The sequence below is a fragment of the Aegilops tauschii genome, chromosome 1 (assembly GCF_002575655.3).
Source record: "Aegilops tauschii subsp. strangulata cultivar AL8/78 chromosome 1, Aet v6.0, whole genome shotgun sequence".
NCBI lineage: Eukaryota > Viridiplantae > Streptophyta > Magnoliopsida > Poales > Poaceae > Aegilops > Aegilops tauschii.
In genome coordinates this window covers 412,871,625-412,942,401 of record NC_053035.3, presented here as the reverse complement: position 1 = coordinate 412,942,401, position 70,777 = coordinate 412,871,625, and the positions used below count along the sequence as shown (strand labels likewise).

Genomic DNA, 70,777 nt, shown 5'->3' with positions numbered 1-70,777 from the left:
TGGCTCCCACATGTTCCACGATGATCTCATCGGATGAACCACGGTGTCGAGGATTCAATCAATCCGTATGCAATTCCCTTTGTCAATCGGTATGTTACTTGCCCGAGATTCGATCGTCGGTATCCCAATACCTTGTTCAATCTCGTTACCGGCAAGTCTCTTTACTCGTACCGCAATGCATGATCCCGTGACTAACGCCTTAGTCACATTGAGCTCATTATGATGATGCATTACCGAGTGGGCCCAGAGATACCTCTCCGTCACACGGAGTGACAAATCCCAGTCTCGATCTGTGCCAACCCAACAGACACTTTCGGAGATACCCGTAGTGCACCTTTATAGTCACCCAGTTACGTTGTGACGTTTGGCACACCCAAAGCACTCCTACGGTATCCGGGAGTTGCACGATCTCATGGTCTAAGGAAAAGATACTTGACATTGGAAAAGCTCTAGCAAACGAAACTACACGATCTTTTATGCTATGCTTAGGATTGGGTCTTGTCCATCACATCATTCTCCTAATGATGTGATCCCGTTATCAATGACATCCAATGTCCATAGTCAGGAAACCATGACTATCTGTTGATCAACGAGCTAGTCAACTAGAGGCTTACTAGGGACATATTGTGGTCTATGTATTCACACATGTATTACGATTTCCGGACAATACAATTATAGCATGAACAATAGACAATTATCATGAACAAAGAAATATAATAATAACCATTTATTATTGCCTCTAGGGCATATTTCCAACAAGAATGTCATGCAGCTGCATCTCCGGCCCGCCCAGGACGAAAAGCCCATTTTTTGTCATGATTTTTTGTCCTAGAAGTAGGAGCCCGCCACATCTATGATGATACCCGGTTTTGTCACAATTATCGTCATAGAAGTGTCATAAGCATGATAGAAAAAAATCGTTCGGCCCAAAATGTCACAGATGTGTCTTTTTTTGTAGTGTGTCTTCACAATAGTAGTCCACTGAGGATAGATACCGTCACCTAGGTAGTAACCTTTGTTGTAGTTGTGGCTGTTGATGTTAACATTGACCGGCGGATTGTTGCCTTCGGCAAGCCTTGCAAACACCGGCGAGCGTTGAAGCACGTTGATATCATTGTGCGATCCGGCCATGCAAAAGAAAGAGTGTCAGATCCAGAGATCTTGTGAGGCCACTGCCTCAAGTATGACAATGCAAGCCCTGACATGGCCCCTATAGTGCCCTTGCCAAGCAGAAGGGCAGTTCTTCCACTCCCAGTGCATGCAGTCTATGCTGCCAAGCATCCCTGGGAAGCCCCTGCTGGCATTCATGGCCAACAAGCGGGTTGTATCTTCAGCAGTCATCTCTCACAAGTACTCAAGACCAAACACAGCAATCACAGCCATGTAGAATCTGTAGATGGACTCTAGGCGCGTAGACTCGCTCATATGGACGTACTCATCAATGAGATCACCGGGCACTCCGTATGCAAGCATCCGGATAGCTGCGGTGCATTTCTGATAAGATGAGAAGCCAATTTTTCCAAGGGCATCCTCTTTGCACTCGAAAGAAATATCGTATCCGACCACCCCCTCTCTAATACGGTTGAAAACATGCCTAGCCATACGGAAACACCGCCAGAATTTCTGATGTTTGAACAGCGGGTTGGATGTGTCAAAGTAGTCCTTCCAAAGAAGGAAATGCCGCTCTCTCGGTTGCGATTCAACGTCGGAGTGTGCCCGGGGATCGAGCCCCGGAACAACGGCCGCTGCCTATTAAGGTGGTCATGGACCAACACAGCAGCCACCATCTCCTCATCATCTGATGAGGAATCGTCAGAGTTGCACAGAAAATTGTGGAAAAAGAACTCGTCGATGGAGTCCATTTGTACCTTGAGGCAAACTGTCGAACAACTTGCGGGCGTCAACGAAGAAGCTGGCCGGTGAAGAGCCCCATACCTCCCCTTGACCAGGGTGGCTAACCTGGCGGCGTCAGGCGAGAGCGGCGGCATCAAAAGAAGGAGCTGGCCGGGGCCACGGGGGGCGACTTCATGCTGCTGGCGACGTCGGAGTGGGAGGGGTGGAAAGCTACGGTGGCCCAGTGGCGAGGCGGTGCTGGCGGCGACGTGGGAGGTGGCAGCGTGGAGGCATGGACTGCTGGAAGAGACACCGGAACTGGGCGGCGGCGACGACGGGGCGGGACGGGCGAGGGCTTGCTGTCGATAAGGGTGGAAGAGGATGGTCAATGTGCCACCGGCTAGCGGGCTAGGGGGGTAGTTGGCGCCCGGCGCGCGCGTCCGCCTCTTGTCCGCGCCGACACAAATCAAGCTCAAAATTAGGCCGATAATGGGTCGGCAGACGGACGAAAAGCGAACGCACAACCGTTTGCGTTGGTGCGTTGTGCCGATTTTTATGTCCGCGACGATCCAAACAAACACGCGCGGACGAAATGGATCAGCGCGTTGGAGTTGCTCTTACTACTGGAAACAATAGGCAAGGTCACGACTCACAACGACGTCGGAGCTATTGTCAGTTCAGACCTTCAGCCAAAGAATGTTAAAGTGGTCAAATAGCCATGTACTACAATGTACTCCCCCCGTTCCTAAATATAAGTCTTTTTAGACATTTCAAAAAGAATACGACATACGGATATATGTAGACATATTTTAGAGTGTAGACTCACTCATTTCGCTTCGTATGTAGTTGTTTGTTGGAATCTCTAGAAAGACTTATATTTGGGAACAGAGGGAGTATCCTGTATTATATGACTGCATGATACCTAGCGTTGCAAATGAAAATTCACGTCCAAAACGAGCAGACGGGTGCTGGATGGCCCCACGTGCGGCCTAAACGACGTCAGGGAAAGCCCGGCGACGGCCGGCGGCGGCGGGATCCATCCCACCCGCGCGTGCGAGCCCTGCTTCCTCGCCCTCTTTCGCACAGGGCTCCGTCAGATCTGGGCTCGGTTTTCCATCTGGTCGCCGCCCCGCTGCCGGTTGTCGCCCCTCCCTTCAGATCCGGCCGGTGCGCCGTTGTCTGCATGCTTCCGACGCCCTTGGCCGGCTCTGGTGGCTGCCTCGGCGGATGCTCCACCCGCCGTCCCCTGCTGCGCCCCACCTCCCTGCTCCGCGTCCTTGTGACGGCCTCCGCCGCCTCCTGCCCTCAACCGCTCACCGCTGCCATAGCCCGTCCTCGTGGCTGCCTTGGCGGAGTCCCATCCGCCGTTCACTGCTGCACCCCGCCCCTGCTTCGCGTCCTTGCATCGGGCCGTCGCCAACTACTGTTCTGCCGCCACGTCTCCCCGCCTCCGCCGCCCCCCATCGTCGTCGTGCTTCTAGGCGTGCTCACCAACAAAGGTGGCGTCGTGGCTCCTGCGACTTTGGAGCCCTCCACCTCCCAGTTCCCCAAGTGGGTTGTCGTTGTTCGTGGCTTTTCCCGCTGGGGGCGCCGCACCGGTTCCTCGCTGGTGCCCTCGGCGTCAAGGGTGCCTGCCGGCGTGGCTCCGCCGGTTGGATTCACCTGGATCTGGGGCCGTCCATTCCAGCGCTACCCGGCGCTACTGGCGGATGCTCTGTGACTTGTCGCGTGGCGGATGTGACCATGGATGGGGAGAAATCCTTGGTCGGCCTCTCGCTGGCCGAGACAGCGGCGACGCGTCCCGTCGTTTTCCATCTTGATGGCGTTGTCTTCATCCCCGGTCTTGTGATGTTTTGGGTGTGCTTTGTGGAGCTCTGTGCTTGGTGATGCCCTTCGACTACACCAGTGGCACACAGGTGCCGTGGTGCAGTCTAGGCCCGGCGTGACTGTTCGAATGTACCCCATGACACAGGTGGTGTCGCGGCGTTGTGCAGTCTTGGTTGCCCGGTGCCTTTCGATTGCGTCGACGGCACAGTGTCGTGGTTTAGTCTCGGCTCGCCGCTGCAGTTCGAGCGCCCGTGGTGCCCCTTGTTGTGATGTTTTGGGTGTGCTCTATGAAGTTCTATGCCGGGTGATGCCCTCTGACTACACCTGTGGCACACAGGTGCCGTGGCGTCGTCTCGGCCCGGCGTGACCGTTCGAATGTACCCCATGACACAGGTGGTGTCGCGGCGTTGTGCAGTCTTGGTTGCCCGGTGTTTTTCGATTGCGTCGATGGTGCAGTGTCATGGTTTAGTCTCGGCTCGCCGCTGCAGTTCGAGCGTCCGTGGTGCCCCTTGTTGTGTTGTGTCCACCCCCTCGCCATGTGTTATCTGTGTGTTGTTTTTCTTTATTTCTCCTTCCCGTGCCCCCTATACTTCTGGTTCACTTGAACCCTATCTTGTATTAGGCTGCAAAGCCTATAGGCAACAAATGAATACAATTCAGGTGGGGAGGATTTCTTCTCCCCCCCCGGTGAAAATTCAAAAAAAACGTGGGCGAGTTGGTTAGACTAGTCACAATGGGTAGTAACATAGACTAGTAACATGCATATGTTATTAGTCTATGTTACTACCTCCACAGTGGGTAGTAACATATGTGTTGTGTCATGCGTCACTTCATTTATTACGTTGTAGACTCGTCTTTTCTTGATACTAGATGATTTCCCCGCGCGTTGCGGCGGGAATTTAAAGATTAATTTCAGATGAATTATATATAAAGAAAATGATGTCAATCAAGGGGTATTATTTTTTAATGTAGAAATGTTTCTTACTTCCACTATGTGTGATAAAGAATATGCATGTTGTTTGCATGGGCTTGCAAAATAGTGTTAGTGGATGTTGACATGGCGCATTTGCTGAGGTGGAAGGCCGCATGTTGAGAGAATTAGACTCAGTGGATGTGTGATTAGGGATGGCAATGGGGCCCCATACCCGCCAAACCCATGGGGATTTCATCTATTAGGGGGTGGGGATGGGCGAAAAACATCCCCATGGGGATATTTACAAAACTAATTTATTCCCCATAGGGTACAACGGGGATGGGGACGATATCCTATTCCCCAGACCCAATACCCATCGGGGACCCGGTTAGTAACTGTGACACAGCGGTCAACCTTAAAATATTCACAAACAAACTTGCGAAAACAAAAAAAGCTCTGAAAAAACCTTAAACCTATCTCACATCCTCACCTCAGCTGCCACCATGACCAAGAAGTAAGTACGACCTAGATAGGCATTAGCAGGACAAGGATAACACCATTTATGTATGTTGATTATAGGGTGTCATATTATGTATATGAGTATTTGTTTATGGGGATGGGAACCCTAATGGGGCCCTGTTCCCCAGTGGGGCATGGGTATGGGGAAATTTCATCCCCAGTCATATAAACGGGGATGGGGATGGGATGATAGGGAATAGATGGGGATGGGGATGTTGTAGGTATCCCCATAGGGGATTGTCCCCATTGCCATCCCTATGTGTGATGTTACAGTAACTAGCTATGTTACCACATGCCTCTTTTTTTCATTAATTACATGCCACGTCATCTATTTTGCCTAGATAAGTGTGATGTTATCATCTATGTTACTCTCACTGTGGGTAGTCTTATGAAGCCGGCGGCAGCCGCCCACCGCCCACTCTGGCACTAGGCTTGACCTGATTTGAGGTACCATTTCCCGATTCCCCAATTTTTGATTTGTTTGCTTCATTGCTGGCTATTTGTTGTGTTGTGCATTGTCCAGTAAAATAGATGAACATGAACCGGGCAATTTGACGCATCATTTCTGTTCAATTGTGTCATTGTGATTGATAGAAAGTAAACTCTTATTACAGAATTATTAAAGAATGAACACGACCGGTGATATTGCAAAAAAATAAATCACAAGCATATTTTTTTAGGGTAAAAAGCACAAGCATGCTATGAAGACAAGAAAGGATATACTGCATGTGGTAAAAAAAATTAGACGGACCACCCTGATGTCAAATGCCAGCTCCGCCATTCGGAAAAAAAAAAGCCTAGCTCCGCCACTGGTTGCGAATGAAAATTCACGTCCAAAACGAGCAGACAGGTGCTGGACGGCCCCACGCGCGGCCTAAAAACGCGGGCGAGTTGGTTACGAAGCAACGGCCATGGCTTGCCCATTACCCCCTGCCCGCGCGTGGAATGGCAGCTAGCCATGCCACGGAAGAGAGCATCGCAGCACCACCACCTATGCTTGGCACGGTAGGACTGCGACTCCATCCAAGAGCGGCAGCGCGCGGCGATGGCGTACCGGAGGAAGCAGGGCATCCAGCGGTCGAACACCTTCGTGGAGGACCACCGCCAGCCGTCGCCGGGCGACTCCGCGTCGCCCGCCACCGCGTCCCCGCGCGCCACCCGCTTCGCCGACGACAGCCGCCGGCCCGACCGCTCCCTGGCCGCGCAGACCCTGCTCGCCTCCGCCGCGCGCGGGGACATGCAGGCGCTCGCCGAGCGCTTCACCGCATCCTCCTCGTCCCCGCTCGCCGCCCGGCCGAGCGACCCCGTCACGTCGTCGTCCCTGCGGGTGTCCCCGCGCGCCGCCCGGCCGGCCGACCCCGCCACGTCGTCGTCCCTGCGCATGTCCCCGCGCGCCGGCCGGCCGGCTGACCCCATCACGTCGACGTCCCCACGGGCGTCCCCGCGCGCCGGCCGGCAGAACGACATGTTCTCGCAGGTCCGCCCCCTTTCTCCCATCTCCTCCGTTGCCGTTGCCGAATCCGATGCCTGAACAACCATCTGCTCTGAGACCTAGCAGGATCCTGTGACCATGCTGTACACGTCCACGTCGAGCGCCACGAACGACGACTCCAAGCTTTCACCAGTGAAGAAAGACGAGGCGAAGCAAGGGCTGTGGGGGCTTCTGGCGCAGCAAGCCAAGGCAATGCTCGACGAAAGTGCCCCCACAGAGGACGCCCGGAGCCAGCCTCTGGTCACATCAGCCGGCAGTCCGGTAAGGATCGGTCACCTGTTGCATGGAAATATGCAATGTTGCCTTCAGATTTTGCTTCAGTTACCATGTCATCCACTCCATTTAAGCTTTGATTTGCCTCCCAACATCTCTCACGGTCTCACCTCATCAGCAAGCTCAATCGCGGTGGTCCTACGACCCGGTCCGGAAGTCGGAGAGCCCCACGTTCCAGAACGGATCGGAAGGGCCCAAGTTCGACATGGGAGGGCACATCAAGAATGCGCTGGAGGCAAGTCTCTTTTGCTTAACTCCGGCGTCCAAGCGGATCGTCGGCTTGTCAGGGCATCCTCCAGAGATTGATCGACGGGGACGGTTTTGCAGGAGGGCCTGCACGCGGCGACGATGGCGGAGAGCAGGACGCCGGCGGTGGTGGGGAGGAAGCTGCAGATCAGGAGGAAGACGTGCAGCGTGGACATGCGGAGCGCCCACCTGAACCTGGGCACCCCGGAGCTCATGTCGCCGATGATGACCGACTTCGAGTCGCCCCAGATCAAAGCTTCTCGCGACGTAAGGTGCCTCCTCTTTTGCGTGCGTGCGTCCGTGTCGGGGTTTCTCTGGTTATGGAATGAGAGCAGCTTCCGCCATGGATCAGGTGGCGAACGTGATGGCGGCCAAGGTGAAGCTGCTGCAGCGGGAGCTCAAGACGGTGAACGCCGACCTGGCCTTCTCCAAGGAGCGGTGCGCGCAGCTGGAGGAGGAGACCCGCCTGCACCGGGCCGGCAACCACGACCACGCCGCCAACGAGGACCTGGTATACATACACGTTGTGGTTGGCCACTCCCTCCTCCTCCTTGCACCGGCCATTCGTGCTCCTGAAAGACATGGTTGCTTGCTGCGCAGGTACGGAAGCAGCTGGAGACGCTGCTGGCGGAGAAGGCGCGGCTGGCCACCGAGAACACGGTGTACGCCAGGGAGAACCGCTTCCTGCGGGAGATCGTCGACCTCAACCAGCTAACCGTGGTCGGCCTCCAAGAGGACATCATCGAGGAAGAAGAAGAAGAATACGAGGAGGAGGAGGAGGCCGAGCACGACACACCGGCCAACCCCGGCACTGCCCCTCCCAAGCCCCCCTCACATCACACCAACAATGTGCATGTTGCTGCCGCACAGCCGCCCTCTCGCCGCACCGACAATGCGGCTGTTCCTGCCCCACAGCCACCCTCTCGTCGCACCGAAAATGCGCCGGTTGCTGCCCCACAGTCGCCGTCTCGCCGCGCCGACAATGTGCCGGTTGCCACCCCCCCATCCCCCATCTCCCTGCACCGACAAAGCGCCGGAGCCGAGGAGCGCAGACAACAGCAGCAGCGCTGTCACCGGAGTTGCCGGGTCACCAATGCACCGGAGTCCAAAGGAAGATGAAGGTTCACAGCAGACAAACCCCATTGAAGATAATTGCTCGCCGGAGAAGGCCTCCCCCCAGCAGCAGCAATGCCAAGACTGACGAGCGGCCTTTGGTGTTTGCTGAAACAATCATGTATGTACACGCACGCATGTAGAGAAGGCCTCTTCGTCTCATTTGTTACCTTTTTCCCCAGTGTAATTACCAGTTCGCCTGTTCAAGGTGAGATCTAATATGAGCATCATATCCGTGGGTCTGTGATTCTTAGTTCCTTTTGTAATATCAACTCTTTTTTCATGAATACGCATTGTTGCATATCGTTCAATTGATAGGCGGAGAGAACGTACAAGTTGCCGATCTGAGCATGATGGAGGTTGCTCAGCCTCGGTACATTCGGTTTAGACTATAGGGATCACTAATGCGACTCCTTTGGCTTCGGCCGTGCCCAAAGCCGAGCCTCCTCCATGATGGTGCAGACGAGCTCATCGGTAGATGGCTGGAGGTCGTCGAAGAGAACGGCGTTGCTATGCTTCCAGATACTCCATGCGGTTAGGGCTATAAGAGAGTTAATGCCCTTCCACAAACTTGCCGGAGAAGCGGCAAGGGAGGCAGACCACCAACACACAAAACTTCAACTACAGAATTTGGTTGTTCCATTCAGAATAAGTAACATTCTTGCACAAGCTACTGCCACACTTAAGACGAGTTTAAGGCAGCTGTGCGAACTGCGGAATTCTAGTAAAACGTTGCCCCTACAATTAGGAAAAATATGATTCCGATTAAACCGAATGTTAGAAGCTCCCACAGCAGGTGAGGTCTTGAGAAGGGTTATACAAGGCAAGCCTTGCCCAATGTTAGAAGCTCCCACAGCAGATGAGGTCTAGGGAAGGGTTATACGAGGCAAGCCTTGCCCAATGTTAGAAGCTCCCACAACAGGTGGGGTCTAGGGAAGGATTATACAAGGCAAGCCTTGCCCAATGTTAAAAGCTCCCACATCAGGTGGGGTCTAGAGAAGGATTATACGTACAAGGCAAGCCTTGCCCAGTGCAATTCAGAGAGGCCAGGTCAAACCCAAGACCTCTTGGCACACGTGGGGAATACTTCACCACTGCGTCAGGCCTGTCCTTCAAACACTCACATTCATACAGGAGAAAATTTGTTTCTGAAGAGCCACAACTCGGCTCTGGTCAGAACAATTGTACCAGCCAATTTGGATCTCATGAACAGGTAGATTAAGTATATCCATATAAAAATCCATAATAGATACAACAAACATCACACATTGTTCATGAACAATCAAGGAGGGAAAGGGTAAATAATTTGCAAGGGAACCATATTTTGTTTGATTAACTTTAGGTACACATTATTCATCCAAGGTTGGGAAACCAAAAACAAAAACAGAAGCCCCAGTTTCCCATTGATACAAGGAAACTACACAGCAGTATTTCTGAGCTTCTGAAAGAGCTTCGTCAACATCCAAGAAAGATCAATTGCTGATCAATATCCTACAAAAACAAGAGTTACTCTTTCAGTGGCTAATCGTAAACCTCGCAAGAATCTGCAGTGAGCATCATCCAAACAAAACGAGAAAGAAAAATGCGTCCTGAAGCATAACAAAGAGGAACAAAGGCACTAATTTTCAGAGTAAGTGCTAGCTAAAGATAAGCTACTACTCCCTCTGTAAAGAAATATAAGAGCGTTTAGTGGTTTAAACGCTCTTATATTTCTTTACAGAGGGAGTACTTCATAACTACAAGTCACATGCATCACAGTTCCTTTTTTTAGACAGTAACTGAACTGACATTACCTGGATTTGACAAAGCCAAAAACAGATGACAAAACATAAATATCATGAAAACAAACATCATGGATTCACGCTTCTAGAATATCAAAGTGTAGAACATTCCGTCAGACATAGATTTGTTCCAGATTAGAAACCATAAAAAAAAATCACCAATACAATGGGAAAATACAAGTGTTAATAAGAACTTGATTTGTATTTTATTCCTTCTGGAGATGAAAGTGAAAAGGTAGTACTGAAGGTCATAGGACATTTATGGACAGGAACACCTGGATTCAGCAAATATGAATATGATAGAAGACTACAAGGAGAGAGATTAACTAAAAATCAGAGTCACAGCCCCACAGGCATAAAAGGGAGACTTAATAATGTCAGTTAAAGAGCAACTATTGAATTCAATCAAAGAGTAATTTGGCGAAAGAAAACTTGTGGTGAGCAGTGTGATGTCAATAGCAGTTGTTTGTAGGAAGGCAACGGGAAAAGGAAGGCAAAATTGTTTCAGATGAATCCAACTACATTTTTAAGAATATTGTTCAAACGATGCCGATGTGAAGTGGTAAACAGTTAAAACAAAGAATTATCATGAATGCTAATGTTATTCATGAAGTGAACGGATGCACGGGAAGGATAATACTATTGAGGAAGACAAGAATAGACCGGGCAATCACAAGATAATGAAAGGAAAATGGGGAACAATGTAACATGAAGATCACGTTGCAAGTCTGCTAGAGGGTGTAAAAACAATCATGGTTTCCATTCTGGGGCCAGCCTACAGGTATTCACAGGAGATTGGAGAGTCTACTTAGATAAATGTAGTTCCTAGATCAACATTCTTCAGAAGACTAGGCAAAGCAAGCTGTGAAACAGAAGTAGTCAGTTTTTCTTTTCCACTGCGATGACTGGATAACACGACCAGAGGAAGCGCTGCCAGACCCGAAGTATCACTTCTCCCACCTCATAGACCCAACCAGATGGCATTTACCTCATTGCAAAAGAGCTGAGCGCGCTCTGCCATTTTCTAAACTAGTCTTACATTCAAATACCGCAAGAACCCAAGCTGTACCATCAATTTGATAGCGAAAATGGGGCTACCATAGAGTAACAACCAAATCAGAAATCCAGTACAATTGTACAAGTCTAGCACACTGCAATCCAATTCAGTCGAAGCATAACAGCCAAACATGACAATCAAGTATCCCGAAGTCTCCAGTGGTCTGCAACGCACTACCAATCAAACATGGCAATCCAGCTGCGGAGAAATGCGCAAATTCCCAGCAGACACTCCCAATTAGTAACCCCCCACAAAAACACCTCGTACCCAACAACAAAGAGGGATCTATTCTAACCCAACAGCGGTCCAAACCCTAGAAGTTCATCACAGAGCCGAGACCCCAGAAACCCAAGAGGGAGCGGCGGCATGGGATCGGATCCGCACCTAGTTGGCGGCGGGCTTGTCGACGAGCTTCTTGTCACGGCGCTCCATGGCGACGTCCCACATGTCGTTCCCGATGTGCTTCGGCTGCATCCAACAAACCACACGCCCGCCTCAGCACGAGAGAGATTCGGATCGGGATTCGGGGGAGAGGGAAATGGGGAAAGGGAGCGGCGTTACCCTGCCGTGCGCGGCCCTGTGGATGTAGTACTGGCCGTTGCCCATGATGCAGAGGAAGCCGCCGATGATGCCCAGCGGCAGCATGGCCTCCAGCCAGTGCAACCGGAACCTCGCCATCGGGAGCCGGACGGGGAGACGGCGGACGGATCGGGGCGGGCGGGGATGGCGACGACGAGCAGATTCGCGAGCTCTCCAGCGGTTCCGGGTGGGGAACGGGCGGCTCTGGACTTGGTCTGTGAGTGGAGAACGTTGGGCCGGTTGCATGGGCCGGGCTTTCCGGCTACGGCGGTCCAGAAATTGGATCCTTGACCGTGTTTTTTTTTCTTTACGATTACGAATGGGTCAGGGTTTCCTCCAATTGAAAATGGCGTCATAGAAGAAAATCTGAATACTCCTCAAAAAAATCTGAATATGTTTTCGGCTAAAAAATCTTAAGTGTTTTCATAATTTCACACTAAAAGTTATGAAGATAATCCTACAAGTACAATTTGTATGTAATGTTGACGCCCACTCCCAAGAATGTCAACTGGAGTTGGGCAGTGCGATGGTCGTGCTCATCAGCTCATGGAATCCCGGAAGGGCTACAAGTTGGAACTTGGAACTACTCCACTACTCCAGTGTTCTTTTACACTAAACAGGATCATGGGAAAAGGAGGAGGGGAGATACTGTGGGTGACAAGGGCTCCTGGATCCGTGCCGAAAGCCCCCAAAATATTGCTACTTTGCACGAAGCAAGAGCGAGCATGGAAAGCTAGACCGGGCGGGGACGTGCGAGATGGATGGAGATGGCGCCTTTGTCTCGGGCCGGGAGCCCTTTTCCCACCGCCACCGGGCTGTGACAACAAGGTGCGTGGGCGTATCTTCGGTATGCCATCGCGGGATCCTGTAGTAGTAGTTTTTTCTCCTCATTTTATTTTCCCATCGTAGTAGTACGAGGCTGACCCTCCATTCACGCGCGACTCCATCCCGTCCGGTCTCGTCTGTTTGGGCAAAATGAACAGACCCCACGGCCAACCGCGCGACGGCCTGAACCCATCTTGTTCGTTTTGTGTTTGGCCTGATCCATTTTGAACGCAAACATGAGCTCGGTTTGGGTCAAGGCAGACAGCAAACGCACGCGCCACTCGTTTCGCATCGGTGCCGCGTGGCAGGCGGCCACCTACCTCCCTCGCCCAACATAAATGTGTAGGAGATATGCCCTAGAGGCAATAATAAATGATATTATTTATCTCCGAGTTCATAATTATGTTTATGTTCCATGCTATAACTGCAATGATTCTCGAGTCTGCAATATGCACGAGGCTCGAAGGAAGACTCATATGCACGTGTGGAATAATAAACGGTAAGAAGTATTCCTAGTCTGGCCTCTAAGACTAGCTCAAGTGTTGCATGATGGTTCTGTTTTCCTGATCATGGGCATGTCTATGCCAGCAATTTTGAGGGCACAATGTTAAGAGAACATTTGTGTTGAATCGACCCGGATTGATGTTATGCTAAGAGATTCATTCGTCACAGGTTAATGGTTTATAACACAGAGATAGTTAATGTTTGCATAATTCCTTAGACCATGAGAGTATCGAGTTTCTTCATGCTTGCTTCATGAACTTTGGGGTTTGTTAAACGTCATCCGTAACTGGATGGCTATTACGGCGGCTTACGGGTTCATGGGAAAGTATGTTAAGTAACTTGATAGCTCGAGATTGTGATTTGCTCCTCCGACGATGGAGAGATATACTCGGGCCCACTCGGTGTTACGGTGTCCATCATTGTCTGGCCAGACACTTTGTGATTTGATCACGGGGATGCCGGAACACGAAACGAGAAAAGAGAACAAAACCGGTAACGAGGTAATGTAACACCCCGAGAATCATGCTGCAGTAACTCTCTGTGATTAAGCTAATCATGTTGCTAAACAGGGCTTGATCACATTGGAATCACATTTCTTTTTAAACTCCTAATTCAAACTTCAATTAAAATTAAAGTGGAAAATAAAAGTTTTCAAAAATTTAAACAAAAATGTTCGATGGGTGCCAAATAATACACTGGTAATTATTGTGGAGAAAACTCCTTTTTAGAAATTGCCTAAGTATTTTAAAATGGATTAAAAGGTGAAAGAAAATAAATAAAAGAAAATGCAAAACAAAACAGAAAAATAAAAAAATAAAAACAAAAGCCCCCCACTGGACCTAGCCCAACTGGGCCAACCCCAGGCCCAGCCGGCCAGCACCATTTCCCCCCCCCCCCGGCCGAAAGGCCCAGCTCCACCCTGGCCCGTCTGGCCTACCTTATCCCCTCACCCCCACCCACAGCCACCCCCACTTCCCCCCCGAAATATCTCCTCCTCCCTCCCCCCGATCCAGAACGGGATCGAGAGGAGGCCACCGTCGCCGACCGCCCCGCCGGCCTCGCCCTCGCCTCGCCGGAGCGCTGCCTCGCCGGCCTGCACCCCGACACCGCATCGCCGTCGTCTCCGTCTCCTCCCCGCGCACCGCTGCCACCTCCCTACGGCCCCAGTGAGCCGCACCTTCCTCCCCTCTTTCTCCTCTGCCCCCGCGCGCACCCCGCCGCAGCCGCCAGCCCCGTGCACCACCGCCGCACGCGCGTACGCGCATCGCCCCCCAGCGCCCGTCTGCTCCCGCCTCGCCGCACCCTGTGCGTGCCGCCCGCCCGTGCTGCGCCCCTGTTCGCGGTGCGCGCCCGCGCCCCGAACCGCACGCCCGTCGACCGGCCTCCGTCGCCCCCCCCCCCCCTCTCCTCTCGGTCACCGCCGCCCCGCTCGCGCTCCGGCGCGCCCGCGTCGACCTCGCGTTGCGCGCCCCCCCTTTTCCCCCGTGCGCCCCGCGCCCGAGCTCCGGACGGGCTCGCGTCCGCCGCGCTCCTCGTCGGAGCCCTGCCTCCCCTGGCCCTGGCCGCCGGCGCCGGTGTGCGCCGTGCGCGCCCAGCGCCCCGCCCCGTTGCCCGTTCGGGTCGTGCCCGATAACCCGCGCCCGTAGCCGCAGTGCCCCCTGGGCCACTGCCTAGTGGGCCTCGCCCCTCTGGGCCACTGCCAGGTGGGCCTCGCCCCACCTGAGCCACTGGCCACTGGGCCCGACCCCCTGGCCCAATGACAAACGGGCCCCAGCGCCCCAGAACGGTTTTTATAAAAAAAATATATAAATACAATAAATTAATAATAATAATAATAAGAATAAATTAATTAATAAAAATAATAAATAAAACAAAAATAAAAATAAAAATAAAATAATAAATAAAATAAATTAATAATAATAATAAGAATAAATTAATTAATAAAAATTAATAAATAAATAAATAAAGAAAATAAAAATAAAAATAATTTTAATTGATTAATTAATAACTAAATTAATTAAGTTAATTAATCCTATTTAAATTAATTAAACAGAAATTATTTAGCTAAACCCTAATTAACCTAAGCAGAGAATGACAGGTGGGTCCCACTGGACCCACATGTCAGTTTGACTTAGTCAACCCCTGTTGACTGCTAATGTCAGCATGACATCATGCTGATGTCATAAATTCAAATTTCGAATTAAATTAAATAATTAATTAAATTTCAGAAATTAATAAAATCTTTAGAAAATCATATCTTTTAATCCGTAACTCGGATTAAAATATTTTCAACATGAAAGTTGCTTAGAACGTCGAGACGAATCCGGATACACAGTCCGTTCATCCACCACACCTCCCAAACCTATCGGACTCGCAACTTTCCCCCTCCGGTCCATCTGTCCGAAAACGCGAAACATCGGGAATACTTCCCGGATGTTCCCCCCTTCGCCGGTACCACCTACTGTCGCGTTAGGACACACCTAGCACCGCTCATTGTCATGTCACGCATCGTCATGCTTATGTTTGCATTGTATTTACTGTTTCTTCCCCCTCTTCTCTCCGGTAGACTACGAGACCGGCACTGCTGCTGCCCAGTTCGACTACGGAGTCGACGACCCCTCCTACTTGCCAGAGCAACCAGGCAAGCCCCCCCTTGATCACCAGATATCGCCTATTCTTCTCTATACTGCTTGCATTAGAGTAGTGTAGCATGTTACTGCTTTTCGATATCCTATCCTGATGCATAGCCTATCCTTGCTACTACTGTTGATACCTTTACCTGCAATCCTACATGCTTAGTATAGGATGCTAGATTTCCATCAGTGGCCCTACATTCTTGTCCGTCTGCTGTGCTATACTATCGGGCCATGATCACCTGGGCGGTGATCACGGGTATATACTTATATACTATATACATGACACATGTGATGACTAAAGTCGGGTCGGCTCGTAGGAGTACCCGCAAGTGGATCTTTGTGGCGGAGCGACAGGGCAGGTTGAGACCGCCTAGGTGAGAGGTGGGCCTGGCCCTGGTCGGCGTTCGCGGATACTTAACACGCTTAACGAGATCTTGGTATTTGATCTGAGTCTGGCCATTTGGTCTATACGCACTAACCATCTACGCGGGAGTAGTTATGGGTATCCCGGCGTCGTGGTATCAGCCGAAGCCTTCTTGACGTCAGCGACTGGGTGGCGCGCGCCGGATTGGACTGGAACGCCACTAGGCTAGGTCTGCTTCCGGCCGCGTACGCAACGTGCAGGTGTGCATAGGGCGATGGGCCCAGACCCCTGCGCGCTTAGGATTAGACCGGCGTGCTGACCGCTCTGTTGTGCTTAGGTGGGGCTGCGACGCGTTGATCTTACGAGGCCGGGCATGACCCAGAAAAGTGTGCCCGGCCAAATGGGATCGAGCGTGTTGGGTTATGTGGTGCACCCCTGCAGGGAAGTTTATCTATTCGAATAGCCGTGTCCCTCGGTAAAAGGACGACCCGGAGTTGTACCTTGACCTTATGACAACTAGAACTGGATACTGAATAAAATACACCCTTCCAAGTGCCAGATACAACCCGGTGATCGCTCTCTAACAGGGCGACGAGGAGGGGATCGCCGGGTAGGATTATGCTATGCGATGCTACTTGGAGGACTTCAATCTACTCTCTTCTACATGCTGCAAGATGGAGATGACCAGAAGCGTAGTCTTCGACAGGACTAGCTATCCCCCTTTTATTCTGGCATTCTGCAGTTCAGTCCACTGAAATGCCCCTTTACACATATACCCTTGCATATGTAGTATAGCTCCTTGCTTGCGAGTACTTTGGATGAGTACTCACGGTTGCTTCTCTCCCTCTTTTCCCCCTTCCCTTTCTATCTGGTTGTCGCAACCAGATGTTGGAGTCCAGGAGCCAGACGCCACCCTCGACGACGACACCTACGGCGCTGGAGGTGCCTACTACTATGTGCAGGCCGCTGACGACGATCAGGAGTAGTTAGGAGGATCCCAGGCAGGAGGCCTGCGCCTCGTTCGATCTGTATCCCAGTTTGTGCTAGCCTTCTTAAGGCAAACTTGTTTAACTTATGTCTGTACTCAGATATTGTTGCTTCCGCTGACTCGTCTGTGATCGAGCACTTGTATTCGAGCCCTCGAGGCCCCTGCCTTGTATTATGATGCTTGTATGACTTATTTATGTTTTAGAGTTGTGTTGTGATATCTTCCCGTGAGTCCCTGATCTTGGTCGTACACATTTGCGTGCATGATTAGTGTACGGTCAAATCGGGGGCGTCACAAGTTGGTATCAGAGTCGACTGCCTGTAGGAATCCCCCTTTCCACACTCCTTGGCCGAAGTCGAGTCTAGACATTACAAAACTTTTACTAACATGGCTGTGTGTCTTACGGGCCCACGTCGCCATTGGGTGGTACTAGGATCTTTTACTCCTCGACCTTTACTCTGGGATTCTGAACTCTCTTCTACTCGGGTTAAACGAATTTACTAACTCTAACACTAGGATCCCGTGACCGCATTCACCCCAAAGATGGATAAGCCATAGTTGTTTCTTAGAGTAGTATTTTGAACAATTCACACACTGTCATTTGACTCCTTTGAAACGTCTTTGCTTTCAGATGGAACCCACGAGGCAGGTCGTTCGCCACACGACGGCCATTGGTGCCTCGGGATCACCTGCGGTGCTAGCTGAGATGATGACCTATCTGGGTTATCGCTGGCACCCTGAGTACACCGTCTACGAGGAGTACCAGGACTTTAACCAGGAGCAGTACCGTGCCATCGTCCACCTCTACTCTCTGGAGCATGACTCCACTACTGTGCTGCACACCGCACATGGAGTTGGTGTGACCATCGATATGGCTGTCCACGATGCTGCCTATGCTGCTCTGACACGTCTTCGTGGAGAGTATCGGGAGTTGGACACCTCCCCTTTCAGGCACATTGCTATCGCATCTGATGTTGGTGCGGAGGGATACTATACTGCTGCCTACTCCACTGTCACCCGAGAGCCCTTCTACCATCAGAACCTGGTTCTGCATGTTGATGGGCTGGATCGAGCTAACCGAGCTCTTCGCCACGAGATGTACACCACCCGTCAGCACCTTTACCGTGCTCTGACGCTGCTGCACCCCTTTGTCCGAACTGGACAGGTACCGCGTACTGCGATCTACCCAGCCAGGACCGTGATGCCCCACGGTGTCGGTTGGCCAGAGGTGGGAGGCTACTCCCCTGCACTTGGTCCTCTTCTGCCACCTGAGCGTCGGGCCCTACACCTGAGTATCCGCGGCCCCTAGTCTGCTGACGTGGAGGGCTATCCGTTGCCTCACTACCAGCTGTCGGGCTACGATTACCTCCACAGTACCTCTTGGGACTGATGTAGTCTTGCTTAGTTAGTATTAGTTGCAGTCGCCGCGAGCCTGTGTGCCGCCTATGATGTTTTAGTCTATGTACTGAACTCTATGCATGACCCCTTTTGTAAGTTATGCCGACTACTACGTAGTAGCTATCGTGCTCCTTTCGTTATGCATGTTTCATCATGAATGATTCTTGTCTTGCAAATATTTCTCAATGCTGAACTACCCCTGTTATATATTAGCAGGATGGTTAGACCAGGTGGTCGTGGTCGTGGTGGCGATGCCCCACCACCACCTGAGTACATGGCTGGTATGATCCAACAGTTTGAACTGAACCGCCAGTTCATGGAAAATATGATGGCTCAGTTTCCTCGCCCCAATATGAACCAGCAGCCAGCCCAAGTGACTCTTCAAGATTTCATACGCCTCAACCCAACCATCTACCGCAGCTCAATTCAGCCTCTGGATGCTGATGACTGGCTCCGTGACATCACCTATGAGATGGAGTCTGCTGATGTAGCCCCTGCCAGCTATGTCAACTTTGCTTCCTTCTTTCTGAAGGGACCCGCAGCTCAATGGTGGGACAGCCACAGGCGTACTCTGCCAGCTGGAACAATCATCACCTGGCCAGACTTCCAAGCTGCTTTCCGTGCCCGCTTCATTCCTCAAGGAGTCATGGACCGGAAGAAGCGTGAGTTTCGCAACCTCACCCAAGGCAACAAAACTGTTGAAGCTTATCAGCGGGAATTTCTGGACTTGTCCTGCTATGCTGAAGAAGACATTGCAACTGATGCACGCAGACAGGAGAAGTTCCGTGATGGCCTTCAAGCTGACATCAAGCTCGCACTTCTAGTGCATGACTTTGCTGATTTCGCCACCTTGGTGAACAAGGCCATCAATGTCGAAACTGGTCTGCAGGAATACCAGAGCTCTCACAGGCGCAACCGTGACACGGGCTCATCTTCGGGCTCGCCCGCACAGAAGCGTAAGATATGGATCCCGAACAGCATGTACCGTCCAAATGCATCTGCCCCAAGGCAGACCTATGTTGCACCTCGTCTGCCTCCACCACCATCTAGGCAGTCAAGACTTCCAGCTCCACCATCCCAAGCTCCTGTTCCCACTCCCAATAATGGCTTGTGCTTCAGGTGTGGTCAACCAGGACACCGTGCTAAAGAATGCAACCAGAACCAGAATCAACTGGCCCTTCCAGCAACTGGCCGTGGTAACAATCAGCCCCGCAACAACAATGCTAAGTCTTATGGTCGTGCTCATGCCAACCACGTTGATCTCAACGAAGCTCAAGACCAGCCTGCTACTGTGATGGGTACACTCCTCGTAAATTCAGTACCAGCATCCGTTTTATTTGATACAGGTGCATCGCATTCATTCATGTCAGAAGATTTTGCATACAAGCACGACGTTAAATGTGAGGAGATGAACACTTCGGTACTAGTCAAAAACCCCGTGGGACAGTGTCAAACCTCCTTGGTTGGCATCAATGTCCCCGTGGAAATCGAAGGGCTGGAATTCTATGCATCTCCCGTTATCCTGAAGTCGTCTAACATCGACCTCATTTTGGGTATGGATTGGTTGAAAGCGCATACTGCTTCTATAGTTTGCGCCACTAAAACCGTCCATCTGCTACACCCTTCAGATGAAATAGTTGCTTACCAAGCTCATCTGGTGCAAAATGCCGAGGCAAGGCTCTATGCATTGAATGCATTGAACGCTGCACCACTCGAGGGCATTGAAAACATTCCCGTCGTGCGTGAATTCCTCGACGTGTTTCCTGAAGAACTTCCAGGGATTCCCCCTGCTAGAGCTGTCGAATTCATCATCGACTTGAAACCAGGCACCACTCCTATAGCCAAGCGACCCTACAAAATGCCGCCGCATGAACTCCTTGAGCTTAAGGAGGAAATCGACAAATCTCTTCGCAAAGGATTCATTCGCCCAAGTTGCTCTCCTTGGGGAGCACCTTCTCTCTTTGTCAAGAAGAAGGATGGGACAAACCGGTTAGTTCAAGACTACCGTCCTATAAACCAAGCTACCATCCAGAATAAATACCCCCTTCCTCGGATCAATGATCTGTATGATCAACTGGCGGGTTCGTCAGTGTTCTCTAAGCTCGACTTGAGGTTGGGCTACCACCAGATCCGTGTTCGCGAAGAGGATATCCCAAAGACCGCCTTCGTGACTCGCTATGGTTCATACGAGTACACCGTCATGTCTTTCGGTTTAACCAATGCTCCAGCCACCTTCTCTCGTCTGATGAACTATATATTCATGGATTACCTCGACAAGTTCGTTGTGGTTTATCTTGATGATATCCTAGTATTTTCCAAGAACGAAGAAGAACATGCTGAACATCTTCGACTTGTGCTGGAAAAGCTACGAGAGCATCAACTATATGCCAAGTTCTCCAAATGTGAATTCTGGCTACCGGAAGTAACCTATCTTGGGCATGTCATCTCTAAGGATGGTATTGCCGTCAACCCCGAGCGAGTTCAGGCTATTCTTGATTGGACTCCTCCCAAGAACGTTAAGCAAGTCAGAAGTTTTCTCGGTCTCGCCAGCTATTGCCGTCGATTCGTCGAGAACTTCTCTAAGATCGCCAGGCCTCTGACTAACCTGTTGCATAAGGGTGCCAAGTTCCAATGGACAGACAAATGTCAGGAAAGTTTCCAGGCACTCAAAGACAAGTTGACTTCTGCTCCAGTTCTAGCTCCACCTGATACTAAGAAGGACTTTGTCATTTACTGCGACGCTTCCCGTCAAGGATTAGGCTGTGTCCTAATGCAAGACCGCAAAGTGATTGCTTATGCCTCTCGGCAATTGCGCCCTCACGAAGAGAACTACCCAGTTCACGACCTCGAACTTGCTGCTGTCATTCATGCGCTGAAGCAGTGGCGACATTACCTTCTCGGTAATCGTTGCGAGATCTTCACCGACCACCAAAGTCTGAAGTATCTGTTTACTCAGCCAGACCTGAACCTCCGTCAGCAGAGATGGATGGAGCTTGTTGCAGACTTCGACTTGGGTATTTCCTATACGCCAGGCAAGGCTAATGTAATGGCTGATGCCTTGAGCCGCAAGTCTTACTGCAACCACCTCCAGGTTCACAAAGTTCAGCCCTCGCTTGTTGAAGAATTCAGGAAGCTGAACCTCCATATTGTTCCTTCGGGTGCACTCGCTCCCCCTCCTAAGGAGTTTGGCAAGGTGAACCTCCATGTTGTTACCCAGGGTTCCCTCAATACCCTAGTTGCTAAACCAGATCTCGAGGACAGCATCAAAAGGCTACAGAGGTATGACTCTGAAGCCCACAAGATTAAGCGCTACCTCGCAAAAGGAAAGCCCTCATTCTCCACCATTGCTGAAGATGACACCCTATACTTCAAGGGCCGCCTAGTGGTGCCATGTGCAGAGAAAAACCTAGATATGACACAGGAAGTTATGAAAGAAGCTCATGATACGCCTCTATGTATCCATCCTGGTAGTACAAAGATGTACCAAGACATCCGTCAGAGATTCTGGTGGTCTAATATGAAGCAAGCCATTGCTCGTTATGTTGCTGAGTGTGACGTTTGCCGTCGTATCAAAGCAGAACATCAAAGGCCTGCTGGAACTCTGCAACCTATCTCTATTCCTGAATGGAAATGGGACCATGTTGAGATGGACTTCGTCACTAGATTTCCCAAATCACAGAAAGGTAATGATGCTATTCTTGTCGTCATTGACCGGCTTTCCAAAGTTGCACATTTCCTGGCGGTCAAAGAAACGATCACGGCTAGCCAGTTGGCAACGCTCTATATGTCCAGGATTGTTTCACTCCACGGTATTCCATTGGTTATCAGCTCAGACCGTGGCAGCTTATTCACTTCAAGATTCTGGGCAAGTTTCCAAGAAGCTATGGGAACTCATCTGTCATTCAGTACTGCGTTTCATCCTCAATCGCAAGGACAAGTTGAACGCGTCAACCAAGTTCTCGAAGATATGCTTCGAGCTTGTGTTATTTCCTTCGGCAAGAAATGGGAGGAATCTCTCCCGTATGCTGAGTTCTCTTATAATAATAGCTATCAAGCTAGTCTAAAGATGGCCCCCTTCGAAGTGTTATATGGACGAAAGTGCCGAACCCCTCTGAACTGGTCAGAAACTGGGGAACGTCCACTCTTCGGTCCGGATATTATCCAAGATGCCGAAGAACAAGTCCGCATTATCCGTGACAATCTCAAGACTGCTCAGTCACGTCAGAAGAGTCAGTATGACCGTCATCATAAAGACATGGTCTATCAACCTGGCGAAAAGGCTTATCTTCGAGTCACACCTATGAAGGGTGCTCACCACTTCGGAATCAAGGGCAAACTAGCTCCTCGATATATTGGCCCATTCCTTATTCTCGAAAGGCGTGGAAAAGTGGCATACCAACTGGAGCTACCGCCGAACCTTTCTCAGGTTCACGATGTGTTCCATGTGTCACAGCTCCACCGTTGCTTCAAGGACCCAATCCGAGCTGTGGATCATGAAGTGCTCGAATTGCAGCAAGACCTCTCCTATATGGAGCATCCGGTCCGCATTCTCGACCAAGCTGAACGCCGCACACGTCAGAAGGCGATCAAGTTTCTCAAAGTCCAGTGGTCGCACCATTCTGAAGATGAGGCCACTTGGGAACGAGAGGATCGTCTGCGCGAAGAATACCCCGCACTGTTTCCTTCTACCTCCTAAATCTCGGGACGAGATTTCTTGTAGTGGAGGAGATTTGTAACACCCCGAGAATCATGCTGCAGTAACTCTCTGTGATTAAGCTAATCATGTTGCTAAACAGGGCTTGATCACATTGGAATCAAATTTCTTTTCAAACTCCTAATTCAAACTTCAATTAAAATTAAAGTGGAAAATAAAAGTTTTCAAAAATTTAAACAAAAATGTTCGGTGGGTGCCAAATAATACACTGGTAATTATTGTGGAGAAAACTCCTTTTTAGAAAATGCCTAAGTATTTTAAAATGGATTAAAAGGTGAAAGAAAATAAATAAAAGAAAATGCAAAACAAAACAGAAAAACAAAAAAATAAAAACAAAAGCCCCCCCCACTGGACCTGGCCCAACTGGGCCAACCCCAGGCCCAGCCGGCCAGCACCATTTCCCCCCCGGCCGAAAGGCCCAGCTCCACCCTGGCCCGTCTGGCCTACCTTATCCCCTCACCCCCACCGACAGCCACCCCCACTTCCCCCCCGAAATATCTCCTCCTCCTCCCTCCCCCCGATCCAGAACGGGATCGAGAGGAGGCCACCGTCGCCGACCGCCCCGCCGGCCTCGCCCTCGCCTCGCCGGCCTGCACCCCGACACCGCATCGCCGTCGTCTCCGTCTCCTCCCCGCGCACCGCTGCCACCTCCCTACGGCCCTAGTGAGCCGCACCTTCCTCCCCCCTTTCTCCTCTGCCCCCGCGCGCACCCCGCCGCAGCCGCCAGCCCCGTGCACCACCGCCGCACGCGCGTACGCACATAGCCCCCCCAGCGCCCGTCTGCTCCCGCCTCGCCGCACCCTGTGCGTGCCGCCCGCCCGTGCTGCGCCCCTGTTCGCGGTGCGCGCCCGCGCCCCGAACCGCACGCCCGTCGACCGGCCTCCGTCGCCCGCCCCCCTCTCCTCTCGGTCACCGCCGCCCCGCTCGCGCTCCGGCGCGCCCAGACGCGCTCGCCCGCGCGCCCGCGTCGACCTCGCGCCGCGCGCCCCCCTTTTCCCCGTGCGCCCCGCGTCCGCCGCGCTCCTCGTCGGAGCCCCGCCTCCCATGGCCCTGGCCGCCGGCGCCGGCGTGCGCCGTGCGCGCCCAGCGCCCCGCCCCGTTGCCCGTTCGGGCCGTGCCCGATAACCCGCGCCCGTAGCCGCAGTGCCCCCCTGGGCCACTGCCTAGTGGGCCTCGCCCCTCTGGGCCACTGCCAGGTGGGCCTCGCCCCACCTGAGCCACTGGCCACTGGGCCCGACCCCCTGGCCCAATGACAAACGGGCCCCAGCGCCCCAGAACGGTTTTTATAAAAAAAAAATATAAATAAAATAAATTAATAATAATAAGAATAAATTAATTAATAAAAATAATAAATAAAACAAAAATAAAAATAAAAATAAAATAATAAATAAAATAAATTAATAATAATAATAATAAGAATAAATTAATTAATAAAAATAAATAAATAAATAAATAAAGAAAATAAAAATAAAAATAGTTTTAATTAATTAATTAATTAATTAATCCTGTTTAAATTAATTAAACAGAAATTATTTAGCTAAACCCTAATTAACCTAAGCAGAGAATGACAGGTGGGTCCCACTGGACCCACATGTCAGTTTGACTTAGTCAACCCCTGTTGACTGCTAATGTCAGCATGACATCATGCTGATGTCATAAATTCAAATTTCGAATTAAATTAAATAATTAATTAAATTCCAGAAATTAATAAAATCTTTAGAAAATCGTATCTTTTAATCCGTAACTCGGATTAAAATATTTTCAACATGAAAGTTGCTTAGAACGTCGAGGCGAATCCTGATACGCAGTCCGTTCGTCCACCACACCTCCCTAACCTATCGGACTCGCAACTTTCCCCCTCCGGTCCATCTGTCCGAAAACGCGAAACATCGGGAATACTTCCCGGATGTTCCCCCCCTTCGCCCGTACCACCTACTGTCGCGTTAGGACACACCTAGCACCGCTCATTGTCATGTCACGCATCGTCATGCTTATGTTTGCATTGTATTTACTGTTTCTTCCCCCTCTTCTCTCCGGTAGACTACGAGACCGGCACTGCTGCTGCCCAGTTCGACTACGGAGTCGACGACCCCTCCTACTTGCCAGAGCAACCAGGCAAGCCCCCCCCCCTTGATCACCAGATATCGCCTATTCTTCTCTATACTGCTTGCATTAGAGTAGTGTAGCATGTTACTGCTTTTCGATATCCTATCCTGATGCATAGCCTATCCTTGCTACTACTGTTGATACCTTTACCTGCAATCCTACATGCTTAGTATAGGATGCTAGATTTCCATCAGTGGCCCTACATTCTTGTCCGTCTGCTGTGCTATACTATCGGGCCATGATCACCTGGGCGGTGATCACGGGTATATACTTATATACTATATACATGACACATGTGATGACTAAAGTCGGGTCGGCTCGTAGGAGTACCCGCAAGTGGATCTTTGTGGCGGAGCGACAGGGCAGGTTGAGACCGCCTAGGTGAGAGGTGGGCCTGGCCCTGGTCGGCGTTCGCGGATACTTAACACGCTTAACGAGATCTTGGTATTTGATCTGAGTCTGGCCATTTGGTCTATACGCACTAACCATCTACGCGGGAGTAGTTATGGGTATCCCGGCGTCGTGGTATCAGCCGAAGCCTTCTTGACGTCAGCGACTGAGTGGCGCGCGCCGGATTGGACTGGAACGCCACTAGGCTAGGTCTGCTTCCGGCCGCGTACGCAACGTGCAGGTGTGCATAGGGCGATGGGCCCAGACCCCTGCGCGCTTAGGATTAGACCGGCGTGCTGACCGCTCTGTTGTGCTTAGGTGGGGCTGCGACGCGTTGATCTTACGAGGCCGGGCATGACCCAGAAAAGTGTGCCCGGCCAAATGGGATCGAGCGTGTTGGGTTATGTGGTGCACCCCTGCAGGGAAGTTTATCTATTCGAATAGCCGTGTCCCTCGGTAAAAGGACGACCCGGAGTTGTACCTTGACCTTATGACAACTAGAACTGGATACTGAATAAAATACACCCTTCCAAGTGCCAGATACAACCCGGTGATCGCTCTCTAACAGGGCGACGAGGAGGGGATCGCCGGGTAGGATTATGCTATGCGATGCTACTTGGAGGACTTCAATCTACTCTCTTCTACATGCTGCAAGATGGAGATGACCAGAAGCGTAGTCTTCGACAGAACTAGCTATCCCCCTTTTATTCTGGCATTCTGCAGTTCAGTCCACTGATATGCCCCTTTACACATATACCCTTTCATATGTAGTATAGCTCCTTGCTTGCGAGTACTTTGGATGAGTACTCACGGTTGCTTCTCTCCCTCTTTTCCCCCTTCCCTTTCTATCTGGTTGTCGCAACCAGATGTTGGAGTCCAGGAGCCAGACGCCACCCTCGACGACGACACCTACGGCGCTGGAGGTGCCTACTACTACGTGCAGGCCGCTGACGACGATCAGGAGTAGTTAGGAGGATCCCAGGCAGGAGGCCTGCGCCTCGTTCGATCTGTATCCCAGTTTGTGCTAGCCTTCTTAAGGCAAACTTGTTTAACTTATGTCTGTACTCAGATATTGTTGCTTCCGCTGACTCGTCTGTGATCGAGCACTTTTATTCGAGCCCTCGAGGCCCCTGGCTTGTATTATGATGCTTGTATGACTTATTTATGTTTTAGAGTTGTGTTGTGATATCTTCCCGTGAGTCCCTGATCTTGGTCGTACACATTTGCATGCATGATTAGTGTACGGTCAAATCGGGGGCGTCACAGGTAACTTGCATAGTGGACAAAGTGTTGGCCCACGGGGATGCAATAAAATCTCACCTCAGGTGTTTGTGATATATCGTGAAGCAACAGGAATAGCTCAACTCAACTGGAGGTTCACTCGAATATTCATTCGTGTGGGTATAGGGGTCAATATGGGTGTCCACGGCTCCGATGTTGATCATTGATCGGAAGGGGTTCCAGGTCATGTCTATACTTCACCGAACCTATAGGGTCACACGCTTAAGGGTCATCTATCTCCTGAATACTAGTCAGGGAGTCTGAGAGAAAATCACCGAAAAAGTTTCGGACAGCGGAATCGTACCGCAGAGAGAGGTCACCGGATGAGTTTCGGTGAAACCAAAAAAGTTGTTTCGGGGTATGCCATTAAGTCAAAATGGTTTCGGCAGATGCTTGATAATTCTTGGAGGGTGCCAGAATCATTCTGGAAACTTTTTGGAATTTTCAGAAATAAAAACCGAAAATGTTTCGAAGCTGCCGGTACCGCTTTGGCTGTTTTTCGCAGATGAAATTCACTATCTGAAATTGTTTCAGAACGAATCCAAAATCATTTTAGTGGGTACTGGAATTATTCTAAGACCCACAGAAATATTTTCGGATTTAGTGGACGCGAAAAATTGTCTTCATGAATAGTGAAAACGCATTCTTGTTTGCTTTTCGCAGATGAAAATCACTAAACCGAAATTGTTTCGGAACGCGTTGAAAATTATTTTAGTGGGTACTGGAAATGTTCTGAGCCCACATAAATATTTTCAGTTCGAACGGACGCTGAAAAATGTCGTCATGAATAGTGAAAGTGCTTTTTTCTTGGCTTCTTGGAGAAGCCACCTTGAGGGCCTTTTTGGTATTTCCCCCCTTGGCTTCTTGGAGAAGCCACCCTTGGGCTTGGCCTATAAATAGGGGTGGAGGGGGCTGCCTAAAGAATCATCCCTTCTCACATACAAGTGCCATGCATGATCTGGCTTCTTCTCTCCCTCCCACGAAAAGAGTTTCATAGAGCCGTAAGGCTGTCTGGGTTCCGGCAGGAACTAGTCCTGGACGGCGAAGCCCTGCCGGATAGATGACACCGTATGTGTGCAACTCTGTAGAGAGATCGTAGTTTCGGTCTTAGTTCGTGAGTGTCTCCCGAAGGGCTGTCCGTATGACCGTCCGAGTTTCGAAGGTCCTCCCGAAGGGCTGTCCGAGTGACCGTTCGAGTTTCGAAGGTCCTCCCGAAGGGCTGTCCGCGACACCGTCCGGGGGGGCTGTTCGACCGCCTCCCGGAGGGCTGTCTGGGGAGCAGATGAGGGTATACATCCTCGCGGTTGGGAGGTTGTAAATCCTAGCTGCGGGGATCGTCACCGCCGATCGTCATCGACTCTACTTCCCGCTGCGCTACGAGTCGGTAACGGAAAAGATCAAACCATGTATGCAATCTCCATAGTGGTCCTGGGCTGGTGCATAGGTCGGAATTTTTTTGTTTTCTGCTGCGTTCCCCTACAGTGGCATCATGAGCCGTGCTATGCGTAGATGCAGGTTTCGATCTAGAATACATGGAGATGTATGGGTATTGCATAATATAATTAGGTAGTAGATGAGATCTATTGCTGAAAATTATTTATGCGGGTGACAGATGAAATCTGTTAACCGACGTTCTTGTTGCTTTCCTAGAATTTGCGTTTGCTCAATCTCGAGACAGCATGGTGGAATTTGACAAAGTTTTGGCAATCCGTGATCCTGATTGATCATGGAAGTGCTATCAGTTCTTTGGATTCTGCCGTAGTCAAAAGAAAGATGAAATTCGCAGATGAAAGGGCATTGCAGATATGATCTGCACGGGGGTCATGCGTATGACGAAGTTTAGTATGGGGCTCGAGATTTAATTATCTCGTGTTTCATACACCCCGACATGTTAATCTAGCAACTTGTATAATCATACTTGATGATAAAACGTTGGTAGCTGCGGTTTAAGTCAAAACCTTAGAAGCCACGTAAAATAAAATTTTGCATAAACCGATTAGAGGCGTCTAACTTGGTTTTGCAGGATGTGCATGTGATGTGGTATAGCAGTGCTCATACTAATTCGATTATGTATGAGATGACTATATGATGTAATTTGATTAACATGACCTGCGTGTCATGATTCGGCATGATGGCTGGAGCCATATGATTGCACTTTAATGACATGCGTGTCAACCTTGTTGTAATGCATTATTTTGTTAGCTATAGAGATAGCAATATTATCTGGTGCATTGACAAGGTGGTGGCAATCTTCGCGAAGGTGAACACCGACGCGAATGCCGAAGACGAAGAAATGAAATACTTCTACGTCAGAAAGGGCTATACCATATCATGCTATTATGAATTGCCTGAGATGTTTATCCCTTATGATGCACCCTTCTTGATTGCGCGGTAGTCGCTTTTTATTAGGGTGATCTCTCACTTAAAATATCAAAGTAGTTAGTGTTCACCCAAGTGTAGCACCGTCTGAAATTCGTATCTTTTCGGGGTGCGCCATGTACACATGAGCACGAACGAATCGAGAGGAATGAGGCGGGTGAGGTCAGACCTCGCAGCAAGATCACTTGGTTGTCTTTGACGTTCAGGCAGGAGAGTCCTGAGCTCGGAACACGCCCATCGAAAGATGAACAAGAATCACATAGAGATGTGATCGGCAAGTTGGCCTACCGATTGAAATTCGTGTCATCAGTGATGAACCCGTCAATGGCATCGAATAGAAATATGGATCTTGAATCACTCTAAATCAATTATGAGAGATATTGATTTGAGTGGGAGCGCACTGTTGAATTAACATGTTTAATTCTCATTGCAATTAATTATGAACACTGTCTAAGTGTTTCTTGCATAATAGTTGTAGAATAATGGCTCGCATTTCCACCTTCCCTATTAAAATTGAATAGCTGTTAAATATATGGTTAAAACTTTACGATTGGTAACGTAATATGAGGATTGTCCTCAAAAGTGCCGAGAAGGACTTTGTCCTATCGCATGCTTTCCATATCCTCCCGCTAATGCTATGGATCATGTGACTCTCGTCCTTCGATCCAAAAGCTAGAATTCTGTTACGGTCAAGTGGAATATGTTTGCTTCCATGAAACCCAAACTTCGAAAGTTGGGATAGTTATATGATATTCATGGAACTGAAAATTATTTTCAGATACAAACAAAGCAATGTTTGTTTGCAAGTATTAGTAAAAGTGTTTACTATGCATTTGACTGTTGGGAAAGGGATCCAGAAGAACGCCTGTCATATAATGAAAGGTGAATAAAACAACAACTTAAAGAGAAAGGAAGTGTCCAAAGGGTGTTAGTATGACTTACACGCCTAGGAAGTCTGGGGCTAATGCCACTCTTAAGTTGGGTGCTTCTTCTGAGAGTAGGAGAAATACTAAAAGTTAAACTGCTAGAAGTATAAAGGCAAAAGGAAAGAAGACTGGAATATCCAGCTCATGTATGAATGTCATACAAGTTTTTGATGTATAGAAGGCTGGTCAAAGATATTGTTCTTGCGAATTATGGTTAAACATGCTAATCACTAATTCTTGGGTATTGTGAGTTCATCACATAAATGCCCGCTCGATTGCATTCTGTTGCAACTCGATGTAAGAACTACTATGGCCTGAAAGACTAGCTAGAAATGAGGTTAAGGTATACACAGGGAACATAGTAAATGTTACTATACCTTCCATCGGTGTATTGCCGTATGTATTTATTTTCATAATTCATTTAGAGTTTTACAAACTCTATCCCATTGCATAAGGTATCTTGCAAGAAGGTTGTTCATAAGAGAACTTTTTATGTTCGATGTTATGAATAACACAAGGGCCATACTTTCATTATGAATGAGATGTATGTTATGAATATTGATAATAATACAATACCTCTGGGTTTACTTTCATAATTCATTTTAGAGTTTCATACACTCTAGCCCATTGCACAATGTTTGTTGCAAAAGAGTTGTTCATAAAAACAACAATTGTTGTTAAGTATTATGAATAACATAAGGGCCATACTTCCATCATCGATGGGACGTATGTTATGAATATTGAGGGTAATATGATACATCCATAACACTGACGCTAGATGTCGCAAGACTAAAAGAATACCACACAAGTGTGGCACTACATTTGGTCACATTGGAGAAACCCGCATGGAAAATTCCATTATGATGGATTTTGAAGTCTTTTTGATTTTGAATCATCTGACACTTGCAACTTTCCTCCGAAAAGTGAAGTGACTAAAATACCGTTCACAGGCCATAAGGAATGAACAACAAACTTATTAGTGATCATACATTTGATGTGTGTAGTCCGATAAGTGTTGTTAGTGGTGGATTTATTTATCTTCAGAAATGACTCAAGTAGATATATGGATATTTACTTGATGAGACGTAAGTCTGGATCTTTTGAAATCATTCGAAAGGTTCTCAAAAATGAAGTAGAAGTTATTGTAACAAGAAAATTATGTTTCTGCAATTTGATTGCACAAAGGAATATTTGAGTTACATGTTTAGCGGATGTCTGATGAGTTGTGAAAGGGGTTTCATAAACTTGCACCTCCCGGAACACCACTGCAAGTGGAAAGTCCGTGGAGATGTAATCAAACCATTTATGACATGGTAAGGTCAAAGATGACATAAATAAATTTGCCATTATCCCTTTTAAATGATGCTTTAGAGACTGCGGCTTTTACACTGAAAAGAGCTACATCGGGTCTGTTGAAATGAAGCCATGGTATGGTACGCCCAACCATGTTATATCTTTTCTTAACATTTGGAATATGGGGCTTGTGTAAAAGTTTACAAACCTATTCCAAATCAGACAAGTGCTACTTTGTAGGTTATACCAAAATGTTGGGTATTCCTCCCTCACTATACCGAGGCAAATGGTTTTGCCGCGAAACGGTGTGCTTTTAAAGAGAATGGTTCTTTCAAAAAGGTGAGTGGGAGAATAGTGCAACTCGACGAGATAAACAGTATCTACGTCATCAGATCAAAGGAAAGAGACCTTGGAAGTAATTCCAGAGTTTCCTACTGCGACTGATACGGAAGTCTCTACAATAAAATGTATGAACTTCGGTCAAACTTGCAGCTGAACGACGTAGGCAAGGCTCGTGCAAACCTCTCAGGTGCGCAAATGAGATATTGCTGTTAGACAACATTATACCTACGATACACAAGGAAGCGTTGATGGGCCCTGACTCCGGAATTGGCTAAATGCCAATACAACCCGAGTTAGTTTCCATATAAGTGATTCAAGATTAAAACCTTGATACACCTTTCGGAAGACTTAGAGTCTAACGAATATTTATGGAACTTAAAACCGATACGGATAAAATGTTTTATCCATAAAGCTCGACTTGTTGAAATAACAAGTTCAAGAGTTGACTACGATAAGGTTGTTTTCATCGTAGCGATGCTTAAAGTCGGTTCGGGTTGAACTAGCAATTAATACATATTTCAATCATGAGATATGAAACATGGATGATAAAAGGATTTCCATCTGATGGAAATGAAAGCTAGGACTTGTATATGATACGGTCCAAAGTAATTTGTCGATCCAGAGGATGCTAGTAGGTATGCAAACTTCAGAGTTCCAGCAATGGACAGAAGAGAGCAAAATGGAGTTGGAATCTTCGTGTTTTGATGAAATGGTCAAAGGGGTTTTGACTTCATCAATGGGTAACGAAGATGCTTGTAATTCAAGAAAGTAAGTGGGAGCGTAATAATATTTCTAAAAACCTTATGTGCTTGGCACATTGGTAATTGGAAATAAATTTCTTGACACAAATTAGGACTTCATTTGAAAATAGTTTTTCGATGAAGTGCTTAGGCTAAATAGCCTCAATATTAGGCATGATGATCTATGGAGATAGATTTACCTAATGGGGCTAAGCAATGAATACATATTGACAAGATGCTAAAACCTTTTAGCATTTAAAACGCCAAGGAGTGATTCTTGCCAAAGTCACATGGAAAGAGTTTTTGCAAGACTCGGTGTCCCAAAACACTGATGAGTAAAATACATGATGCAGATTCCACACACTTTTGTGTTTGGATTAATCATGTATTCCATGGTATGTAAAACAACCAGATATGTCCGATACTCCCAAGGTGTTGCGAGTATGGATACCAAAGTGATCAAATTACTGATCATGGGACAACAATGAAAGATGTCACAGAGTACTAGAGTAAGTACTGATGACATGGTTTTCTCGCAAGCAGAGATCATGAAGAGTTCGTTGTAAAATGTTACATCGATACAGTCTTCATCTTTTCTCCATGCGATATTCGATTTAAATTAAGGGTTTTGTGTAACACACAATGTGGTGGCACAGTTAGTTGGAATTCGTTCAAACTAGTTACTGTGGCGAATTCTATAACAAGGGCTAAGTATGTTGACGCTTTAGAAGCGACAAAGAAGATGTTGAATCATATAGTTCATTCATGAACTTAGTATAGTTCCAAGATGGCTTTTGACAATGGGACACTACTGCAGGTAGTTGCTCCATAACTCAGTCTGAGGAATCCAGGTTCGACCTGTGATTCACATACATACAAAGCCAAGTCCACACAAAATATGAATTTTGTGAAAACGTGAAAACGCGAGGACATGCAAAGATACACACGGAACTGAAGTCGTCAGATCCGTTGGACATCAGGCTATACCACAAGCGAAGCATATTTACACCGGTGTGCCACAGGTGTGAAGTGCATTAGCATAAGCTAGATTATTGACTCTAGTGCAAGTGGGAGTCTGTAGGAGATATGCCCTAGAGGCAATAATAAATGATATTATTTATCTCCGAGTTCATAATTATGTTTATGTTCCATGCTATAACTGCAATGATTCTCGAGTCTGCAATATCCACGAGGCTCGGAGGAAGACTCATATGCACGTGTGGAATAATAAACGGTAAGAAGTATTCCTAGTCTGGCCTCTAAGACTAGCTCAAGTGTTGCATGATGGTTCTGTTTTCCTGATCATGGGCATGTCTATGCCAGCAATTTTGAGGGCACAATGTTAAGAGAACATTTGTGTTGAATCGACCTGGATTGATGTTATGCTAAGAGATTCATTCGTCACAAGTTAATGGTTTATAACACAGAGATAGTTAATGTTTGCATAATTCCTTAGACCATGAGAGTATCGAGTTTCTTCATGCTTGCTTCATGAACTTTGGGGTTTGTTAAACGTCATCCGTAACTGGATGGCTATTACGGCGGCTTACGGGTTCATGAGAAAGTATGTTAAGTAACTTGATAGCTCGAGATTGGGATTTGCTCCTCCGGCACTGGAGAGATATACTCGGGCCCACTCGGTGTTACGGTGTCCATCATTGTCTGGCCAGACACTTTGTGATTTGATCACGGGGATGCCGGAACACGAAACGAGAAAAGAGAACAAAACCGGTAACGAGGTAACTTGCATAGTGGACAAAGTGTTGGCCCACGGGGATGCAAAAAAACTCACCTCAGGTGTTTGTGATATATCGTGAAGCAACAGGAATAGCTCACCTCAACTGGAGGTTCACTCGAATATTCATTCGTGTGGGTATAGGGGTCAATATGGGTGTCCACGGCTCCGATGTTGATCATTGATCGGAAGGGGTTCCAGGTCATGTCTATACTTCACCGAACCTATAGGGTCACACGCTTAAGGGTCATCTATCTCCTGAATACTAGTCAGGGAGTCTGAGAGAAAATCACCGAAAAAGTTTCGGACAGCGGAATCGTACCGCAGAGAGAGGTCACCGGATGAGTTTCGGTGAAACCGAAAAAGTTGTTTCGGGGTATGCCATTAAGTCAAAATGGTTTCGGCAGATGCTTGATAATTCTTGGAGGGTGCCAGAATCATTCTGGAAACTTTTTGGAATTTTCAGAAATAAAAACCGAAAATGTTTCGAAGCTGCCGGTACCGCTTTGGCTGTTTTTCGCAGATGAAATTCACTAATCTGAAATTGTTTCAGAACGAATCCAAAATCATTTTAGTGGGCACTGGAATTATTCTAAGACCCACAGAAATATTTTTGGATTTAGTGGACGCGAAAAATTGTCTTCATGAATAGTGAAAACGCATTCTTGTTTGCTTTTCGCAGATGAAAATCACTAAACCGAAATTGTTTCGGAACGCGTTGAAAATTATTTTAGTGGGTACTGGAAATGTTCTAAGCCCACATAAATATTTTCAGTTCGAACGGACCCTGAAAAATGTCGTCATGAATAGTGAAAGTGCTTTTTTGCTTGACTTCTTGGAGAAGCCACCTTGAGGGCCTTTTTGGTATTTCCCCCCTTGGCTTCTTGGAGAAGCCACCCTTGGGCTTGGCCTATAAATAGGGGTGGAGGGGGCTGCCTAAAGGATCATCCCTTCTCACATACAAGTGCCATGCATGATCTGGCTTCTTCTCTCCCTCCCACGAAAAGAGTTTCGTAGAGCTGTAAGGCTGTCTGGGTTCCGGCAGGAACTAGTTCTGGATGGCGAAGCCCTGCCGGATAGATGACACCGTATGTGTGCAACTCTGTAGAGAGATCGTAGTTTTGGTCTTAGTTCGTGAGTGCCTCCCGAAGGGCTGTCCGTGTGACCGTCCGAGTTTCGAAGGTCCTCCCGAAGGGCTGTCCGAGTGACCGTTCGAGTTTCGAAGGTCCTCCCGAAGGGCTGTCCGCGACACCGTCCGGGGGGCTGTTCGACCGCCTCCCGAAGGGCTGTCTGGGGAGCAGATGAGGGTATACATCCTCGCGGTTGGGAGGTTGTAAATCCTAGCTGCGGGGATCTGCACCGCCGATCGTCATCGACTCTACTTCCCGCTGCGCTACGAGTCGGTAACGGAAAAGATCAAACCATGTATGGAGTCTCCATAGTGGTCCTGGGCTGGTGCGTAGGTCGGAAAATTTTTGTTTTCTGCTGCGTTCCCCTACAAAATGCGCACGCGCGGGCCCCACCTATCATCCGCCCAGGCGAGTGGTAGGCGTCCTTCTTAAATGAGAAGCCGTGGACCGGTCGCAGTCCATGCTCCCACTCCAGTCCGTGCTGCCTCCTCGAAACCCGACACCCAACCCTAGTTCTTCCCCTTCCTCGAGCTCACCGGCCGCCGACAGCCATGGTGTGGTGGAGCACCGGCCGCAGGGGGGCACACGACCACGAGGCTGGTTCTTCCTCGGGCCGCCGCCGCCGCGGCGTTAAAGCAGAGCCCGCATCACCCCCGCGGAGGGCCCCGCGCCTCCCCCATTCACCATCGCCCCTACGGCCGCCGGCGAGCGCGACCGGCACTACATCCATGCGGATGTTTGCCATCGTTATTGGGAGACCAGGACGCCGCTTCCCTGGAGCGATGTTTGCCTGCCCAATAACTGGCATCTGTCCGCAGATCGGGTGCCGATCCCGCCAGTCCCGACGAGCGGTTGCGCCCGCCGCGAGGAGATCGAACGCCGCCGTCGCCTCCTGCCTGACGACCTGTACTACGACCCCAGGTACGTCGTCGACTCCGCCATGTGGGACACATGGTTTCGGGACGAGCACGACGTGCGGCGGGCGTCCTTCTTTGTTGGCACCTCATCTGGCCCGCGGCGGCCACGGACACAGCGCCGAGCGCGTGCTCCAAGTCCTCCCTAGGTGCGGGGGCGTACGCGGGTGCGCGGCATCACGCCAACGTCGTCGCCTTTCCCTCTCCGTCGCCACCACCACCTCCTCGCATGACAGAGGAGGAGAAGCCTGACTCCTTCAATGTGTCATGGAAGACTCCATGAACATGCACGATGAGCCAATGAAAGGGCCTGGACACCATGATTGCCCTCTCTGCGGTCGGCGACGTGGCCGTGCCGGAGCTGGAGATGAGGGAAGAGGTGCTGGAGGAGCAGCCCGTCGCCGCGTTCCACCTGGGCCTGATGGGCCGGCGGTGGAGCTGGTCGTGCACGGCCACGGACATGGCCGACACCGTGGGGTCGTGAACTGGTGTACTACGCCGCCGCGGTCATCGGAGCGTGAGACGTCGCCACGGGGAGAGGTGGTGCATGCGCCTCCCACCTTCCAGGGACCGGCCCACCTCTGGACGCCGTCGCCCTACATCGACCTCACTGGCGACGAGTACGACAACGGCGACACGTGAGGAGACAGCGACGGGCACGGCATCTACGGGCGCGGCAGGTGCGCGCGGGCGGCGTTTTTCTTTTGTTTTTTGTGTTAATTATATTTATGTTAAAAAATGTGGAACGGGGTCGTTCTAGGGCCGTGAAGACTGTTTAATTATGTTTTTATGTTTGCATGTTTTTTTTGCATTTCTTTGAATTTTCGCGATCTTTTTATATCACGTCCCCCCGGACATAATATGGGGTGCTGCCGCGCGTTGGACGCACCGACACGGCAACGGCCCCAAACGGACATGGGCGACCCCATTGCCATCCCAAACGGATGAAAGCAGGTCAAATCGAACGTCCATTTGGGGCCGTGCCTTGGAGCTGGACTTACACATCACCATTGAGTGTTTGTCTTCCCCTAAAGAAAAGGGACACTTACATTTATGCCCCTAATTTGCGTCCACTCTCAGATTTACCCCTAATTTCAAAGCCTGCTCAAATTTGCCCCTATGCCGTTATGTGCATTTATAGAAATGTCGTTCTGTGTCGTTACCGTCCGGTCAAAGCTGGTCCAAGCCGGTCAAAGGGCTTTGACCATCCTGAAAAAATAGCAAAAAAAATCTGAAAATTTGTGGGATCAAAGATACTCAGGTTCGCAAGGTGCGTGCAAATTTTCGTGTTGTTTGGACATTCCAGGAGCTCGTGTCAAAGGAAAAACAATAAATATGTAAGCCTGTGAACAGTAAATTCAAAAAAATAGCAAGAAAATTCAAAAAAATATTAAAAAATTTGGCATCAAAGAGGCTCGGGTCTGCAAGCTGCGTGCAAATTTTTGTTGTGTTCGGACATTGGAGGGGCTTGTGGAGAAAAAAAATTTGGCTCGGGAAAAAACTTGGGAAAAAATGACTATTTTGTTTTTTCTTGCTAGAGCTCCTCGCATGTCATTTGATCACAAAAACTTGCATGCACCTTGTGCACCCAAGCCTCTTTGATGCCAAAAAATTTCATATTTTTTTGAATTTTCATGCTATTTTATTTCAAATTTACTGTTCACAAGCATGTAGATTAACTATTTTTCCTCGCCACGAGCTCCTGGAAATGTCCAAATAGCACAAAAATTTGCACACACCTTGCGCACATGAGTATCTTCTATCTCACAAAATTTTAGATTTTTTAGATTTTTTTGCTATTTGTTTCAGGACGGTCAAAGCTGTTTGACCGGACGGTAACGGCGCAGAAAGGCATTTCTGTAAGGCCAACTCCACCGCGCGACCCCAAACGGACGTCCGGTTTGCCCGGATTTTGTCCCTTTGGGTAGGGAGATGGGGTCGTGTCCGGGCCTGTCCTGGGATGCGGTGGCCGTGCGCCCAGCGCGCGGCCGCATCCGTTTACCCTATCCTGTCCGCCAGGGTAAAAAATGCCCATATTTTCATATCAAAAACTAGTTTGCACGTCCAAATATTTGTCTAAAAATAAAATAGTTTTACAACCCCAATTGAAATTATCTCTAATAAAATAGTTTTACAACCAAATCGAAATTGTCTTGACTGAACATAAAATGAACCAATACATCTATTGGTTGCCAATGTGATCCCACACGTGCTCAACCAAGTCATTTTAAAGATCCAAATGAGTGTGCCAATCACGCAGCTCACGGTAGAATTGGACAAACTGTTCAAATGTGGCTGGTTCTTGGTGCAGGGGCTCAACATTTTCACCTTGATAATCAAATCCTTGGTCGAAGATACTGTCATCACGCTCGTCCTCGACGATCATGTTGTGCATGATCGCACAAGCAGTCATCACCTTCCAAAGCTTCGTTTCATCCCATGACAGTGCAGGGTTTCGAATGATACCCCATCGGGATTGAAGCACACCAAAAGCACGTTCCACATCCTTTCTAGCACTCTCTTGCATTTGGGCAAATCTCTTTCTCTTCTCACCTTGGGGTTTCGAGATTGTCTTCACAAAAGTTGACCACTGAGGATATATGCCATCAGCTAGATAGTATCCCTTGTTGTACTGGTGGCCGTTGATCTCAAAGTTGACAGGTGGGGACTGGCCTTCTGCAAGCCTTGCAAAGACTGGAGAATGCTGCAGCACGTTGATATCATTGTGAGAACCTGCCATGCCGAAGAATTAATGCCATATCCAAAGATCCTGCGAAGCCACCGCTTCTAATATGACAGTGCACGCCTTGACATGCCCCTTGTACTGGCTCTGCCAAGCAAATGGACAGTTCTTCCACTCCCAGTGCATACAATCTATGCTGCCAAGCATGCTTGGAAAGCCTCTAACTGCGTTGGTCGCCTACAATCTCTCAGTTGGCTGCCTCAAGTACTTAGGGCCAAACACCTCGATCACAGCCTGGCAGAACTTGTACATTGACATCAGACATGTTGTCTCACTCATACGCACATACTCATCCACCATATCGCCTGGAATTCCATATGCAAGCATGCGGATGGCCGCGGTGCATTTCTGGTAAGAGGAGAATCCAAGCTTGCCAAGGGCATTCGTCTTGCACTCGAAGTATGGGTCATGAGCAACCACTCCCTCTCGGATATGATTGAACACATGCCTTTCCATTCGAAAACGGCGACGGAATTTATCCGGCTTGAAGAGCGGGGTGTTGGAGAAGTAATCGTCATAGAGCAAGGCGTGGCCTCTCTCCCTGTTGCGGTTCAGGTTGGGAGCACGGCCAGGGACTGACCCCCTGTACCGAGGTAGCTGCCGTTGAATGTGGTCGTGAACGACCAGTGCAGCCACCACAAGTTCTTCATCATCCGATGACGAATCGTCCGATGAACAAATGAAGTGGTGGAAGAAAAACTCATCTCCATTGTCCATACCTTTGTGGGCAAAGTGTCGAACACCTTGCGGTCGTGGTGGCAAAGAGGCTGCGATGATCACCTCGACGTAGCAGGGGTGGTTGCCGGTCGGCTACTGGCCGCTCTGGAGCTCTCGTCGCCGGCGGTCGTATCCCCTCTGCCACCGGCAACGACGGCGACGACCAAACCTCCTTCGATCGACGGCCAAAACTACGGTGAAAGCGCGGGCGTGGTGGCGGCCATGTCAGGACGTGGTTTGGTATGGACGGCCGGCGGCTGCGCGGTGAGGAGGCGGCCGGAGAATAGCGGCGGCGCCGGCGGCGGGGCGGGGCGGGGAGAGGGGGTGGAGGCGTTGGAAGCGAAGGGACTGCTAGTGTCCCCGACAGGCGGGCCACGGGAGGACAAGGGCGTGTGGCGAGCCCGTCCGCGCGATGTCCGTTTCACCCCAAACTCGGCGCAAGTTTGGGCCGGGGATGGGTCGAAAACGGACGGAATCCGAATATTTGTCTGTTTGGGGCCGCGCGTTGGGCCGCGCTATTCGTCCGTTCTACCCCAAACGGACGCACCCGGACAAGATGGGGTCGCGCGGTGGAGTTGGCCTATGGGCACCTAATGACAGAGGGGCAAATTTGAGCAAGCTTTCGAATTAGGGGTATATTAGTGTCTGTCCTGAGAGAGAAGATAGGAGCTACTAGTAAGAGGGTGTTTGGATACGTTTTAGTCCCATGACTAAAAGTAGTGGGACTAAAACTTGCTAGCCTCATCCATGCTTGGATCCAAATACTAAAGAGACTAAAATCAAGTTAATGAGCATTTATTATCCTCCAAACCTCCAATCCAGAACTCGCCTGTGTTAAAAGAGAGGAGTTAAATGAGGAGAGAGAGAGAGGACTAATCCATATTTTAGTAGGGGTACCCCTGACAATAAAATTTTAGTCTTTTAGCCCCTCTTTAGTCAGGGGTGCTTGGAGTTGGAGAGAATTGTTCTTTCCTTGAATGAATCTGTTACATGGGGTTGCCTAATATACAGGTGAGAGGGAGAGAGGCGCCCAAGAGAACAGGCACGCAGGCCAGGGCGTTACAGATCCTATATACATGGAGCTACACAGCATACACACATGTTACAGTTTAACTCCCCCCCTCAACCGGAACTCCATTAGGTAGGACGTTCAGGTTGGAACGAAACTCATGAAACACAACAGACGGCAACCCTTTGGTGAACAGATCAGCAAACTGTGAGCTTGAGGGCACATGCAAGACACGAGCTTCTCCCAGAGCTACTCTGTCACGGACAAAATGTAGATCGATCTCAATATGCTTCGTGCGTTGGTGCTGGACTGGATTGCTGGCCAGGTAAGATGCACTGATGTTGTCGCAATATACAATAGTGGCCCGAGGCACCGGAGACCTGAGCTCATGGAGAAGTTGGCGCAACCAACAAGACTCGGCAACACCACGGTACTCAGCTTCGGCGCTGGAGCGGGACACTGTTGTCTGCCTTTTGGATGACCAGGACACCAAGTTGGAGCCAAGATATACACAGAAACCGGACGTAGACTTGCGGGTGTCCGGGCAACCAACCCAATCTGCGTCGGTGTATGCCATGAGATCCGAAGAGGATGACCGAATGAACTGAAGGCCATAGTGGGAAGTGTCGCGCAAGTAACAAAGAATCCGCTTGATCAGCTGCATGTGGGTGTCGCGCGGATCTTGCATGAACAAACACACCTGTTGCACGACGTAGGAGATGTCGGGCCGGGTGAGGGTGAGGTACTGAAGTGCTCCAGCAATACTGCGATAATACGTTGGGTTGGACAGAGGGTGGCCATCGGCAGCAGAAACCTTGGCGGCGGTGTCAATGGGAGTGGATACCGGTTTGCAGTTCAGCATCTTGGCATGCTCAAGGATCTCAAGGACATATTGCTGCTGACACAAGAATAATCTAGAGCTGTTTGGTGTGACGTTGATGCCCAAGAAATGATGGAGCTCTCCGAGATCCGACATGGAGAATTCGGACTTGAGAGAGGTGATGATGGCGTGGAGCGTGGCAGGGTTGTTGGCAGTGAGAATGATATCATCAACGTAAACCAATAGGTAAGCGATGGAGCTGCCACGATGCAGAATGAACAGTGAAGAGTCACTTTTGGAGCCAGAAAACCCAAGTGACAGCAAAAAGGTCTTGAACCGAATGAACCATTGGCGAGGAGCTTGCTTCAACCCATAGAGTGACTTGTGTAAGAGGCACACATGATCCGGACAAGAGGAATCCACAAACCCGGCAGGTTGAGAGCAATAGACCGTTTCCTTGAGATCACCATGGAGGAAAGCATTTTTGACATCGAGTTGATGGACGGGCCACGAATGTGAGGTGGCCAAACTGAGAACCACTCGAATAGTTGCTGGCTTTACCACTGGGCTGAATGTCTCGTCATAATCCACACCCTCACGCTGAGAGAAACCCCGGACAACCCAACGGGCCTTGTAACGAGCCAAAGTACCATCGGCGTTAAATTTGTGCCGAAAAATCCACTTCCCGGTGACAATGTTTGCTCCTGCAGGCTTAGGCACCAAAGACCATGTAGAGTTAGTCGTTAGAGCATGAAATTCATCTTGCATAGCGCGGAGCCAATTGGGGTCTTTAAGTGCAGATTTGTATGTGGCGGGTATAGGAGAGGGGGGGTGGAGAAGTGGAATGAGCAAGAAAAAGACGTCGAGGCATACAGTAGCCGGTTTTGGCACGAGTGGACATGCGATGTGCGTTACGTGGGGGTTCGATCGGGGCTGCATGGCGCGGAAGACGTGGCGGAGGGGGAGTGGATGGCGCAGACTGCGAGGTGGATTCGTGGGGCAGGCCGACCGTGGAAGCAGGGCCGACAGACGCGGATCGCGAGGGGGAGCGCGGGCCAGGCGGATCAGGTGCGGGTGGCGAGGGAGGCCCGGATTGGCCGGAACTGGGGGAGGTGGGAACGACAGTCGAGGGGGGTCGGGCGTGGGATCCGTGCGAGGCGGGCGAGCCGATCGTTGGCGAACGCGTGCACGGCGTAGTCGCGGGAGTGGGATGGTGGGACCCAGAGGAGGCGATAGGGGAGTCGGGGGGCGAGCTGGGCCCATCCGAGGTAGGTGGGAGTGCGCGATCCGAGAGATCCACTGGGGGCTGGATCAGGGGGACGGGATTTGTTGTGGCTGGGGTAGATGGAGGCCAGGGTGTGGGCGGTACGTAAGGGAAGATGGTTTCGTCAAAAGTGACGTGCCGGGAAACGATAACGCGGCGAGTGGTAAGGTCGTAACAGCGGTATCCCTTATGCTCTAGAGGGTAGCCTAAAAAGACGCACCGAGAGGAGCGAGGGGAGAGCTTGTGGGGCATGGTGGAGTAGGCATTAGGAAAGCACAAGCACCCGAAAACACGTAAGTGATCGTACGTAGGGTGGGAGCCATACAGAAGGAAGTAGGGTGCGTAGGGATGGATGGCACGTGATGGGCGTCGGTTGAGTAAGTAAGTGGCCGTGTGTAGGGCTTCCACCCAAAAGGGTGGCGTGAGATTGGCTTGTTGGAGAAGGGTACGAACGATATCGTTAGTGGTGCGGATGAGGCGCTTGGCCTTGCCATTTTGAGGTGATGTATGTGGACAAGAGAAACGGAAGACAACGCCGTTGGAAGAGAAGAAGGAGCAAAGGGAATTGTTGATGAACTCGCCACCATTGTCACATTGCATCACTTTGATGATTACATTGAATTGGCTGTGGACATATGTAAATAAACGCTGAAGTATGGTGGAGGTATCTGACTTGGCACGCATGGGAAATGTCTCATCTAAAACAACCAGATAATATTGAAAACCTGAAAAACTTACAACCGGAGATGTCCACAGATCACAATGAATCAAATCAAACGGTGCATATGTTTTACTAGTGGAAGAGGAGAAGGGTAGGCGAGGTTGCCGGCCAAGCTGACACGCACTACAGGGCGTGTGGGCGGGCTTATTACAACCATGAAGAAAATCCTTAGACAAGGTAGCTAGAGTGTGGGCGCTAGGATGCCCAAGGCGACGATGCCACAAGTCCGATGAAGTGGTGGCGGCGAGGAGAGCAGACGCCGGGGTCGGTTTATTGCCAATGAAGGGGTAAAGATCGCCATGGCTAACAAAGATCATGAGAACCCTCCGGGTGCGAAGATCCTTCACAAGAAAACCATAGGGGTAAAACTCAATAGAACAAGAATTATCTTTAGTAAAGTGACGAACAGAAATGAGGCTAGTGACGACATGTGGTGAAACGAGTATATCAGTGAGACGAAAATCAGATGGAGATAGAGTGGTGGAACCAGCGGCTGTGACAAGTAAGTGATGACCATTGCCGCGAGAGGGAACATGTTGTAACGAAGAACTAAACTTGGTCAAGTTACCTTGGTTGCCTGTCACGTGAGAGGAGGTGCCACTGTCGAGGTACCACTCCGGGGCGGGGTTGGAGGGGAACCCGCCGTTGCTGTAGGCGGCGTTGAGCATGGCGAGGTGCTCCCAAGACGGTGGCTGCTGCTGGTACACCGCTGGTGGTGGAGGAGGAGCGGCCTGATACACGGGGTAGGCATGAGCATGGGAGCCGGGGCGCGGACCGAGGACGCCGGCGGCGTTCGGTGGCACGCAACCCGATCGTGGAGAGGGAAGCGCCATGCCGTAGGGCGCAAAGTAGCCGGTGAAGGGGGGCAGCGGGGGCTGAGAGGGCTGGCCCCGGCCACCGTTGTCTCCACAGCCACGGCCACGACCGCGCCCGCGCCCGCGACCACGGTCTCCGCCATCGGAGGCGCGGTCACCGCGGCCAGGGTTGGGAGGTTGCTGCTGAGGAGGACCCCGGGAGCAGTCGGGAAGGTGCTCACCGGCGCGGTCGCCGCGATCGCCCGAGCCGCGCGCGCCGGAGCCAGAGCCGCTGCTCTGGCCGCGGTCACCACCAGAGAGAGCGAACGCCGAGGCGCCCTCCTCGGCGGCGCGCTGAGCCTGAGATTCCTCGGCGAGGATGACGCGGAGTGGACAGTGTCGAAGGGGAGCTCCTAATCGCCGAGGACGACACGGATGGTGTCGAGGCGCTTGTCGAGGCCATGGAGGAACTGGGTCGTGAGATCGACCTCGGTGACGGCGTGCTCGATATCGGCGAGGGCGTCAGTGAGTTGTTTCATGCGCCGCGCATACTCAGCGACCGAGAGGTCACCTTGCTTGAGGTTCTGGTACTGCCGGTTGAGGATCATGAAGCGAGCGGCGCGATTGGCGAGGAAGTAGTCTTTGATCTTCTTCCAGAGGGCATAGGTGGAGGTGGCACCGACGACGTGATCCACCATAGGATCCGCAAGAGTGGCGTAGATCCAGAGAACAACATGGGCATCAAGCTCAAGGTATTGGGGAGGGGCATTAGGAGGGGGAGGGTGTTCGATGAGAAAAGTGACACCGTAGCGGATGAGCACCATGTGGAAGAAGGATTTCCATTTGTGGTAGTTGTGATCGGCAGGGTTAAGGAGAAACTTGATGTGGTTGGTTATGTGGTCCTGGAAGATGGAGGCGCGAGGAGTGGGTGCCGGCGGCACCGGGGAGGAGGAGGCGAAGAGAGGAGCAAAATGAGATCCGGCGGCGTTGGTGCTGCCACTGAAGAGAGAAGGGTTTGTACCGAAGATGAACGACGGTGTGGTGGTAGAAGAAGTGGCCTGGGGGGAGTCGGCGGCCGGTGCCGTCGAGGAGGTGGTGCCCGGCGAGGTGGCGGAGCCCATGGCAGTGGAGGAAGAGGGGGAGTGGGTGTCGGACATGGAGGTCTTGGCGACTGATATCAAGTTGGACAGAATTGTTCTTTGCTTGAATGAATCTGTTACATGGGGTTGCCTAATATACAGGTGTGAGGGAGAGAGGCGCCCAAGAAAATAGGCACGCAGGTCAGGGTGTTACGGATCCTATATACATGGAGCTACACAGTACACATACGTTACAATTTAACTCTTGGAACTTTAGCCTCTTAAAAATATTATTTTTAGTCAGACTAAAATAAAGCATTTGGATCCAAACACCCTCTAAACTACTACTCCAACACGTAAACTATTTTGTCAATGTCTCCTCTCGGGGGCTGCAAAGCTGCGCCGTTTCCAACGACACGACGCGACGCGATACTCGCTCTCCAGCTTTGCTGCACTCCTCAACACGTAAACTGTCTCGTCGATGTTTCCTCGAGGAGCGACGGCACAGTACAGCATCTCGCGCCAGAGACTGTCCGTCCGTCTGTCACTGCGCGGCCAGCCAGTCATTTAACTTCCCCAGCCAATGGCCGGCAGACAAAGGGGCGGTACCGTCACCGTCACTCACATTTACGCGTCCGTAGCACACTGGAGCCTGGAGGCCATGTGGGATGGTGATGGTGGTGGTGCGGAACTGACGGTGCTGCCTACGGCCGTCCTCCGCGCTGCCGGCTGCTGCATGCGTCTCCGTCTATCACCCCGTTCGTGCGACGCCCCGTACGTGACCGCGCGTACGGTGCACTGAGCCGAGCTCGCCCGCGTATCCACCGGTATCTATCTCCCTCCCTCTCCGTAGGTTCCAGCAGGCAGCAGCCGAGCTACCATGGCCATGGCCACCGCCATGCATCGTCGACACCACTCATGCGGACACCACCTGCGTCCCAACACGCGCTGCCGTGCGCGTAGGTACGTACGTGCTCAGTGCTCTCTCGTCCCGCCCAAGCAGCGAGGGAGAGGAGAGCGGCAGAGCATCCAATGCCTTTTCCACGCTGCCTTCTTGCTAGCTCGGTGGCTCACCACGGTAGAAGCGACAGCCAGGGCTAGAAAGGCCCACGACGGAGCAGGGGCAGCACGTGGTGGTGACACGATCGCGCACGGGCGCCCGTGTGTGCGAGAAAAATACTCCTACTGCTTCCCAGCGTGTGCTCCGGGTCCGGGCGATTCATCAGATTCCGCCCGCCCCCATGCCGTCCTCGTCCTCCATGACTCCATGTGCGTGCCGCCTGCCCGAGCCGTACGGACGGTCGACTCCCGGTTTAGGTTGGGTTAGGTTATTAATCCCCCGGGCACGCACGGCACGTAGGCATAGATAGAGGCCGCGCGGCGTGGGTGGGGAGGTGATCGCTTGTCATGGACCTTCGTCGGTCGGTTCGTGCACGTGTCGGCTCGACGACGACATGTTTGTTTTCGATGGTTTTCTACTAGTACCCCATATGACATATCCGTCTCCATTTTTGTAGGATGTTGGTTTCTGAGGGAGATTTATAGGATGTTGTTACCTCAAGTGCTCTCTTGCGTTCGCAGGAAGACTCGAACCAAACCTTGTCCTCGGCGTGGATGAACTCCCCTCCGTACAGTGCAAGTTTAAATTTTGATTTTGATTTTTCTTTTAGATAGGGAACCTCTCATGCCAAACGGTGGTGCAATTTTGATGTGTTTCCCCTCAAAGCATGCCATCTTGATAATACCATAGTTCAAAGAGGGATCTTGTTTCAAATCCCTTATCACGTGGAAGACGAATATGCAAATAAAACATGAATTGGATTTTAGTTCAAAAGATATAGTAATAGATTTGAATTTGAAAGTCAAAAGAGGCACGGGAGGTGGGTGTGTGGCCTGCGGAAACGCGCCCCGTGCAGAAATTTGCACGGAATTAAATATTAAACACACACACACAAGTGTCTGAATCTTGATGCAACCTTACGTTCTATAATCCGCGTGACATGTCTAATTTTTTTCAAAAAGGAGGATAGCCCTGGTGGCACACAATCATCTTTATTTAATTAATTGTTTTAACAGAGTCCAACAAAAACAAGTACATGAATCGACCCAAAGCCAATCTCCTGAACGATGTACTGCTCCCTTCATTTCTAAATATAAGTCTTAAGTCTTTTTAGACATTTCAATGCGGACCACGTACGGATGTATATAAATATATTTTAGAGTGTCTATTCTTCATTTTGCTCCTTATGTAGTCCTTATTGAAATCAATAAAAAGGCTTATATTTAAAAATGGAGGGAGTATATCGCTACACCTAGTAGCTTGATGATGTGCCCTGGCCACGCACCAACGCACATCATCTAATCTGTTGGCCTCACCAAGCCGCTCACCGCATGCACATGCTCCAAAATTATCTGCCACCATCTTTCGTCGTCCCAACTTCTGGAGAGATCCACGCATTGACCTTGTCAGGACCAACTCTCGTTTATGCCACCACCCCGCGCGTCCATCAACACATGTCCGTCATGTGATCCCGTTGCGCCACACTGCCGAGACATGTCGTCGACGACGCGGTAGGTGCCACATCACACCACCTCTTGATCCAGATCGCCACCAACGCTAACCCAACGGTGTCCACCAGCCAGCTACCTCCCCAGGCGGCGCCTTCAAGAAGGGAACGACGCCGACGACACCGTCTCCGCCCACCCCAGTTAGCGTTTTCACCCGGGAGACAAATCATGTAATGGAGGTGGAAGCAAATTGATGAACGTCTTCATGGAGAAAAAGCAACACCCTCGGGCGTCGCCGCCGTCGTGGCCGAGTAGCGCCAGTTAGGGATTTCTCTCAACGCGAATCCCCACATCCAATCCCATCCGCATCGTGGACCGATAAATCCTGCGACCCAGATCCATACGGAGGAGTACCGCGAGTGGCGTGCTACAAATCGTCTCCCACGGAGTAAATATCAATTTTCACAAGCTAGACGAGGCTCGTACGATGGTTTGATTGAGTTATTGTTATAGCTTTTTCCTTTGAAAACAGAAAACTTGCAACTTTTTCATGCACTTTCCAACAAATATGCACTAACCTTTTATTTTGTCGGGCGATCATTTTAGATTACGATGTTAGCCAGCTTTTCGTGCATCTTTTTTTTGTGTGGCGAATAGTAAGCTACAATGAAACAAGAACGCAGTACAAACACAGAGACACCTCCTTGTCAACTGTCAAAGTCATGATTCGAGGAGAAACACCGTCCACCTTAAATGAAACCCCCACCATCCGTAGCTAGACGAAGACGAGACGTACTACGCAGCATCGATCGAGACGGCCGGGGGCATGATTGCACGTGCCAAGAAAAAGTAATCCGGCCTAATGCCAGAGTTTTCTAGCCTAATCAAGCGGCCCCGCGTGTTCCATGTGATGATTCAACGCTTGCAATTACGGGATCCGGAACTTGATTAGTGTTTTGTTTCGACGGCAGGACCCAGAAATTATTGATGGATGGGCCTCGATGTGTTCGAGGTGAGGCGCCGGGTACCACCAACGGTGCACATCAATACTCCCCACACGAGAGAGGGAGAGCGGACCAAACTGTGGTTGGATGATTACAAAAGCAGTGATATTTTCAGTCCATCAGGGTTCAAGTCTTGTGCTCGCTCACGACGACCACGAAGTGTCTTTGATGAACTTTGTCAATCTCAAGATGATATGCTGGTTCAGTCTCTCGAAGGTGCTATAGTATAGCATGTATGTGTGTTTATAAGGATGAGTATATACGCATATATGAGCGCATGCGTCTGAGAACACGAGAGAGGGGGTAGATTATTTGAAGGGAGTGGGGGCGGCGTGTCGCCATGTCCACGGCGGAGCAAAGCATGCATGCATGCGCCATGGCGATAGCCGATAGACGATGGTGTAGCGGATCTCCTCCTCCGTGGGCGACATGAACGGCCGGGGATCTCGATCGACCGGCTCTGGCTAGCTCGGTGGTCGCAGGCAGAGGCTCCCATGCTCCACCAGCTTTTGTGCATTTGCAATTTTGCATAGGGTGTCTGTTTGTGGTACGTGGGAGTTGGTCGTTTTCCTGTATTTGTGATGGCGATTGCTACCTCCAAATGCCACCGACTGATTGCTACTCAGATGCTTGGGGAGTGATGGTGCCGGCCATGTGCTGCGCCATGGACCAGCTTCCATGCATCAGACAGACAGACCGCATAGTTACTTGGGGTAACATGCATGAGGACATATGGGTACGCCGCACCAGTAACTGGCGGACTGTGGCCCAACATTTCCCCGCATAGCAAAATGACAATGGGATATAAATCTCTCACAAATCGAACGGGATACTATGGTGGCAGTGAGACAGGAATTGTGAATTACTCCCTCTGTTCCACAATGTAGTGCATATTAGGTATTTCAAAAGTCAAGCATGGCTATCTTTGACTAAGTTTATTGAATAAATTACCAACAACTAAAGTAGTAAATAAATAAAATAAAAGTACACTTTACGATGAATATACTGATACTAATTTTGCATTCTACATGTCGATATATTTTTCTTAAAACTTGGTCAAACATAGACATGTTTGACTTTTAGAAATCAAAATATGCACTATATTTTGGAATGGAGGGTTGAGGAGAAGTTAACCATGCAAAAAACATAATTAATCAATATGACAACCCAAACGATGTTAATCTAGATGAGAATTTTCTTCAAAAAATAGATGAGAAGTGGGAAATCCGAATAAATTAACTGTTTTAGTTTTTGTTTCATAATTAAAATTAATAATTAAACTTGTTATTTGCCAACTAAAATGCTTCCGTGTCTATGTGTGTATATAGTGTGAGGGAGTTACCTTGTTCCTTCTCTCTTTCCTTCTCCCCTCTCACCACCTTATCTACACATATTGTTACTACATACTCCCTCCATTCCATAATATACCACATATATATTTCTGAAATGTCAAACTTAACAAACCATTTATAGAGAAAACTGTCTATATTTACAATGTCAAGTATACACAATACGAAAATATAACTCATGATGTATCCATTGATATGCATCTAGTATTCCAATGTAAATATTTTTCTCTATAAACATGGTCAAAGTTTGAGAAATTTGACTTTTGGAAAAAATCTATAGACAGTACATTATGGAATGGAGGGGGTACTTTTCTCCGTTTTCTTCTTTCTTCTCACTTGATTTGGACAAATAATTACTATGTTTGCCTTGTCTCATCCAAAAACCTAAGAAAAATCAACTTAATGCAATTCTAACGCCCAATGATGGTTGCAATTCAAAGGGTTTACTTTTTGATCAATGGAACAAATGCTATTTAGGGGCTTTCAATGCTTGATGACGACATCGGTGCATGATTTGATTGTGCACACTTTGAGAGAGCCATTTTCTCATGTCTTATTTCTTCATTTGGTTTGCTAGGTTGTATACTTTGTGCATGCATTCTTAAAACCATCTTTTTTTACCCAGGATGGAAACCAACCTACAACGATTAATATGATGCTAGGGTTTTAGTGTCAAGTATTTGGTTCTAATTGCGTTAAAACCAGGTACTAATCCCCATTCTAATATTGGCGCATGCTTATCCTAGTTTTCTAAGAATGTCTTTGACTAATTATGCTGATGCCACCAATCGTATAAGGGCATCTTTTCTCTACTCGGTAAACGTGACCAAATGTCCAAGTGAGCATTGTCTACGATTACATAATTCACAGAGACGGAATGTTTACTATAAAGGTCCGAGCTAGTCTTTTGTGAAACTAACTAAGTGGCATATCTAGCATAGGAATAGTTATTTATTTAGTGTCAATGATGAAAATAAGCCAAGGATTATTATTTTGATTTCCTCTTGCATGATTGTTCACACTTATGGAGTACAATAATTTTTTTCAGTGCCAATGAAGAAAATCTAGTGTATGTGTAAGATTGTTGGTTGGGAGTCCAGGGGAAAGGGGTGAATAGACCCGACGTCTCAATTGCAATGGTGAGCTCAGTATTTTTACCCCTTATAGTCATCAACCGAATTCACGTAAGTGTGCGCCTTCGAGAGCATTCTCTTTCACTTACATTCTTCCTGAAGTTGGCTCGAAGATGAAAAACACTAGCTAAGCATCATTGGCTTGGTCAGAGTACCAAAACATTTTGGAATTTTCATTTTCTATATCAGGAAGCACATAAGAAGCTTGTGCAATAATGTCAAGTCAACACTAACTCAACACTAGTGTCAAGTCATCAACATATCATCAGCTTGTGCAATAATAGTGCCATTTATAGATAAAATAAAAGATTTAGCTACCACTAGGAAAGTAATGATACACCTGTCAGAGAATAGTGGAGCATGAAGAAGTTTGCTACAAGCACATCGTATCTAGACTATCTAGTGTGACCTCTATATGCCACTAGTTACAACCTACTCTAGCAGTATGAATGTATGATATTGTGATATCTTGAGTATGTGGTGTGTTGAAATATGTACTCTCTGTTTTTATTTAGTCCGCGTATTAGCTTTGGTCAAAGTCAAGCTTTGTAAATTTTGACCAAGTTTATAAACAAACATATTAACATATATAATAACAAATCAATACAATTAGATTTGTTATTGAATGCACTTTCATACCATATAGATTTATTGTGGTAAATGTTTATTTTGTTTTCTATAAGTTTGGTCAAACTTTACGAAGTTTGACTTTAGTCAACTCTGATATGCATAGTAAATTAAAACGGAGGGAGTATTTTGTTAATATGTATTGTGAACCCTAGGGTGCACGTGACCCCCAAAAAATGATCTGGCCATGTGACGCTAGAGCCATCGTTCAAATATATTGAGATATTGGGCAATGTTGTGTGACACAAAACATGTCTCTAGCTATGGTAGATTTTTCGTAATATGAGATCATCGGATCACGGCTATCTAATGTGACTCAAACTTTGTTTGTAGTACTCGCACCCGCACAAACAAGTGCAACCAAAATTTAAAATTAGTTGCCATATTAACCACTAGATCTTTCTAACAGTAACTCACCAAGTTTTCAACTAATCGACAAATAGGCCAGACAATCACATTACGTGTTTTTTTTGCGGAGAGCACCATGTACATATTCTAAAGACATGGTAATAAGACTATTCATAGTTTTTTTCGGATAAGACTGGTCAGAGCCACGGAGTGGTAATTTTACATCCAGCAAAACAGAGGATCACTACTTAATAGTTCGCCACAAGAAACATAATAGAATTGTCAAATCTTGAAGCATATTTTACAATGTTCACAGTACCAAGACATGCCTATCTACATATGGACACTTGAACATTCCTAAATAGTCGAGATTATTAAAGGCCCACCATAACATGCATGCAAAAGTTTTGTATTATTTAATCTCACTACATCTATTTATCTCAACATTCACACATTTTCTTTTTTGAGACAAATTTCCAATCTATTCATCAATCATGATAGTACAGAGAACATAAGAGATAATAAAAATTACAACCAGGTCTATGGACCACCTAGCGACGAATATAAGCACTGGAACGAGCCGAAGGTGCGCCGCCGTCATCGCCCCTCCATCACTGGAGTCGGGCAAACCTTGTTGTAGTAGACAGTCGAGAAGTCGTTGTGCTAAGGCCCCAAAGGACCAGCGCACCAGAGCAGCAACCTTCGCCGATGAAGAGAGTTGTAGACCGGAAAGATCAAACGTAGAACCACACAAACGAAGACGAACAAACTGGATCCAAATAGATCCACCGAAGACTAGCACCGACGGAATCCCATGATATCTGACGGAGACACACCTCCACACATCCCCCGACAACACTATTCGCACCATTGGACGGGGATAGGATGTGGGAGACATTATTGCTACCGAGGGACATCGCCACCGCCACACAGCTCCAACCAAGACGTTCAACCTAGCAAAAACGAGAACGGGGTCCCTCCCGCCGGCGGGGGGCCGAGATCCTCTGCACCTCCACAGCCCAACATCTCAACTCATCACACATGCCACCACATAAAAGACCCACTCAACACGCATGATTTTCTTGCCCGTTATATTATGCTACTTATATTCAATAAATATTTTCAACTATACAATAATAAAATAGAATATGTAGTATGTATTTTTAGGTTTAGTTCATATAACCAAATTCCATTGAAACAAATTGCAACCTATTTCCACAACATCGCGTAGGGTATCATCTACTCCCTTTGTAAAGAAATATAACGGTCTTATATTTCTTTACAGAGGTAGTAGTTATTTATATGGACTGTACATTGTGACAAAGATACATCATCCTCAAGTCAAATGAGATTTAGCTATCTATAGCAAAAGTAATTGCATATACCTTTCGGAGAATAGTGGAGCACGAAGAAGTTTGCAGAAGCACGTCGTATCTAAACTATCTAGTGTGACCTAAATGTATCACTAGTTACGACTTACCCTAGCGATACAACACTATCCTATCTTGAGGACGTGGTGTGCCGAAACATGCATGTCGTTATTGCACATCGTCAACTCTAGGGTGCATGTGACCCTAGTTACGACCTACCCTAGCGATACGACACTATCCTATCTCGAGTACGTGGTGTGCCGAAACATGCATGTCGTTATTATACATCGTCAACTCTAGGGTGCATGTGACCCCCAAAAAGATCTGACCATCCGCCGCTAAAGCTATCGCCCGGATAGAGTCAGATATCGGCAATGCAACGCGACACAAACCGCGTCTGCAGCTATCGTCGGTTCTCGTAAAAGAAGATCATCACATCACGACTATCTATTGTGACACAAACTTTGTTTCTAGTACCCACCAACCGCTCAAACCCGAGGGCCACCGAATTCTAAAACTGTTGGCTATATTACCACCAGAGGTTTCCAACAGTAACTCGACGTGTACGTCAAGTTATCAACGAACCGACAATATGGTAAACAATCACATTACACACCCTCTTTCCCAGCAAAGATTGAACTTTTTTATCCAATACTATTTGTTGAAAAAATATTTACATTTTCTAAAAGACAAGGTAATAAGGCCAGTCATAGCCGGGAGGTGGTAATTTCGCATCCAGCAAAACAGAGGAACACTACATAATGGTTTGCTATAATAAGCCCAATACCATCACAAAATCATGGAGCACATTAATTCACAGCAAAGCTTGATGTGCACAATATCAAGACATGCCTCTTGCTTGGCAGCAATGGTAGGAATTTATTCACAGATATGGACCTGGTGGACTGGTAGTCCTCTTCTGGTGGTAGTAAAAAGAGAAAAAAAAACAGTAGACCGGTGCGTATCTGGCGGGTGTCAGCCCCCCCAGGGGCCTGGGTTGGTTATAAACCCTAGCGTAGCGGCGGCGGGGCAAAGAAGGGTAGAGAGAGAGAGAGATTGAGCGCCCGTCGGACGTCGTGCGCGGCGCAGGGTTTTGCCGAGATTTTCCTAAAAAAGGGCCATCGCCACCGTACCGAGAAAAGAAAAGGGGAATACGAGGCGAAAAAACACACAAACTCCTCCTCCTCATCGCCTCTCCTCGCCCCCTCTGCCCTCCCTCATCTTCCTCCCGTTCGGTTGTGGCTCCTTGTTCCCTCACGATTGGTGCCCGGGCCGCGCCGCCATCGCCATGGACGGCCTGCACGGCGCGGACGCCTGCTTCTCGCCCGGGAGGGCCATGTCGCCGCAGGTCCGGCCCCCCGCCGGCCCGCCGGACGTAGGCAGGTAAGGACGGTCGGACGGACGGCGGCTGAGATTGGGTCTCGCCTTCTTCTTCTTCTTCTTCTCTCTGGTTGAGAAAGATTGGTTCTTTTGGTGCGTTTTGCTGGGTGGACGGCCTCGCTGAATTGGTTGCCTCTGTTTTTCCGTGCCCGCCGGATTGGATGGCGTCGGTGCCGCCGCAGCCACTACTTGACGGAGCTGTTGCAGGAGCACCAGAAGCTCGTCCCGTTCACGCAGGTGCTACCAATCTGCAGCAAGCTGTTGGGTAACGGTGAGAGCCTCGATTCGCTTCCTCGCCCGCCGCCGCCCCGTCTAGCATTATTGGCCTAGATTGGAATTCGTCCTTGCTGATTCGCCGTCGCCTGATTGCTTATGTTTCTCTCCTGTTGATGCAAACTTGCTCTGCTTGACTCTGTTTTGGCCTCAAGGCGCAGCCCTCTGTGTATGTGTGCGTGTGTCTTAGGTCTTTAAAGCATGGAGTAGTATGTAGCTTGATTCATACGATTCTTCAGTGTCACCAAGTTTTTCATGTACGTTTTCGTGCTAACGCTGTGTTCTGATGTTTGCTCTTGTGCTCATGCTGCCAGAGATAATGCGGGTGTCCTGCCTGCTTAAGCACCAGCATGGTGGGGACTTTGAGAGGTTGCCGCCGATGGCGAGTCCAAACCAGATGCATCATCATCCGTCGCCCCCAATGCCTAATTTCTGTGGAAATGGTTTTGGCCCGTGGAACCACGGGGCGCATCCAGAGGTAATTGTGTTAGTTATCTGATGATGACATGAGGGTGGCATATTCAGTCATCCATCATATCTGATCGCATCAGCTGGTAATTAATCTTCAAAGGAGAAAGAATGATACACGAGATCCTCTCTTGGTGATGTGATGGTTGCAGCTACTTTGCGCATGTTAATTGTGTACTTGTGTATCATTCCGTTTAATGATAGTATGGATGCGATAAGTTGCATCCTCGCCATCACATCTGATCGCATGGTATTCTTAGTAACGTAGTCGTAGTCTCACCCTTAAACCTATCTCTCTTCATTGCATACTTGCCATGGAGACAGAGGTCCGAGGCGTAAGCTGAGTTGATTCAGAATTGCTACCTGAATTTTCTGTTTTGCTATGATATTATCATCTTCTGGTTTGCGCTCAGCTAAGTTTCTAACAAAGTTGCAGTGCACTGAAAACATATACAGGTTCCTTTTGTTCTGTTCCGCCTTTCCCTCTGCTATAAATGCTTGCTGAAAATTGGCAAGTCTTTTTCTTAAAACACACCAGGTGGATAATTGGGTGTAAATATTTTTGTGCTGATTGATGTGGCGAGCTTACAAGCAAGATATATTCTTGATATTCTCATTAACGCAGTGGCCGTAAATAAATAAGCAGATATGCCTATAACAAGTCAAATATTGCGTCGGAGTCTTTTTCAAACTGAAGTCCTATAAATTCTGGATATATAGACTTACTATGGAAGACTGTAAACTGGAAATCAAGCTGATTTCTTTATTGATTGCTCCTGTTTTAGAATTCATATCGTGCTCTTCCACAAAGAGGCAATCCATATTATTGTGTCTTGATCTAATGAGGGGTAGCTGCTATCTTATGCATGTTTTATTCCTTAATGAGACTTGAAATGCGCAAATTCGGTGGATTTTTCTGAACAAAAAGACACTTGACGCTTAAGATTATTGTATTGAACTAAATCCTTATTTGTTTGGGAAGCATTAAGAAACTGGATTGACTTGAACATAATCAAATTTGGATCTTTAGTTATGTTTGTCCTACCTGTTTGCAACTGGTTACACCGCACTCTCAATTTTTATGTTATGCTTATTATGTCCTAAGATGTGCATGTGCAAAGCCTTACAGTTCTGTGGTTGATCAGAGGGTAGGTTTTCCTCAAGGACCTGTGGGTTGGCAAGGAGCACCACAAAGCCCCTCTTCATACATTGTCAAGAAGATTTTGCGGTTGGAGATACCAACAGATACTTACCCTAATGTACGTTATTATTTCCATACTTGCAATGTTTACTAGTATGGAATCATTATTTACTCTGCTTACTCTGCTTGCCATACTTGTTCAGTTCAATTTTATTGGCCGTCTTCTTGGGCCAAGAGGAAACTCGTTGAAGAGGATTGAAGCCTCTACGGGTTGTCGTGTTTTTATCAGAGGGAAGGGCTCAATTAAAGATCCTGGGAAGGTAAACATAATTCTTGTATGGAACCTCACTCTGTAACCTGGCAGATATATACATATATTGCTACGTATGCAACTATACATATCTGAAATTCATTACATCACTAGTATAAAGTTATATTTTCGTAGTAGGCAACTTTCAGTTGTGTACAGTACTGATCTTCTTAGTGTGTTCAGCAAGCCTGCAATGCTCATCTGTCATTGTTATCATTTCTTGAAGGAGGAACAGCTGAAGGGAAGACCTGGTTATGAACACTTGGATGATCCCCTGCATATCTTGATTGAAGCAGAGTTACCTGCCAATGTCATTGATGCAAGACTCTCAAAAGCACAAGAGATCCTAGAAGAGTTGTTGAAACCAGTGGTACGCGTGCGTGTCTCAACTAACTTTTATTGTTTTTCTATCATTGTTCATTATATTATATTATGTAGCCATTTAACAAAGTAGCAAGTTGAAACATCTTAATATGAGTCCTCCAGAGATTAGCATTATACTCCCTTCGATCCAAAATAAGTGTCGCGGTTTTGAACTAAGGTTAGTTCAACCTTAGTTCAAAACTGCAACACTTAATTTGGATCCAGAAATTAGCATTATACTCCCTTCGATCCAAAATAAGTGTCGCGGTTTTGAACTAAGGTTAGTTCAACCTTAGTTCAAAACTGCAACACTTAATTTGGATCCAGAAATTAGCATTATACTCCCTCCGATCCAAAATAAGTGCGGCACTTATTTTGGATTGGAGGGACTATTATCTTCGCTTGATTGTATTTCCCCCGCTTCATTTCTCACAAGTTTATTTTCCTATCACAGCTCCTATTTTTTTCATAGAGCAGTACTAATTATTCACCCATTAAAGCTAAAGCAGTAGTTTTAAACGATATAATGAACAAAACTAATCAAGTGTGGTTTCAGAAAGGCACGCAGAGTGAACTTATGTCCTTCTGTCTTTCTAAATCTTGCCTCTTTCATATTTTGTTAGGATGAATCACAAGACTACTACAAGAGGCAGCAACTCCGTGAGCTTGCGATGCTGAACTCACCGCTCCGAGAGGAGAGCCCTCGTCTAAGCCCGCATCCAAGCCCGCACCCAAGCCCGCATCAAGGCGGCGCTTCGCCCTTCAGTAACGGTGGGATGAAACGAAGCAAACAATGACTGCAGAGGCCTGCTCCTCCCAACTTTGACCCTTCCAGAAACCTGCTCTCAATCGGTGCCCTCACAACCTAATTTTTCATGAGCAAGCTTTCATGATGGTGTTGGCATTCGTGCGAAACCTGTGTTACTAGTAGAATTTTGATGAGTCTCCCTTGTGACATTAGCCTGTGATGACTGACTGAGAATGATCTATGATAGCGAATCCTCCGCCTTTATAATTAGAACATTTGATTTATTTGTTGCTGGTAATCATCAGATATGGCACTGTGCAGAATTCCGAGTTGCTGTGGGCTAGAGTGGTGGGATTTTTATCCGACTTTGGTGACTTTCCCTGAGTCTGAGCCACAATGGGAGTAGTGTTTACCAGTTAGTACCAATTTGTGGTATTCATTGCCGTAGTGCTGCATTGCACTGCCAGCTAAATTCTCCTGCAGTTGGTGATATTCTGCAAGAGAAACCTAGGAATCGAGACCCAGTTTACCTACTTGATGACTATCTTATGAGGGTCACAGAGCTGCAGTCTTCATCAACCCCAAATTCCTAAAATAGAACTCCCAACTGCCCTCTCTGCTCTCCCTCCTGCAGCAGTTCCTTCCGCTGTTGCTGGTGCTACACAGCTCCTCCTGGGACCGCCCCTACATTAGGGTTAGGGGTAGGGTCTCCGAAGACTTGCGCACGAGGAGATGGCGGTGGTGTATTATGGTAAGGTGGCAGCAGTTGCCTGATAGTACATGGGAGGTGGGAGGCTGCATCGGCATACTGTGATCAGGGCATCTTCAACGGCAACACGTAAATTTCCTCCCGCATCCATCCCTGGACAGAAGGGGACCAGTCCGGGGACACGGATGCGGGAGGACGCCATCCAACGCTAGCCGCATACATTTTGACTTTTTTTCAACAAACCGGATGAAATTCATGCAAACAAGGCCGGATTTCATATAAACATGACGGATTTCATACAAACCGGATGAAAACGGTTACGTTTTGGACATATTTTTAACGAAAAAGCTAAAACTATGTGCACAGTGCGCATACGGTCACGCGGAGCTCCATTCCCACGACATGGATACACTATGCTAGTCTACGGCCGACCGCGGCGGATCCCTTTGTCTTCCCCATGTCCGGCAGCTCACTAGCTAGATTGCCGTGAGTCCTGGAGGCATATTCTTCCCCCGTATCTTTCCTATGTCCGGCTGCGCCGCTCATCGGAGCGACAAAGAGGATGCTTCAGCCGGTGGGGAAGGGCATTTCCGTGAAGCTCAGGCGGGTACCTAGGGTGGTCTGAGATAAAGGAGAATCGGCCGGGTGACCGGTGATGGCCTTCCTGGGACCCAAGTGGCGGCGACCTCCCGTGTTCTACTTCTCCTCGATGATGGTAGCAGGCGCGGACGTGTGGGCAACCACCTCGTTGACTTCCACGTAGCCGACTTCTTCCTCTGCATGCATGGCGCGGCTACGCGGGTGTCGACGGCGTATCCACCGGGCTCGGCATGGCACCCAGCCGGCTTTTATACCGGAGAACTGCTCTTCTGGCTCGCCGGATGCCATCGAAAGATTGAAGAAAATGGTGGACGGAGAAGATGGGGAGCGGTGGAGTGGTGCGATTCTTGCCCGATGTCTGACCTTTTTTTGAGCGGCCCCCTTGTTTAAATATAGGACGGACGAGAGGAGCCTGCCCGACGTTGCGTTTAATGCCGGCCCGCTCGTGAACAAACGTGTGGCCTGAGTAGGTTTCTCGGCTTCTACGCGGGGTTTAATGGAGGCGTTTGAATGCGGCGAGGAGGCGTGTTCAGTCGGGCGTGCAGCGGGCGGCGCCCTCGACGGGCGCGCCGCTTCAATGACGGAGGCAGTGAGAGGTCGCGTCCGCCCTGAGCCGCCTTCAATGTGGAGCCGCTCTACAGCGACGTAATTGCGGGCAACTGGTGCCAGGCGGGAAGCGCGCACGGGAGGGGGAGGGGTTTTCGGTGGGCCAAAGCGGTCAGAAGCGGGCGTGACAGCGGCCCGGACTCTCGCAAACTTCCCCATGTTTGTCTCCCGTTTGCGGGAGAAAACGCGTCCGGACCGTACTGCGGACCAATACAGGCCTGCTTTGGATGGCTTCCGTGGTTCGGACAGCGTGGTCCGGACGGATGCGAGAGGTTTCAGGGTCGGCGTTGGAGATGCCCTTAGAACGCGGGGGTAGGGTGTCGAGGGTGGAGATGAGGGATGAGGGAGAGAATATCCTTGGAAATCACCAAGTTACAGTGAAAACTATGTTATGAAGTTTCAAAAAATTCTCAAAAAGTACGATATGTTCAGGAAATGTACTATTAGCATGTAAAATTTCAAGTTCAAACTCTGATTCAGATGTTAATAGAACGCCACCCTTACCATACTGTATTTTTTATGGGACATTTGAGAACATTCAAACTTGGTCTCTTTGAAGTTCTCGTTATAACTTGTTTTCATCAGATATTCTCTTACAGCAACGATGCACTAAATGGGTGATTTTCCAAATAGAATAGAAATACGATTTCTAGGGGGTTGTTGTTTCTTGTGCTCTTGGTCCTAGCCGAATAACAGTTTGTCATCTTACTCTACTGGCTGCTATTGGGATATTTGGTAAACACATGCATTTTAGAACCCTCTATGTACTTGTATATATTAAAATGTGCATAACACACTATGCTACATTTAAGTGGCACACATTTTCTTATAGATGTATGTTATTTTTTAAATACTTTTATGATTTGTTTAGATTTAGATGGAATCAATTTCAACCAATTCTCCTGAATTAAATTTCAAAAATAAGAAATTTTATGTACCAAGGGGAGGAGGAGGGTTGCTTTAGCATGAACAACATTTGAATGATAATGTGTTTGAGTTGTGACTTTGACTCTGAGTATTATTATCTGACTAATGCTGCAAGATGCAAACCGGCAAAAAATTCATGTTTGCATGCTAAAAAATATGTCAATTAAATTGAGATTAAAAAGGAACAAATGCCTAGTATAAATCAGCTGAGAGAGCATGAAACAAGATATTATCAGATAATATGTTGCGGTCTCATCGATCTTAATAATTTTGTCCTCATTTCTGTTGTGTCGTATTGAGTGGTGATTTTGACACCAGCCTCCCTGATACGTGCTTTCACAATAGGGATGAACAGATGAATGAAAAACACTAAAAGACGGATGGGATATTAAGCTCGGCCGCTCAACCATAAGATATGAGATCAATGAAAACACAGTAATGTAGGGTAGATGCGGTGAGAATCACGGTCGTAAAACATAGATGAGAAATGTCATGGTTCATTGAACACAAACACATGTAAAGTTTCAGCAAAACCACCACACACACACACACCACTCTATCATTAGTGCAATAGTAGCCATGACCGCATGAGCAAACAACCATGAAGCAATAAGGGCACCACCCACGAAGAGGCCACCAGCCGCCACAATCCACGCATATCACAAGTGTAGGCCACCAACCGCCACGGTCCACACGTATCATGAGCGTAAGGTCGTCCGTGCATCCAAGAGCTTGCAAGAGGCCATCCGGTAGCACCACAACCTCTTCACTCCATGAAGAGGGGTTTTAACACCCCCCCACCCTCCTCCCAAGAGTTCTTGAATGAGATCAGGTCACTAAAAAAACAGACAACTAGTAAGAAAAAGAACAAAATGAATGATTTTCTCCAAAACGATGTTGTTTGAGTACATCACTTGTTGAATCCAAATGTTAATTGAAATATTTGTACCCACAAAAGAGACCCCACAAGAACATGTATATTGCTCCTCATTTACGAACACATTATGAACATTTAGAGCATCTACAACCGGACGCCTCCTACCGACCTCAAATGTCCGGGTGGATGGCCCGGTCATCGACCGGTCAAAAAAAGCAACCCAACTAGGCTACTTATACCGAGCCTAAACGGTCAGGCTGACCGACGCCCCTCATATCCAGGGGCTGATCCAGCACAGGTCATGGATGTACACTCAAAATTTTCTGCAAACAAATTCGTATATATAGAATATGACAAAAAATACTAGCATACATGCTTGAGAGCCTAAGCAGCAGCCCACACGTGGCCAACTAGGCAACAGCCCACGAGCAGCAACCAGACACTTTTGTCCAGAACCCAATGCCCTCAATCTCAATCTCCAAGCCTAAGGTAAATAGGGCTCGCGATCTCTTCCCTCCTCAAGCCGCCTCCACCCCTATCCTGGACACTCGATCTCCTTCCTCCTGATACCCTCCCTCTCGATCTGGTCTAGGGCTTGGAGCCGCCGCCGGTGGAGCTCCGCGGGGCAAAGCCCAAGCGGAGGATGATGATGCGGTTGCGGTGGAGATCTGTGTGGGTGTCCTGGACGTGTGGGTCGTCCGGCGTCGGCGGCGCAGTGGTGAGGGCCCCTCTGCCATTGCTGGTTCACCCAGGCGGGTCGGCAATTTCGGGCAGTGGTGCAGCTCCGGTCGTGCGGCTTCCCGGCGGGAGATGTCACCCATTAGCGTGCTGGATGATGGAGGAGGCCGATCTGGTGGTCCAGCCGGGCATGGGCGCGGATTTGCCAGTGAAAGCTTGGTTCGGCCTTGGCCAGAACCCGTGGGTGCCCATACCTCGTTGCAGGCGTCGTGGGGGCAATTCACGTTCCCTGTGTGCCCCAGGGAAACCCCAGATTCAGTCTTTTCCGGATCGGATGATGGAGATGTTCTTGCGTCGTCACCCCAGGGGGGCATCAGCTTTGGGGCTGTACACCGGCTGGAGGGACAATTGTTTGGCTTGGTGGTTGGGCGCAGGTCTCCGTATGCTTCTCGTGCGGTGAACGAGGTGAAGTGGTGTGCCATCTACAATATTGACGGCGGCGAGTCTTGGCAGCAAGGTGCAGCGGGGTATTGGCGTTGGACACCGTTCGATGGGCGTGCGCAGGAGGCAGGCGCTGTTTGGCATTGTGGTGGGGTCGACGACATAAGGGTCTAGTAAGATTAGTGCATTGATTGATCTTGAAGATGGGACTGCGGAAGAAGGCGGCGACAGATTCTACAACGTGCGCATGCGGTGTACGTTGAGGATCCGCTGGACCGGTTGGTGCTCCCGGCTAGCCGATGGGCGGCTTGGCGAGGCCATTGGATTTCTTGGTGTGCGTGATGCGCAGTCAGGGCACATCATCAATCTTGTAGGTAGGGCGACAATTTTTGTCGAGAAGGTGGCTTTAGATTGATCTATGTATTTATTTTATAAGACCTTATTGAATAATGCAATAAATATTGTTGTGTGCATCGCTCGATGCAGGCCCGGGGTAATCCTCCTTTTCGAAAAGGGCCTAAGGTAAATCCCCTCCAAAATTCCAATCCTAATTCGCATTCGTTGATATGTACATGTGTAGCTCTGTACATGCCACTGTCCTGATCTCGTTTATTTCATCCGTAAAAGGATGATGTTAGGGTGAAAAAAAAACTCAAAGTTGAATTCCTGGATCTGCCACTGCTCATATCTAACCCAAATCTAGGGCGGATATGGGAGGCCCACGTGCGTCCGCCACGCCGGATCCGACCCGCGCTGGCCTATCCCAACCCCACATATATTCCTCCTCATCCGCTTGTTGGACCAAACCTTAGCCATTCCACTCCAGTTCACTCCACTCTTCTCCGATTCAACCCCTAGCTCACTTTCGGTGATCTCCGGCCTTCTCCGGCATGATGAGCAGCAGATCCGAGTCCTCATTGTGCTCTGCATTGTCCACAAGAAGAACACCCAACATTGGTCAAACTCGATCCAACGGGAATCCATAACTACCGCCCAAATGGCGCTTGGAGCCGGCGCGAGGCACGTCGCCGCTGCCTCGCTGGAGGCGGTGAACTCCATCTGGCATCTAAACGCCGCAGAGGCGCAGTCCCTTTGTTGGCGTGCTGACGATGAGGCCTTCCGTGGCCCGTCTGCATCGGAGGCTAATATGGCGCGGTGTGTCTGTCGTGCAAGGCAGAGGGCGTGATAGCCCTTGCGGTGGACATGGGCGAGGCGGAGTTGCACCCACCGGTGCCGATACGGGTGGCGGACAACACCGGGCGCCGCAAGCGCGTCGTGGTCCACGTGTCGGCCTCCGACCACGACATGTCCATCGTCCACCTCACTTCGACCGACGAGGAAGAGTAGGGCATGGGAGACGACCGTGCCTTGAGCCCATGAGCCGCTACGTGTCCCATGTCCTACTCTACCTCGCCGGCGACCGCACCAACACTCTGAGGGGCGCAACTAGCCGTCGGACATAGGCAGACGAAGCCGGACGAGCTCCGCTTAAGATTATGTTTCATGTTTCATGTAATTATATGGATCTGAGGACTCGTAATTGAGGTATCCGGTTGTGGAAACGCTAGTTTGAGGTCTGGCCAGTCACTGCCCATGGACGCCTCCGGCTCAGAGGTGGAGGACAAAAAAAGTTAAGATGTGGCGAAGTCTTACAATAAATTTTTATGATGCAAACAAAAGAGTCAATACACACTAACAATGCACACTACAAACGAAAAACCAAATACAAGGAGTCATGTTGGTTTATTCAATCGGCCTTCAAAGGACAGAGTTTCCAATTATTATTCAATTAGACTGTTCTGTCCTGGTTGCTGCATTAACGGACGAGTCACTTTGAACAAATCCGCTCATGGGCATCTAATTCTGGAAATTAAAATGCTCCTAGAACCGTGTGGGTTTATTCCATAGAAACTAGATCGTCATCAAAATAGTGTTGCCCATTATATAACTAATATTGATCGTTCTGGAGGTTGCACCACGTGTTGGTTGTACCGTGTTCTAGATAGTGTATCTGGTTTTGTAACACTATTCCAGAAAATTTAACAAGATAATTTCCCCGTAAAAAATAGTTTTGAAGACATGGCCAGCCGCCGCCGCCGCCGCGTTAGCTTAGGGTCGTATTGCGTCGTGTCGGGTCGAGTGGTAGCATGGGTGTGCTTCCGTCTATGCTAGGCTGCATCCTGCGTGGGCGCTTGGCTCGATCGAACTTGTCGTGCATTTTTTTTTAGGCAAATCGAACTTGTTTTTTTTTTAGAAGAACACCGCGCTTTATTTCATGTGTCAAGTTCAAAGGGATAAAAAGGTGACCCGGAGGATCAATGAGTCACACAAAACCACTATCAAGGGTAGTAGCCATTCTAGCTAGTCTACGTGCCTCACCATTATTTGTGTGATGCTCATGGATGTGCTCACAGCTCTGGAAATTCCGCTTCTCGTCGTTGATCTCATGCACAATCATGCAATACTCCCCGAGATGGCCTGGATTCTTGTTGATGACACTCAGACAGTCCGATGCAATGCGAACTTTGTGCACGACCAAATCCTCAGCTAGGGCGAGGGCCTCCCTGCATGCATACGCTTTGAGTGTCGAGGGCTCGGTGATAGCCTTATAAACTCCCCCTGAGGCGCCAATAAAATGACCAACCTCGTTACGGCAAACAACGCCCACCACCCTGGTGTTGGTTGATTTAGCTACTGCCCCGTCAACATTCAACTTAACCTCGTCTGCTTCCGACGGTATCCAGGCCGTACTATTCCCCGATGTCGGATGCCTTGTAGGCCTGATAACTGGAGGTCGCGCTGGAAGCTCCTCGATCTCGTGTAGATACTTCTCAATGAACTAATGTGCAAATCGAACTTGTCGTGTGTGCTGTGCCTCGACCGGTTCCTGGGCTGGATGCGTCAGCCCATCAGGCCAGCGGCCTCTTACTTTTTTCGTTTTTTGCCAAAAAGAAAGAGAGACTGGTGTAGATCGATGTATATGCATATGTATAAAATATTTTTTGCTCAGAATCAAGGTATGGCGGCTGCCATACCTGAAGGAAATATGCCCTAGATGCAATAATAAAGTTATTATTTATTTTCTTATTTCATGATAAATGTTTATTATTCATGCCAGAATTGTATTAACCAGAAACTTAGTACATGTGTGAATACATAGACAAAACAAAGTGTCCCTAGTATGCCTCTACTTGACTAGCTTGTTTATCAAAGATAGTTATGTTTCCTATCCATAGACATGTGTTCTCATTTGATAAACGGGATCACATCATTAAGAGAATGATGTGATGGAAAAGACACATTCGTTAGCTTAGCATTATGATCGTTACAGTTTCATTACTACTGCTTTCTTCATGACTTATACATGTTCCTCAAACTATGAGATTATGCAACTCCCGAATACCGGAGAAACACTTAGTGTGCTATCAAACGTCACAACGAACTGGGTGATTATGAAGATGCTCTACAAGTGTCTCTGATGGTGTTTGTTGAGTTGGCATAGATCGAGATTAGGATTTGTCACTCTGTGTATCGGAGAGGTATCTCTTGGCCCTCTCGGTAATGTACATCACTATAAGCCTTGCAAGCAATGTGACTAATGAGTTAGTTGCGGGATGATGCATTACGGAATGAGTAAAGAGACTTGCCGGTAACGAGATTGAACTAGGTATGATGATACCGATGATCGAATCTCGGGCAAGTAACATACCGATGACAAAGGGAACAACGTATGTTGTTATGCGGTTTAACCGATAAAGATCTTCATAGAATATGTAGGAGCCAATATGAGCATCCAGGTTCCACTATTGGTTATTGGCCGGAGATGTGTCTCAGTCATGCCTACATAGTTCTCGAACCCGTAGGGTCCGCACGCTTAATGTTCGATGACGATTTGTATTATGAGTTTATGTGATTTGATGACCGAAGGTTGTTTGGAGTCCCGGATGAGATCACGGACATGATGAGGAGTCGAAATGGTCGAGACATAAAGATTGATATATTGGACCATGTTATTCGGACACCAGAAGTGTTCCGGATAGTTTCGGGTAAAACCGGAGTGCCGGAGGGGTTACCGGAACCCCTCGGGGAAGTAATGGGCCTTAGTGGGCCTTAGGGGAGAGAGAGGGCAGCAGCCAGGAGGTGGCGCCCCCAAGGGGAGTCCAAATAGGACTAGGGGAGGGGGGCGCAGCCCCTCTTTCCCTCTCCCTCTCCCTCTCCTTCCTTCTTCCCCCCTTCCACCAAGTGGAATCCTACTAGGACTTGGAGTCCTAGTAGGACTCCTCTCCTTGGGGCGCGCCTCTAGGGGCCGGCCGGCCTTCCCCTCCCTCCTTTATATACGGGGGCAGGGTGCACCCTATAACACACAAGTTGATCTTTAGCCGTGTGCGGTCCCCCTGAGGGATTCCTGGACTAAGGGGTCCTCGGGCGTTCGGCCTGTTATCCATGGGCCGGACTGGTGGGCTGTGAAGACATGAAGGCCGAAGACCGCACCCGTGTTCGGATTGGACTCTACTTGGCGTGGAAGGCAAGCTGGGCAATCAACTATGAAGATTCCTTCTTATGTAACCGACTTCATGTAAACCCTAAATCCCCTGGGTGTCTATATAAACCGAAGGGGATAGTCCGGAAAGGACACCGCATATACTCATTACCATAGTCATATGCTAGACTCTAGGGTTTAGCCATTACGATCTCGTGGTAGATCAACTCTTGTAATACACATATCCATCAAGATCAATCAAGCAGGAAGTAGGGTATTACCTCCATAGAGAGGGCCCGAACCTGGGTAAACATCGTGTCCCCCGTCTCCTGTTACCATCGATCCTAGACGCACAGTTCGGGACCCCCTACCCGGACAGATCTTCGTATTCAGCGGCTTCGTACTGCGGGCCAACTCGCTTGGCCATCTGGAGCAGATCGACAGCTACGCCCCTGGCCATCAGGTCAGATTCGGGAGCTTGAATTACGTTGCGGACGTCCGTGGAGATTTGATCTTCGACGGATTCGAGACCGCGGCAACCGCTCCCCATCGCCTCGATGAACATGGCTTAAACTTGTCATCAGGCCGCATCCAGGAGATAGCTCCCGTAGCGGCTCCGGGAGACTTGATCTTCAAGGGTTTCGAGCCCGCAGCAATCGCTCCCCTTCACTCCGATGAATGTGACTTAAACCTGTCACCGGATCGCACCCAGGAGATGGTTCCTACGGCTACAACGGCCTTAGAGCCAAAGCAGAATGGGCCATCCAAGGCCGCAGAGTCCGCGGCGTTGGAGCCGCACATGGACACAGCGCCCCACAATGTTCGCTTTAATGGAACTTCGGACTTGTCTCCGGCTATAAGTTCCGGACTGTGTACGCCCGCGGACACCGAGCTAGATCGGCTATCGATCTTCGAGTTCAGCGCCGCTGACGTTTTCCAGTACTCGCCTTTGGGTGACGTGCTAAAATCTTTAAAGAATTTGTCCTTGGAAAAGGACTCACTGCCGAACTATGTCCGGTTCGAGCTAGAGACGGATGACGAGGAATTTTGCTTCCCTCCCGCTAGCCACTTCATAGCCACTGTCGATGACTTAACCGACGTGCTTGACTATGGCTCTGAAGACACCGACGGTATGGACGATGATGCCGATATGGAGCAAGCCCAAGACCCGCCATTCACCGGACGGTGGACGGCTACCTCTTCGTATGATGTGTACATGGTTGATACACCCAAAGGATCTGGCGACGACAACAAAGAGCCAGATGCGAATAAAACCTCTGAGACACAGTCCAAGCGCCGTTCTAAGCCTCGTCGCTCAAAGGACGGCAACACGGGCACCGGAGAAAATAGTACTCCAGGCGACGCCGAAAACAATGAAGACCCCACCGGGGCTGCATCCGAACAGGAGGAACACGACGACAGACAAGACAACCCTGACGAACAGGCTGTAGAAGAGGACTCGGAGGACGATAGTTACCGTCCATCCTCCGAGGAGGAGACAAGCCTCGGCAACGAAGACTTCATCGTGCCTGAGGATCCCCTGGAGCAGGAGCGCTTTAAGCTCCAGCTCATAGCCACTGCAAGGAGCCTGAAAAAGAAACAACAGCAGCTTCAAGTTGAACAAGATCTGCTCGTCGACAGATGGACCAATGTCCTAACAGCCGAAGAATACGGACTCAAGCGCCCAACCAAGAGCTATCCGAAAAGCAGACTGCTACCTCAATTCGATGAGGAGGCGCCGGAGCACATATCTCCCTCGCGTAATGCGGAATGACCACCACGTGGTCGAGACAGGGCGGCCGAACGGCCACCCCGCGGTCGGGACAAAGCGGCAACTCAGGCCGAACAGCAGCCGGCCCCACCGCCCCGAAAAAATAGAGACGGAAGAGTTCGGAGTCACACGTACGACCTCCGACAAATCCTAGACAGTAGAGCAGGACATACAAGATCGATCTACGGATCGCGAGGGCGTGCCTCGAGGCACGACGACGACGGCTACCTATTCGGACATGACAAACCTAACCATGCCCGGGCCGAATGCCGCAGACGGACTCCATCAGAGCTACGCCGCGATGTGGCCCGATACAGAGGTGCTGCACACCCTCTCTGCTTCACAGATGAAGTACTGGATCACGAATTCCCCGAGGGGTTTAAGCCCGTCAACATCGAATCATACGACGGGACAACTGATCCAGCAGTGTGGATCGAAGATTTTATTCTCCACATCCACATGGCCCGAGGAGATGACCTCCACGCCATCAGATACCTCCCATTAAAGCTCAAAGGACCAGCTCGGCACTGGTTAAACAGTCTGCCTGAAAACTCCAGCGGCAGCTGGGAGGACTTGGAAGAGGCCTTCCTCGACAACTTCCAAGGTACATATGTCCGGCCACCCGATGCCGATGACCTAAGCCACATAGTTCAACAACCTGGAGAATCGGCCAAAAAATTCTGGACTAGGTTCCTAACCAAAAAGAACCAGATCGTTGACTGTCCAGACGCCAAGGCCCTAGCAGCCTTCAAACACAGCATCCGTGACGAATGGCTAGCACGCCACCTCGGCCAAGAAAAGCCGAAGTCTATGGCAGCCCTTACGGCACTCATGACCCGCTTTTGCGCGGGTGAGGACAGCTGGCTGGCTCGTAGCAAAAACACAGCCAGCGAGGCAGGCCCCACTGAGGCCAAAAACAGCACCGGCAAGCTCCGGCACAATAGACACAAACGCCGAAGTAATGGCGACAACACCGATGACACCACAGTCAACGCCGGATTCAGTGGCTCCAAGTCCGGCCAACGAAAGAAGCCCTACAAAAGAAACAACGAAGGACCTTACAGCCTGGACCGCATACTCGACCGTCCGTGCCAAATTCACGGCACCCCGGATAAGCAAGCCAATCATACCAACAGGGATTGTTGGGTCTTCAAGCAAGCTGACAAGCTAAGTGCCGAAAACAAAGAAAAGAGATCACAAAGTGAGGACGATGATGAAGAG

General features: G+C 49.1%; 5 protein-coding genes across 6 annotated transcripts; 2 read left to right on the top strand and 3 right to left on the bottom strand.

Annotated features, from left to right (window-relative positions):
• Positions 1-5,999: 5,999 nt before the first annotated feature.
• LOC109743426 (uncharacterized) lies at positions 6,000-8,458 on the top strand. The gene is made up of 6 exons (XM_020302516.4): positions 6,000-6,569; positions 6,651-6,845; positions 6,976-7,092; positions 7,185-7,370; positions 7,456-7,614; positions 7,704-8,458. The coding sequence occupies exons 1-6, from the start codon at positions 6,138-6,140 to the stop codon at positions 8,220-8,222; spliced, it is 1,608 nt and encodes a 535-aa protein (XP_020158105.4). The 5' UTR covers positions 6,000-6,137; the 3' UTR covers positions 8,223-8,458.
• Positions 8,459-9,411: 953 nt separating this feature from the next.
• On the bottom strand, positions 9,412-11,917 carry LOC109743427 (NADH dehydrogenase [ubiquinone] 1 alpha subcomplex subunit 1). Its single transcript, XM_020302517.3, has 3 exons — positions 11,616-11,917; positions 11,439-11,522; positions 9,412-9,707 (listed from the first exon to the last, which is right to left on the bottom strand). The coding sequence occupies exons 1-2, from the start codon at positions 11,877-11,879 to the stop codon at positions 11,439-11,441; spliced, it is 348 nt and encodes a 115-aa protein (XP_020158106.1). The 5' UTR covers positions 11,880-11,917; the 3' UTR covers positions 9,412-9,707.
• A 26,608-nt stretch (positions 11,918-38,525) lies between these two features.
• Positions 38,526-39,038, bottom strand: LOC141035613 (uncharacterized). The gene has a single exon (XM_073506350.1). The coding sequence runs from the start codon at positions 39,036-39,038 to the stop codon at positions 38,526-38,528; it is 513 nt and encodes a 170-aa protein (XP_073362451.1).
• A 180-nt stretch (positions 39,039-39,218) lies between these two features.
• LOC109775964 (uncharacterized) lies at positions 39,219-39,758 on the bottom strand. The gene has a single exon (XM_073506349.1). It carries the CDS (start codon positions 39,756-39,758, stop codon positions 39,219-39,221), a length of 540 nt encoding a protein of 179 aa, XP_073362450.1.
• Positions 39,759-54,821: 15,063 nt separating this feature from the next.
• On the top strand, positions 54,822-58,751 carry LOC109743420 (KH domain-containing protein SPIN1). Of its 2 annotated transcripts, none has more exons than XM_020302509.4 (7): positions 54,822-55,167; positions 55,347-55,435; positions 55,752-55,915; positions 57,051-57,164; positions 57,250-57,366; positions 57,583-57,726; positions 58,343-58,751. In XM_020302509.4, the coding sequence occupies exons 1-7, from the start codon at positions 55,073-55,075 to the stop codon at positions 58,514-58,516; spliced, it is 897 nt and encodes a 298-aa protein (XP_020158098.1). In that variant the 5' UTR covers positions 54,822-55,072; the 3' UTR covers positions 58,517-58,751. The 2 variants fall into 2 exon arrangements, with proteins under 2 accessions (XP_020158098.1, XP_040244250.1); XM_040388316.3 differs by having other exon boundaries at positions 54,839-55,167; positions 57,583-57,732.
• The last annotated feature ends 12,026 nt before the right edge of the window (positions 58,752-70,777 follow it).

What these genes read in the sequence shown, in the direction of transcription:
- LOC109743426 (XM_020302516.4), top strand. Translation starts at nt 6,138, where the DNA reads ATGGCGTACCGGAGGAAGCAGGGCATCCAGCGGTCGAACACCTTCGTG. An exon ending in TCACATCAGCCGGCAGTCCG is followed by an intron (nt 6,846 to 6,975) that starts GTAAGGATCGGT and finishes TCACCTCATCAG; the next exon opens with CAAGCTCAATCGCGGTGGTC. An exon ending in AGATCAAAGCTTCTCGCGAC is followed by an intron (nt 7,371 to 7,455) that starts GTAAGGTGCCTC and finishes GCCATGGATCAG; the next exon opens with GTGGCGAACGTGATGGCGGC.
- LOC109743427 (XM_020302517.3), bottom strand. Translation starts at nt 11,879, where the DNA reads ATGCAACCGGCCCAACGTTCTCCACTCACAGACCAAGTCCAGAGCCGC. An exon ending in ACAGGGCCGCGCACGGCAGG is followed by an intron (nt 11,523 to 11,615) that starts GTAACGCCGCTC and finishes TGTTGGATGCAG; the next exon opens with CCGAAGCACATCGGGAACGA.
- LOC141035613 (XM_073506350.1), bottom strand. Translation starts at nt 39,038, where the DNA reads ATGGCAGGTTCTCACAATGATATCAACGTGCTGCAGCATTCTCCAGTC.
- LOC109775964 (XM_073506349.1), bottom strand. Translation starts at nt 39,758, where the DNA reads ATGGACAATGGAGATGAGTTTTTCTTCCACCACTTCATTTGTTCATCG.
- LOC109743420 (XM_040388316.3), top strand. Translation starts at nt 55,073, where the DNA reads ATGGACGGCCTGCACGGCGCGGACGCCTGCTTCTCGCCCGGGAGGGCC. An exon ending in CAGCAAGCTGTTGGGTAACG is followed by an intron (nt 55,436 to 55,751) that starts GTGAGAGCCTCG and finishes TCATGCTGCCAG; the next exon opens with AGATAATGCGGGTGTCCTGC. An exon ending in CAACAGATACTTACCCTAAT is followed by an intron (nt 57,165 to 57,249) that starts GTACGTTATTAT and finishes ATACTTGTTCAG; the next exon opens with TTCAATTTTATTGGCCGTCT.